General features: G+C 29.8%; 3 protein-coding genes and 1 pseudogene across 4 annotated transcripts; 2 read left to right on the top strand and 2 right to left on the bottom strand.

Annotated features, from left to right (window-relative positions):
* The first annotated feature begins 6,630 nt into the window (after positions 1-6,630).
* On the top strand, positions 6,631-8,175 carry LOC114181471 (ethylene-responsive transcription factor TINY pseudogene; annotated as a pseudogene).
* Positions 8,176-31,908: 23,733 nt separating this feature from the next.
* LOC114180407 (Gls protein (DUF810)) lies at positions 31,909-36,840 on the top strand. The gene is made up of 5 exons (XM_028066726.2): positions 31,909-32,482; positions 33,312-34,181; positions 34,266-34,721; positions 35,184-35,373; positions 35,468-36,840. The coding sequence occupies exons 1-5, from the start codon at positions 32,069-32,071 to the stop codon at positions 36,385-36,387; spliced, it is 2,850 nt and encodes a 949-aa protein (XP_027922527.2). The 5' UTR covers positions 31,909-32,068; the 3' UTR covers positions 36,388-36,840.
* Positions 36,841-37,296: 456 nt separating this feature from the next.
* Positions 37,297-46,233, bottom strand: STT3A (staurosporin and temperature sensitive 3-like A). Of its 2 annotated transcripts, none has more exons than XM_028068995.2 (23): positions 45,981-46,233; positions 45,209-45,271; positions 44,961-45,016; positions 44,770-44,841; positions 44,515-44,620; positions 44,384-44,434; positions 43,970-44,065; positions 43,689-43,748; positions 43,490-43,603; positions 42,911-42,997; positions 42,003-42,106; positions 41,817-41,912; positions 41,490-41,610; positions 41,320-41,400; positions 41,107-41,238; positions 40,770-40,997; positions 39,977-40,120; positions 39,156-39,342; positions 38,987-39,084; positions 38,772-38,851; positions 38,598-38,685; positions 37,626-37,715; positions 37,297-37,522 (listed from the first exon to the last, which is right to left on the bottom strand). In XM_028068995.2, exons 1-23 carry the CDS (start codon positions 46,098-46,100, stop codon positions 37,466-37,468), a joined length of 2,331 nt encoding a protein of 776 aa, XP_027924796.1. In that variant the 5' UTR covers positions 46,101-46,233; the 3' UTR covers positions 37,297-37,465. The 2 variants fall into 2 exon arrangements, with proteins under 2 accessions (XP_027924796.1, XP_027924797.1); XM_028068996.2 differs by having other exon boundaries at positions 41,113-41,238.
* A 2,955-nt stretch (positions 46,234-49,188) lies between these two features.
* LOC114181567 (lachrymatory-factor synthase-like) lies at positions 49,189-50,108 on the bottom strand. Its single transcript, XM_028068051.2, has one exon. It carries the CDS (start codon positions 50,033-50,035, stop codon positions 49,514-49,516), a length of 522 nt encoding a protein of 173 aa, XP_027923852.2. The 5' UTR covers positions 50,036-50,108; the 3' UTR covers positions 49,189-49,513.
* Between the last annotated feature and the right edge of the window lie 2,388 nt (positions 50,109-52,496).

Genomic DNA, 52,496 nt, shown 5'->3' with positions numbered 1-52,496 from the left:
TGAATGTAATGTAAGACTTCTAAACATTACTATTAACAAACACGCACATAACTAAATGGATGATTGATATTGTTTTAATGTTTTAAGAATTGATTGTTTAATAAAAGAGGGCATTAATTTGAGTGAAGAAAATTTCTTTTTGTGTAAAAGTTTGAAAGAAGATGTAGAAGAAATGGCATGACTATTAGTAGCATGTGGTTGTAGTAAGGGGAAGCCTTGTTGAGAGTGGCAGTGATGGAGTTGCATGTGAATGGCAATGGCATCTATCAAAAAAAAAAATTAAGAGGAAAATGAAAGCCAATAACCAAATGGCTCCACTCATTTATGAGATTAAATTTTTGGGTCCTTCTTAGTACATTACCTTTCTCTTTCTCCCATTGCATCCTCAACTCAGTTTCAAACCACTAATCATTTTCACAATCCATATCTCAATCAACAAAAAAAAAATCTTCTATTTTACTACTTTTATTGTGGTAAAACAATTTTATTGTAACTTCTTTATTTATATGATTGAAAAAAATATCACATAATCTTGTAAGATTTTGTATGTGTCAGATATATTAAGAGATGTGAAACAACTGGTCCTTACATTGGATTAACTGGTTAAAGGATTATCAAGATATTTTTAATCATTTAAAATTATACTTGATCAAATATTTAAAAATATATATGTTCTTAAAAAAAGCTTGAAATAATTAATTATATTCTAATATAGTTTATTATACAATAAGTATGTGAAAACTAGGTTTGTGCAGATTAATCGATTAAATGGGTATCTTTAAAAACCATTTTTGAATAAAGATAATTGATTATTTTTATTACAATCTATGATTTCATAACCATATTTAAAAAAGTACTAATTTCAGCTTCATAATTTACTCATCATAAAACAAATTTTCTACTCAAAATCATTATAGAGGAATCCAACTTTTACAATTTTATACTACTATGTGAAGAAACTTTACGAATGTTACGAGAACATAATAAACAAAGTGCATATGCCTTTTGGCTTTTAACTTTTTGTTTTGCAAACAAAAGTAACACTGTTTCAACCTTTTTTAATTTATTATTTGAATAATAATAACTTTTTTATCACATAAAAAAAGCTCTATTTAACTTAAAATTTCTTTTTTGTGCCTTTTTTCATCATTTTTAGTCGTCGAACTTTTCAAAGAAATATTCATCTAGTATTTAATAAATTTTGTTTATTGTGATGTAAAAGTAAAACAATCGTACTTATTTTATTAATATTAACAAATTATTATATTTTATATAGAGTTCTCAGGGAAGAAGATAAAAAAATAATAGAAGAAGTATTTCTGAGAATAATTAAAGAGTAGGACCACAGGAATTTATATGATACATACCATTAACCATAATTATGTTCGAAGAAATTAATAGGGATCATATATATCCTATCCGATTCCGCGGGTTTTAATCAATTGTTCATTTATTGAGAAACTTTCAAATAACACAAATGATTTCAGCAATAATATTTATCTATAACTTTCTTGTTATAAAATATGTTATCCTATAATTAGGGATGTTAACGAGTGGATAGAAACTTCATACTCATTCCGCTTTATAAATATTTGTCTCGTATCTGTATCTATATTTATGTGGATATCTGTTGTGCGGGTACCGACATATTTGTTTAATATTCACGGATATTTGTCAGTATTTATAAAAAAATAATTTAATATTTAACGACATATTTAACCATACATTTAAATAAAAATACAATGCATAACATTTATAAATTTTAAACAAAATGCAAATAACTCAATTAAACAGTGTTGAATAACAGTTTACAAATAAATGAAGATTTTTTGAAACTAATAGATAAAAAATAACACATTCAAAAATTAATGTGTTAATGTTTTAATCATGTTTTTTTTTATTTAATTTAAATTAAAGTATAACAGGTATAGATATCCACAGGTACATATACTATAATACCCATACCCGTCCTGTTATATGCAGGTATAAAAAGTATTCGTCCCGTTATTCACGGGTATTCGTTCATTTTCTATCTATTACATGTTTTATTTCCAGATATATGCGGGTACAATTTTTTTTAACATTCCTTAATATAATAGTATATGGAATATAAAATCTATTTATAGTTAAATTTTTTATAGATAAAATAATTGAGTATCATATTTAAAATCAATTACTTTTAAACTATTTTTTACTTCCTTACATAATCAAACAGAAAATATTTATTTATTTTTTTAAAACCGATAAAGCATATCATTATTCCAAATATTTTAAATTTATAATTTAGGTAAATTTTTTCGAAATGTCTCAAAAGGGAAAACGAAATATATTGCTTCATAAACTAAAACTAACTATTAAATAATTCAATATAAAGGAATTTCTACAATTATAGTTTTGCATAAATTAATCTCCACTTACAAAATACTTACGTGTCAATAAATCTATCTAAATTTGTAACGCTTCAATTAGAAAATGACAATAAGATATAAATAACAAAACTTTTTTTTTTAACAGTCACTCACTTAATTATTGATTGAAATTTTTAAAAGTACACCTGTAAAACCAAATTATTTAAGAAAGCTCACTCACTCATAAATCTCAATGAAACTGAACTAATAATAAAATATATATATTAAAATAATATGTTAGAAAAAATATATTGTAATAAGAGCATGCATTAATAGGTTTTCAACTACAAAAGTACTGCAGTAGATATTCCATTGTCAAGGCTTACTCCATTACAGACCCATTAAATTTGGAAACATATATAAACTTCCAATAATATACAATGCAATAATAAGGTTAGGTATATATATATATATATCCATAATATATTTCTTATGAAACAAAGATAACATTGTTATTATTCTTGCAAAAGTTCAAATTTCATAAAGTTTTGGATATGAAAAAAAAAAATTAGAAAGCCACAAAGTAAAGCAACAATCATATTTAGGCAAACCAATTAAATTGTGTTTATTTTGCTATGTCCACCAAGTAAAAATATAATTGAAAGAGAGTATACAATAGTTCACAATTCAAGTAATATCACCAAATTAAATCAATATATTAGAAAGTCAAGTTAGAAATCACGATCCAAGAATTACAAAATGTGATAAATGCATTGATATAAAACTAATCTAAATTATTACCACTTGACCTTAATTAAATTATTACAAGAAATGATATAATGAAAAATAATACTATGTGAGATAGAAAAGAAGGATATGCCCAATATCTTCAAATTTAAAAAATGTAATATTTGATGATAAATTAGACTTTAGATTACAGGTCGAATCCATCAATTCACTTCAATCACTTTTATATTATATTATTTTAAAAATACATATATACAATAATATTATATTTATAAATTAAATTTAAATTATTAATTATAATAAAATAATTTAACTTGTAAAAATAATAATTATTTTAATTTATTTAGTTAAAAATATTAATTAATTAATTAAAAAATTACATATACAGATTTTAAAAATACAAAATAAAAAAAAAGTTAAATATGTTAAGAATCCAAGTGTGAGTCTAAGTCCCACATTGACCAGAATTGAGAAAGTAGAGCACCATATAAGGATCAAGGCCCATAAATTCATTGCCTTAAGGTTTTGGGTTGAGAGTGGTGTCAATGTCTTATGTGGTTGGGCTCAGATCTCATTGGTGTTGTTCTCCCCAATGAAACCCCTTCTGTAAAACCTGACAAATTGATGGGCTGAATTAGTCCGAATTATAACCAACTCCTAATAAATTTGTTTAAACTTTCAATTATTTTATTTTCTATTTTATATCCCAAACTTTTAAATGGAAATCAGTAGATTTTATAGATTTAATTTTCTGAATGCAGTGTGCATGATTTTATCATACTAGCCTTTAGTTGAAAGAAACCTTATATCTTTAAAACATCAGTGAATTCGTATTATATAATTTTATTTTATAAGTAAAGGTTAGTCGTTAATTTTGTTAGTATTAGGAGTTAAATTTACAACTTCTCATTTACTCTTTTTCAAATTATTCAAACCAACCTTATATATTTTAAATATGTTAGTAGAATGAGTTAAGTTCACAACCTTTTTTATTCTTCCTTTAGACTTTTACCATTAAGTTAACTTATATAGCTTCCAATATGTAACTTTATTGTCCATGATCAATTTGGTTTAAGTCTTATCTTGGTAAAAGTTGAGTTTATAAACGATTTGTAAATCACATCATTTATAAATATAAGAGCACTCTCATAGTTAAGAAACAAAACTATATTAAGAAAAAATAGTCATAAGGATGTCAAAGCGAGTCTGGTTTAACGGGTTGGTCCGTCCACCAACCTAACTTAAAAAGGGAGACAATGATTCTCTTGATTTTGTCTTGATTTTCATGATTTTGTTTTGTAGTTTCTTAATCTTGTCTTAATTTGATTTGTGATTATGTTAATTGTTTTGAGTTGTACAAATATTCAGATTTTGGTTTCATTATTATTTTTTTTTTTGGATTTTTAGAGTTTTTTAACCTAATTATTTCCTACTCAAATATGAGTTTTTAGGATTATCTGCAAAATTGACATATTTGTTCCCTAACTTGCTCAATTACATTACGAGTTTGATTTTTTAACTTATTTTTATTGTAAAGTTCAATTTGACCCTTTTTTTAGACTATTAACAAATCAGAATATGTTAAAATAAGGGGTTTTATTACCCTTTAATTAGTACCTTAGATAGTAATTAACTTTGAATCAAAAGAATTCACTTATTCTTCTATTTAACCATGTCGGATGACCATAAAATATTATGTTTTGATAGCACTCGTTACACCTTAAAATGCAATTGGTCCAAATAATATTCACTTGCTTGCAATACAAATATATATATATATATATATATATATATATATATATATATATATATATATATATATATATATATATATATATATATGTGTGTGTGTGTGTGTGTACCTAAATTAGTACACGTCTCTTTTTCTCTGAAATAATCTCTTCTTGAGGAGACTTCTAGTTTACTCATTTCTTTTAAAATAATGATATATAATACATGTCCTCTTTCCTCACCAATTATATTATTATATTGGATTTTGGCTAATATAAAATTAAATTGAGGTACGACTATTATTGCTGGGTCCATATATATATATATATATATATATATATATATATATATATATATATATATATATATAAAAGTATAAATATCTACTGTCAGTTTTATTATAAAAACTAAATAATCTGAGTATTTAGAAATCAAATTTGCTATTGATTATACATGTAAAATTCTAATTTTGAAAGGTGGATTTTGTCAAATGTTTCTTTTGGAAAAGGTAAGCTTGTAGTAAAATAAATTATACAAATAAGTTAATTATAAAATTTAACATGATCTATCAATAAGATATAAACAATTTCTTTATATCTAAGCATATTTATAAAATAAAACTACATTTAATAGATAAAAGCATATTTTCATACACATAATCACACTTTCGGCTTAATTACCTTCAAGTTCCCGTATTTAATTAACTTCTGTTAAATTGGAATCACTTCAAAACAAGAAGTAAAATTAGTAAAATTTTGTAAATATTTTGACAAGTTTCAACTTCTAATAATAAGCGAGTTGAAAAAAGTCTAAGCGATGATGTTTTAATAATATTTATTCTTTACTTATGCAAAAACAAGACTGAAAGCTGATATGATTATATATGCAAATTCATCTTAATACTAAATTTTAAATAAAAAAAGTATTTTTTTTAATTAAAATAAAGTCAAAGTAAAATCAATACTCACAAATTTAGGTTTATTTTTTGTCTATGCAAAATATGGTACAAGAGAATAATAAGTGACTTTAAAATGTAAACATTGCCCCTGTTTTTTGTTCCCTTTATAAGACCCCTATGATACATGAACAAAAGAGGAATACAGAGAGTAAATTTAAACTCCAAAAATTTACTTTCATAGTATGAAGCTTGTTCCTCTTCTTCTTATCAGTTCTATCTCTGCAACTGCAACAACATGAACCCTAACCAGAAAAACACTCCATAACAGTTCCTTATAGCTCTTAAAATCTCTCCCCACCCCACCCTTTTGGTACATAGCTTCAATATATAGTAATGTCACCGACATAGTTTACGATATATTATTCAAATAACATAACATAATCTTAACTAATTAATTCTACTACCACAACACTAACAATGGGAAGTGTTTTCTTTTCTTCTTTTCCGTGAGAGGGGACAAAAAAGGTGGCTACATAGGATCGTCTTCGCGTATAATAATAATAACAATGTGTGTAATGTGTCGAAAGAAGTATAGAAGCCATGAAGGGTAAATTAGTGATGTTTTTCACGGTGTTTTGCTGGTGTAGTAGAAAGCTTAGAGAATGGGACAATAACAGTATCCCTATGCCACAAAAGGGTGATAGGTGAAAAGGGAAAACCAAAAACAAAACAACATAACTCGTAACAAATATTTAAGATTAAATTTAGTTTCAGTGATTTTTACTGTTTGGTTCTCCCAAGATACAGACAAGAGAAGAAGAGTGTAAGAGTTATAGATATATAAATATTAGGCGATGGCATGGCATGCCATGAAAACTGTGGAGAAAGGAGTGCCAGGCTGTGAGTGAGGTATTGTTATTATTATTATTATTATTATTATTCATGAGGGTTGTGTTGTGTTGTGTTGTGACCTTCCTTCATCCTTCGGCACCTCCAAACAAATTAACTATAAAAATGTTAGAAGCAACCTTAGTTATGGAAGTAGCATGTTTATGTTGGCATAGATAACCTTGTTTGTTTGATGATGGGGTTTTGAAAGCAGAGCCATTCGTGTGGGTCTCTGAAGGGTCCTTGCTTACGTACATAACCCCCCACGTTTTCTTTTCTCTTCCCAATTAATTTTCCCTCTTCTTCTCTTTTCTCTCCCTCTACTAAAACCCCCTCTTTTCCCTCAAACTCTCTTCATCTCACTTTCCTTGTTACATTTTCTCACTCTTTCATCGCACACACTGTGTCACTGTCATAGGGACATTGTTACAAACATCAAACCAAGAACAGCAACAAAGAAAGTTCTATTCTTTTTAACATGGTCGACCCAGCACCCTCCTCGGAATCAGAGACAAGAAACGCCGTTGGTTCTGGTTCTGGTTCTGTTTCTTCGCCGTCATCGTCATTGTCCAGTTCCAAGAAACGAGGTAGAAGCAGCGACAACAATGGTAGTAGTAACGACGGCAAGCATTCGGTGTACAGAGGAGTCAGAATGCGGACGTGGGGGAAATGGGTGTCGGAAATCCGCGAGCCGCGGAAGAAGAACCGAATCTGGCTCGGCACCTTCGCCACCGCCGAGATGGCGGCGCGTGCGCACGACGTGGCGGCGCTCACCATAAAGGGCTCCTCGGCCATCCTTAACTTCCCCGAACTCGCCGCCTCCCTGCCGCGCCCCGCCTCCAACTCCCCCCGCGACGTGCAGGCCGCCGCCGCCAAGGCCGCCTCCATGGAGGCGCCTCCCCGGACCCCTCCCTCCCCGCCCGCAGCGCCGGAGGACGACCTCGGCGAGATTGTGGAGCTGCCGCCTCTGGGGTCCAGCTTCGACTCGCCCGACCCGAATACGGAGTTCGTGTTCCTCGACCCGGATGAAGGGTGGCCCTATCCTCACCCGTGGTGCCACGGCATTTATGACGGTGGGTACTTCATCGGTGACATGAACATGAACATGAACATGAACATGGTTTCAATGCAAGAGTCAGAAAGCATGGTTCTTTCCTTGTGGCCTTGAACTCAGGCAACAAACAAATTATTACACTAATGCTACCCATTGAAGTATGGTTTTTTTTTTCTTCATATTTTTGTGTGTGGTATTTAGTTCATCATCGTGTTTTTTTTTCTTAAAGTATCTGGTAAAAAAAAAAATTCGATTTTTCAGGCTCATGTATATGGAATAGAAAAATAATATCTATTGACCTGCCAAAATCGATACAATATATCGAGAAATTATACCATAATTCTCGATTAGGAACTTTAGGTTCAACAATTTTCATTATTTTTGTATTTATTTTCCTTTTATTTTCTTTTCCTGAATTGCATAGTACTTATTTATCATATGGGCCCTTCGGCAATTTTTTCCTTTCAAGGGTCATAATATATGAATATTTTTTTGTTTCTTGCTTGTAATTACTCTCTCTTCTTCTTCTTCCTCTTCTGGTTTGTTACGAGCTTCATACACAATACAATGGTGGTAGGTGATTGGTGTTCTGGTTTCATAATGATGACGATAATGACGATGGAAATGCAGCGAAAGATACGTGTAGAAAGTTGTTCTAAGCTTACATTATATAGTTCTGCTTTTAGAGGACAAGAATAAAGGTTAAAGGAAGATTCTTCATTGGATTTTTATTTCTATTTTTTATTTTATTTTTACAGCTCATTCTTCCTCTTTTCATTGTTTTTTTGGTTTCTCTGTTTTCAGAAAATGACCCTCTTGACGGTAACAAAATTACAAGTCTACATCGTATATGTATGATCGAATAAAACAACAACCATAATAATTATTAATGTACTACGTGCACCCTTCCTTTTTTTTATAATATTTTTCCAAACAGAATGAAGCTTCGAACACAAATTCAACTCATGGAGTCATGGTACATACAGCTAGCAATGAAGTGATGATGCTGTTCTACACACGCAACCTCAAACTTCATGTTTTTCATTTTCCTTATTGCAAATTCAAACTTTCTGCAAAAAGTAAAAAAAAAAAAAAAGTGAATTTTCCTATTTTTTTACTTGTTAAGAAAAAAAAGATAAATTTTTATTCCGTCCATGTTAGGATATTTTACATTATTTAATATGATGCGATGATTTGATTATTATAAATATTGATGGCAGGTAGCAGGAGTTTAATGAATATATACTTAATGGTATCACTATTTGACTAAAAGTATTATTGCATTATTATTATATGGAACTATTGGAACTAACGTATATTCCATTTTAATTGCGATTTTAGCCTTAATATACTGTGGTAGCTAGTTACTTCTAGATGCAATAATAATAATTTAAAGGCATGATACATGTGATTGATTTTTTGATGATATCATGTTATTGATTTTATATTTTGTGTCGTAAATAAAAGAAATGATGGAAGAAATCTAAAGAAATAAAAAAAGAAAGAAAAAAGTAAAAACAGTACTTTTTCCCCTTTTCTACATGATTTATATATGCACCTGACTTTAGTGGCGGTGTGGGGTTGTAATAGCTCTTTCTAGTGACAGTTTATTTTGATGGCATTGTTGTGACGCGTGTGGATGTATGTTTATGATGTCTACACTTTACAATATGGTCAAACACACACAAATTCAAGCTTGAATCATAAAGTAACACTGATAGCTGCAATCAAAAGTTGTAGTACATACACATAAATTTATATATATATATATATATATATATATATATATATATAATTAATCGGATGATACCCACTTTCGTTCAAATATGTCAGTTTGATATCTATTTTTAAAAATGTGTCAATTTAGTTTCAATTTTTGAAAAAAATATTTTAATCAGATATCTTTCGGACAAAAATTACTAAAACTGTTAACTTAATTTGTGACTTTTACCATTAAATTTTGATATAAATATCAATACTTAATTTTATAAGTCATTTTAAATATCAATACCGTTAACGGTGTTAATAATTTTTTGTTAAAAAGGAAACATCTTTTCAAAAGTTGACACTCAATTTTAACATCTTTTTAAAAGTAGATATCAAATTGACACATCTAAATAAAAGTGGGTACCATCCAACTAATTAAATATATATATATATATATATATATATATATAATATTATATCAGTGTGGTGGATCACCACATTTTATTTTATTTTCTTTCTTTTCCATGGTTGCATGTATGGTTCTCAATGAGCCAGAGTTGTGTCTGCTCTAATATTGTCAGTGTGACTGATGTTTCTTGTAAAATCATATAAATGAGAGAATAATTCTTTAACATCATATATTTTTCTATTATTGTTGGACTTTGTTAGAAGCTATATAAAGTTATATACATGAGTAAAATTTACTGAAGCTAAAGTGTGATTATTGCCTTTTTAATAAATTTTAATGGCTGTGGAAAGTATGAAATTACATGGTCACGTATTTAAATTATTATGAGAAAATTATTAAATAATTACCAAATTTAAAAATCAAAAATAATTAGTTATTAAGTATTTTAATATAAATTAAAAACTATTAATATTTAAAATCATCTTTATTATTAATAAAAAAATATAATAAACTTATTATAAATTAAAGTTTAAATTAATTTCTATTATTATATATCAAAGTTTTAACTACTAACTTTAAGTTATTTTCTATTTTTAGATTAGTGATCAATTTAAAAACAACAATAAATAAACTAAAATATTAATAACTAATATTAGAAATTAATTTAGATTCTAATTTATAAATCAATTATAATTTTTGTTAATAATAAAAATTCTTTTAAAATTTAATAATTTTTAATTTATAAAATGGTGTCAAACATAATTGATTTAAATTTTATTATTATTTATATTTTTAGTGAATAATTTATTTTACAAGAAAAAAAATTAAGTTCTATGTAAATTCACAATGATCACTATGATCATATCATTATCACAAGTAATCTTCGTGTTGAAAAATCTAGATTTAAAATGTCTCTGGTAATTTAAATAAGAACAGTTTTAGTAATTCATTCTCTTACATATTTTTTTCTTTTTTTTAATATTAAAACGTATAGAAAATATTATGAGTGAAATTCATGAACTAAATAAAAATATCATATACATATATATATATATATATATATATATATATATATATATATATAACAAATTTTACTTAATGGATAATGTGTTAAAGGACGTTATAGCATTTTGTTAAAAATTTCAACTAAAAAGGGATAAATTTATATAAATCACATCTTATAAATTGATTTTAGAATTTAATTAAATTCAAAATTTAGTTGTTAAAAAAAATATAAAAAATATTCTAAACCTATATGTTTGAGCTACGTATATTTCTTTACTTATAAGTCAATTCTATAATATTAAGTCTTAATATTTATTTATCAAAAAAAAAATATTATTAATTTTTTTATGATGATATTTTCTTCTTCCTTTTTACTATCAAATTAATTCTTTCTCTTCTCTTTCTATCCATTTTATGATCTCTGGTTGACACAGAAAAATTAGGTTTGGTTATATAAGGCATAATAAACATCATATATGAACATTGTATTGTAGTACACTTTGGGTTGTGAATTTAAATTTAGATAGTTATTGTCATCAGATATGAGTTTATGGTTAGGAATTATAAGTATCCCAACCTAAATCACAGAAGCCACTGCACAAGTACATTTGATTCGAAAAAAATAAATATAAATCATAAGTTTTCAACAAGAAAAAAATAATAATTAAAAAAAAAAAAACATGTAACCTTAGACAACCCAAACTAATATACAAGAATCTCTTCCTTGTTTTCTCCAACCTAACGTGTGAAGAGAGGCATTCCCTTAATTTATGCAAATTTGCTTATTGCTGAAAATGCTGTGTTCACACCACTCACTTTATTAGGGAAAGTTAGCCTCTAAAAAATATTTAGGTTAGACTATATAACATGTGTCCACGCTATTTTTTATTGGAAATAGTCTAAGTATCAGTCAAAAGTCCTACATTGAATAAAATAGACAGAGTTAAACACTATATAAGAATAAAGGTTCACAACATCATTGTCTTAAAGTTTTGGAATAAAAGTAGTATCAAATGTTTTATATGTATAAGACTAATATCATATAATCGTATAAAACTATAATCTCTCGACACATGTAAATGGGGTCATAAATGTATTCATGAAACTGTAATTTTTTTTTTCATGAGTATTCCCAGATGTTCAAATAAACAATTTTTCTTGCTTTGAATTATGAAAAGAAAATAAAATCTATTTCCAGTACATGCAGTTGGTGGCAAAAAAGTAAAATAGTATTTGTGACTTCTTCTGGTAAGATTTTGGTCGATTTTCATCTACGATTTACTACAATAAATAGAAACGCAATTTATGATGTGGTGGTCTACTGCTAGAATCTTTGTGCTCATGAATATGTGAATACAGTAAGTTTTGGTAACCCTGAAAATTTAAAACTATACTATGAACTGATCAAAAGCATTTAGCTTTACAGAGGCACATTTATTGTACACTCTTCATGAAAAAAAAGAAAAAAAAGGAGAGGAGGAATAATTATGGTAAATATATACATCTCAAATATGAGATTAGATAATAAAGAATGATTTGATTACATTTTGATAACATGTGATACGATAAATCCAACAAACATTAAAAAAATTTTCAATAACGGGTGATACAATAGATCGAATAAACAACAAATCTCTATAAATTTTTTAGCACACATGATTAAACATGGCTTCCTAAAGTGAATTAAAACACCTTTTGTTGATGCTGCTCTTACCTCTAACACGGCATTATTGGAAGAAAAGGAAGGGTAGGTGCACTCAATTACAAATAGTGACTTTTGCTTCAATAATTGAGAAGTAGCCTTGCACCATTTCTTACACCTGTTTCAACATTGCAAGATTGTTTTCCCCACCATCCAAGGAACTCATTTCAAAAATGGTGTATATGTTCATGACCCCATCAAATAGCTGTAAGATATCAACAAAAAAGGACCCATTCTTTTGCTTACCACCCTTGCCTTCTTGATAGTACCAAAAAACTTTAATTTTTTTTCTCTTCCGAATATTGTACTCTTTAAAATTGTACTCGTCATAATTTTTGTTTTTTAAAGTGTTTCGAACGATGAAAGAAGAAAAAGACATTTAAATCATTTTAGACCTCAACTTCTAAACGATGTGAGACTATTAAATTAATCCGCGACACTTTTCTTATCTCAAGTCTACGTTAATTAACCTAATTAACTACACCATGATTGATTTCAATTAAACTAATACTTAATTAACCACCTATCGTAGCATTAATTAGTATAGTACGTAAAAAGCTTCTGGGTGGTGGTGGTGGATATTCTTTTCGTGACTATTTTATTATTTTTTTCGTGCCTTTTTTATGGTATCTAAGAATAATTAATCATCCAATCAATTCTTGCATTATGGAACTTTGTTTTACGGGTCATTCATGTGCATATATATTTTATTTTTAAAGTGCTGTGGGAAATTCTTGTTGCACTACAAAGAGCAATATTGTTGATGCATTTTGACCTAATTAGGTTTATAAAAGCACATATTTTTATCGAGATGATGCTGTTCCTTTTCGTTTCACACGTGCTCTTTTATCCAAAAGTTGACTCTAATTAACGAAGGAATTAAAACTAAGTCATTTCTCTAAACAAAACATTTCAAAATTAATTGTTCCGATTCCGACTCAAGTTCGTTCGACAATCATGTTAGAAATAATCATCGTGTTTCTGATGTATTGTCCGTTTTGAAACATTTAAACTCCGTCACAATTTTATCCTTAAAAAACATTTCAGAACGATAGAATGATATAAAAATATTTGAACTTCGTTTAATCTCCACTTCTAAACAATATAAAACTTATTTGATGCACATGTTCTCTTATTTCACATTTAACCTATTTTAGTCATCAACCAAAAGATAAATAAATACCGTCTTATCATTTGATAAGATGTGAAAGGGTATCACTAGTTTTCTATATACCTTTATCAGATTCTTTCTTTTTCATTGTTGTTGCTTCAAGTTTGTTTTTTTCTGATGACGTGATTAATACACTGAAATTCTCTAATCTTTGCTTAAGACAAAAATAGAAACTATAACATCAAAATCTAACACACTATACCTAGCTAGTGAAAGCGCAATTAATAACTCACCTAATCATTGTTTAGCATAAATTAAATTCTAAAGCATGTGCTGATTTAGATTTGAGACCAATGTTTAATTTGTTTTCGAAGGAAAAGACTATGAAAAATAATGTGGATTCCATGGTCACATGCTTCTGCATATCGTTGCAAGTGCTTCATACGACCAAGTCAAAGGTTTGCTTCAATTACCAACAAAACAACCATAAATCATAATTAGATGCATCAGAGAAAAACAGTGCCTGAAAGTATCAGTAACATATATATATAATACTTGGCATTGCTAATTCTTAACTAAAAGGTGGCTGAAAAATCGTATCTCTGCATAAAATCTGATGAAAGAGTTTGACTCAAAACCCTAATGAAAAAAAAAAACCCTTTTATCACTGGCTAATTTTTTATGCTTACGGTATTTGACTTTAATTATAATAATTAAGCATCAATCTTTATAAATGCCTTAACCTAATTAAGTACTAAGCCCCAGCAGTGGCAATAAAGTGTAACAAACACAATAGGACACAAAAGTCTGATATTTTAATGAGATACTATTTTATTTTGAACTACAACATGACAGTTGTCTAACGATAACCATAAAATATATAAAATATTGCTATTGCTATGTTAAAACTTTTATAATATATAAAAATCAGAAAATATTATTATGTAAAATTTTATAACATATAAACTCTTATATGTTGTTTGATTGTAAGTTTAAACGTGCTCGAAAACAAGAATTTAACTCAAATTTTATAATACTCTCTATTATAAGAATATAAAAAAAATAAAAAAAGTCAAATACAGATTTAAAATATGTTATATAATCACTGTTATTCACACGAATATTTATCTAAGTGATATAAAAATATATTATTTTTGTCAACATAACCAACATCTATTTAACATATGTTGAAAGTTTTACATCGATTAGAGATAAGATAATTTCATAATATATAAATAAAATGCAAATCTCAATTTATAACCTAGTTTCTTGTAAACTGGATTTGTAAGGTCGAATTAAACTTAAACTTTTTTTTCTTTTAATATGATATATGAGTTAAAAGGAGAATTTTCATAAAAATTGGTGTAATACTTCACTTTCCATATTAGTTAAAAGTATAACTAACCTTAATAATGGCATTGTAGTTATATGTATCAAATACAATGAATTTTAAGCATGTATTTTAGCTACAATTTCAATGAATCCATTATTAGAAGTTTGTCACACTCACACACACACACCATTACCAATCATTAGACATTCTCAAGTTTCAACCAAATAAAATTTATAGCCCTGGGTTTAACAATGTGAAACAATTACATTGCTCTAGAAATAAATGGAAAATTATGATGAATAATAATAATAATAGATGTGAGAGTGTGAGTCCCTAAAAGTGGTTGAGATGATTTGATGGCAATGGGATGGGAGACCCTAGATACATCTCTCTCTAAAATTTTTGTCTCTTAAGAAGGGTATGCTATCTTATTCCCATAGGACAACCCTTGTACCCCAACGGACGAATCCGATTTGGGACCTCATATCACAATAGGACAATGAGACAACAGTGATATGTGATAACTCTAGATTTCGTTGGAAATTTCCATTGTTTTTCAGTGTCAGATATGATCATTATTGTATGAATCTACAGATTCTCATGTGGCCTCATTTCCACTTTACAATAACATTTTCAATCAAAACAACATCAAAATAATGTTCCACTAACATATATTTGTCGTAATATCAATAACTGTACCAAATTATACAATTAATAATGGGGTTAAATATGTTTTTGTCTTTCGATTTTCAATTCATTGAAATTAGTCCTTTTCTGAAACTTTGACCCAATTTAGTCCGTCAATTTCAAAATTGCGTGGATTTAGTCATTTTAACCAAATTTGTTATATTTATTTGATGTTTCAAATGCGTTTCATAATAGTTTCTTAGCTAATATTGAAGAAAGAATATGTCAAATGGTGTAAATATTTCAAATGCTATCATGAAATGCGTTTAAAACGTTAAATAAACTTAACAAAATTTGTTTGAAAGGAATAAATTCATGCAGTTATGAAATTGAGAGACTAAATTTGGCCAAAGTTTCGAGGAGGGACGAATTCCAATTTTCGCTGAAAGTTGAGGGAACAAAAACATATTTAACCCATTAATTATTTCACTATGATAGTTTCACATCATTTAAAAGTCGAAGTCAAACACAATTTAAATATTTTTTTCTTCTTCTATCTTTCAAGATATCTTTTAAAATTATAAAACAATCACGAAGCTCCATGTTCCAAAACAAATAATATTTTAAAAATATAATAATTGATCCTAACAATGCTACCGGACTTGTGTTTGAAACATTTGTGTTTAAAACATTGACAATAATTATTCCTAATAATACCATCATACAGACTTAAATCTAGTCGAAACAATAATAAATCGAATAACTCACATTTGCTTATAATGAAATGAAGCCATATATATATATATATATATATATATATATATATATATATATATATGTATGTATATAAATTTCTGCAGCAGCTGACACCTGGGAACTTGATTTGTTTGAAAAATAAATGGGACATTGTATTAGTTGAAATTAATTAATGGGTAATCACAAAAATGGAAGTATAAAATTAATGCAAGAGTATTGAAAGTTCCTAGTTCCCCAACGGCATTCTTAAATTTTTCAGCTGCTTCTTTTGCTTCAAAAGCAGTAATATTAACAGGAAAAAAAGTCCCTGTTCTGTTCTTGTGTGTTTGAATGTGGTCCAAAAAATTTATATATAGTTTCCACCTCTTCAAATGGGGCACATTCAAAGCCCTTGTCTCATGCACTACCAACATAACTAGTCAATTCAATGGATTTTTAACAATAATTTCAGAACAAAAAATAATGTACTATATCCAAATGTCACAGGTGTAATTGGTATGGAATAATTTTATTCCTACCCTCTATTCCAAGGGTTAAAAAAAAATGATCCTATGAGCTATGTGGTTGCATGAAAATATATATCATAATTGCAATTGGTAAGAGTTAGTGTAATTATTGCAGAATGAGGTTGGTTGAGTGTGGGAGATATTTTCTGTATTTTGCTTGCACTTTCTATTGTTGCTAAATGGTATAAAATTAGAGGGTTTTCTACAAATAAGGGAAGTTGGGCACTGTGAAGGCAATTATTTGAGATATATAATGGAAGGGTAATTAATGAATGGGGTGCCTTTCATACAGGAAGTTGTTGGGTACTAATCAGATGGGGACACATAAAACCATTGTCTTCTGTAATGTGCCCACACACTTCATCTATTCAATTTTTTATGTTTTTTTCTTTTTTTCAACACTTCACTTCCTAGATTCCACCCTAATACTTGTTAATATTCCATTTTTATTATCACCCACATTTATAAAATTAATATTTAATAAAAGACTATTGTATCCAAATTCACTTAATAAGTTTTGAAAATTTAATTCAATCTTACAAAACTAAATTATATAAGACCCTAATACTTGTTAATTCACTCATATATCTTTAGTCGATATGAGATCTCCAATACATCTTATGTCGAATTATTTAAACCTTAAAGTATGAGATTAGATATTTGTGAGTGATCTTATATAGCATATAAAATAACAACAAACTCCATTACGACCTATTCTAACCTCACAAAACCGGCTTGTAAGGTGAAGATTTTGGATGGAACAGAATGTCCAAAAAATCTCTTGTGAGTAATGTGATTGTAAGGTGAGGATTGCGGGTGGAACAGAATGTATAACAAATCTCGCTAGGATAGATTTTTTTTTTTAAAATAATGACTCTGATACCATGTTAGAAATGGACTTTAAACCTAACTCAATCCCACAAGATGAGCTTGTAAGGTGAGGATTACACCCACTTATATATTGTAAATTGACTTTATTTCTAGGCGGTGTAAGATTTCCAACACTAATAACATTAAAAAATATATTTTAAATTTAATTTAATTCTACAGAATCGATTTGTACAGTTAATAAATTTCACATGTTAATACAAATACCAATACAACACATCATAATGCAAGTAGTGCTATTTTTTTTGTTTAAGAATGAGAGGTGACATAATCTAAAACTAACACATAATTAGATGTTATTAATGAGAGGTAAATCCAGGTTAGCGAACACTGCTATATAAAGGAATCAATAGCTAAAGGAGAACAACAATAACGATTATTGTTTGCAACCTTCAATAAAATGAACAGTGAACACTGTTTTAAGAAGAGAACAAACTCAGGTATACTAATAACAATTATGAATTTTTGTTTTCTTTCAGTCATGTTATATTTTGAAACACAATATATAAGATTGTGTTCAGGAGAGAAAAATATTTTAATGAATATATTTTGTTAATTATCTTTCTCTTTTTTTCTTTTTTTTTTTCTTCTTCCTGTTTAAAAGACGACAACAGTGATTGTGTTGGAATATGATTGTATTTTGTCTGAAAGTGTTTGCAATGGAGAAAGGGCAATGGTGGTTTGATAAAGCATGAAATCCTTGTCACTGTGTGCTGGGTCTGGTTACAGGGATAAAGCATAAAATCTGTGTGATTGAAAATGACCAAACAATTGCATTTCTATTGCCATATTTTTTAAATATTAATTCTTCTTGGTGGAACACATTCTTTAATTAATATTAAATGTTTAGTTAAAATGAATTCAATGAATATTTTAATTATATTCAATCGTGTAAATTTAATCTTGTTCAAAAAAATTAATTCTACATTAAATATAAAGGGAAATAAATGAAAAGAAAAAAAATCGTGGATTTAATTCCTCTTACTAATAATTTAGAGAAATAAAATTTATGAAGTCTAGAAGAGAGGGCAAGAGAGTTTGCATCGAGAGTTTCATTCTCCCGCTAATAAAATCTAACCCTAATAACTGATAAAAAAACATATTATTACATTTTTAATATTGAGGTCCTTATTTGTTTTATATTAAATTAAACATATTATTATATTTTTATATTGATATAAAGTGCAATTTCATAAATGAAGTCTTCTTCAAACGAAAATGAAATCCAAGATTTACATTAGGAAATAATTATCCTATATACTTTCAAATTATAATGTTATAAAAATTAATAACAAATATTTACTTCATAATTTTTTTTTTTACTTTTTTAACTTCCATATAAATTGTAATAATAATTTTACTATTTTAATAATTATTATAATATTTAATTTTGCAATTCAAGTTTTTATCATTATAAAAAGAAGTAGACACCCAATTGCATAGGCTTATGTGTGTTTCGAGTAACTTTTATAATATTTCTAATATGTATTTGTCAAAAGTGGTGCCTGATTTTTATACAATTTTCTAAAAAATTACTAACTTACTATACATTACAACTTTGTCATTCGACAACAACATAATAAATCTATTTTTCACCTTGCTGTGCAAAACCTATTTATTTCAAATTTAGAGAAAAATATGTAGTGCCTCAAACTTTATATATTTCACATATAGATATTTTAAATTTTAACTTTATTTTAATTGATTTTAAAATTTTATCTCATTTGGAAATTAGATAAGCATATGAACTTTAGTTTTGTTAGAGTTGATTGTTAAGCTTTGCTATTTATTGTATTATCAAGTTAACCTAAAATTATTTATTTAAAATATTAATCATTTATTAATATGTTGTTTGTTATAATTATTATTTGTATATTAAAATATAATAAAAATAGGAATTTGGAAGAAAAAAAACACAATATAAAAGTATTTATTTGATACTTTCAATTTTCAATTTCATTATATTTTTATGTTTGAAAAAGGTAAATAATAAAGACAAAACTACTAAATGAGTAAGGTGATTGAGATTTTCATTTTACACTTAATTTAACACTAAATTTGATATGAATCATTAATAAACATGTAAATTTGAAGAATTAGTTGAGATTAAGGTGTCTATTTGTAAAAATTGTAAATTTTAAAAATTAACATTTTTCTATGAGTTCTCTCTCCTCTTAGCTATTACACTCTACATCTTGCTATTTTTTTTTATCTTACCACTGTCTTTTTGTTTATATATATATATATATATATATATATATATATATATATATATATATATATATATATTCTCTTTTTTTTGTTTTCTATACATGATATTCTCTATATTGTTAATGTTGATATTTCATTAAGTTTTACTTTTCATCTAAAGTCAATATTATCAAATCAAACTAAAAGATAGAGAGATAACATATATAACTCTTTATTTAAGAATGTAGTAATTTAAATATCACCGTTTAATTATAATCTAGTTGATCTTATCCTATTATCCTATAATGAGAAAATTGATACGTTAACCCACAGCAAATTATACATGATTCCTCGCATTAACATGTGTAGAAGTATAAAAATAAAAAGTCGTAGTAGATTTGATTGGAATGGATGACCAAAATTATTTATTTGTATTTGTTTTAATTATATTTTTCGTCCTAAAATAATGTCATTGTGATTTTGATCTATCAAATCACTTTTAACTGAAAAATAATATTAATTTCTAGATTTCTAAATACTAACAAAAAAAAATTGGTTAAATTTGTTTTTGATCCCTCAAGTTTCAGTGAATTTGTCAATTTTTGAAACTTTATACCAATTTAGTCATTCATCTTTAAAAATGCATGGATTTAGTTTTTCTTACAAAATTTTGTTAAGTTTATTTGACATTTTAAACGCATTTTATGATAATATTTGAGTTAACATTGAAGTGAAAATGTATCAAACAGAGTAAACAATTCAAATACTATCATGAAATGCGCTTTAAACGTCAGATAAAGTTAACCAATATTTAATTAAAAGGATTAAATTCACATATTTTTAAAGATGAAAGACTAAGTTAGTCAAAAGTGAATTTATTGATGGATATATTTGTCGATAAACTTGAATACATTTACTATTATAATCTACCAATAACTTGAAATTATTAACATATTTTTATTCTTCATTAAATTTTCGGGGATAAATAATATATTTTTAGTAGTGGTAATGTTTAAGCTGTGACCAATTACATGGTGTTATTGAGTGGGATTAAAAGAAGTGGACCCATTTTCTTTTATTGTTACTTTGCTGAAGAAAACATGGAGGAGCAACATATTGCTGCCAAATTTCTTTTATCCCTTATGTCAAACCATTTCAGTGCTGGCTAGGTTATAGAGTTGAAAAGAAAGTCAACGCAAATCCTTCTAATGCTTAATGCAACACACAAACCATGTTCTTGTTCTTGTTATTCTTCTCAAAAAACACTTTAACAAGTAGAATTCATAATTACCTCTATCTTACTGCGACACTTATGATTACAACGTGGTAGATATTTGACATATTTCCCACGAAAAAACAAGAAATAGTGGTTTTTTTTTTTTCTCATGGATTACAACAAAGCATTATGATATCATTGCATTATGGATTTTGTTTTCGCCATAGATAGTTACATTAGATGTTGTATATATAGTGTTTTGTCCTTTCTCAAATGGGCCAATGAGTAAAGTGGATCTTACTTACTCAGTTCTTCTGCTTTGATAAGATTTAAAGTGAAAGAAGCCTAGAAGGGTTTGGTTTTATTATTTTTACTTTTCTTAAATTTGTGTAAATTCATTATATTTTTATTTTTTTTATCTTTTTGTTTCATATTGTTGTATCAAAAGTTTCACATATATAAAAAATAAGAACAATTTATAGTCTATGAGCGAGTAAATATTTCAGTTTACGAGTGAGTTTTATAGAATTAAATTAAATTTAAAGTTTATTATTTACTAATATTGTATAAAAGTTATTGATTAGAGAGTTTATCCTAATAAGTTTATTATTTGTTAGATTTATTGTTTCATTTATTATTCAGACCATTATTTATTGTCTTGACATAAAGGAGTATGTTAAAAGTCTTATATCAACTAAAAATAATGTCAATTTATATTAATTATATAAATGGATGGAAACATTATCTTATAATATTTTTGTTAAAACAGTCTTAAAATTCTTTTTTAATACATCACAAACTTTGATTAATATCGTTTGATATATGCATATACGTGATTTTTCAGATTTTTGAACTTAATATATTAATCTTAATGGAGCTAATAATTTTACATGAAACACATATACATTGATTCCAGATTTTTTACTGAAATTTTTTGTGTTGTACTTTCTGAACATTAAAAATATATTACTGGTATTTTAAAAATTCTTTTAATATATTTTAAAATTTTAAAATCAATAACCATAATACAACACCATAATATTATTATGACCCAAAAAAAATCCAAATTCATATATATCATCGACGCTCATCAGATACACAAAAAAAGTGGTAAAAAAACAAAAAAAAAAATAAAAAATTTCTCTTTCTTTTTGGCGGGAAGAATGGCAAATTTGTGAAGCAAGCAATAGAATAACATGAGCGACACCACTTTTTTCTTTGACAAAACCACCTTAAAACTCGTTACTCCTTAAATCATCATCATTATAATTGTCTAACCTATTTGAAAACAAAAGAAAAAGAAAATAGAATAACGTAAAATTAAAGGTACACACGTGACACGCATGTGCATGCAATGCAAAATATGAGAGAGGAACATTGGGTTTTTAACCTCACAAGAGAAAGGGCCACGCCGTCGCCGATGGAACCGTCTACGTTTATATTTATGTGTTATTCTTAATATAAATATATAATTTCATTTTAAGTTTAATTATGGTGAATGTGTAGGTTTCTGTGTTACTGTCAAAATAAATATTAAATAAATAATAAAATAAAATAAAAAAGGGGGTGTGAGGTGAATAGTGATAATGAGAGGCTACGGTGAGAAAGATTTTTGAGAATGGTGAGTGTGACCAATCAACAGTGACTGTCGGCATTGTAAGCGTCACAGCACATGCAATGTCACTCTCAATGGCTTATTAGGTCGCGTAATAACTCACCACTTTTATATGAACCAAATGATACTAAAACTTTTCAAAATATTAATTAAGCTATTATAGGTATATGATAAATCATAAAATCACTACAATTTTTTTGTTATTTTTCAATTAAAAATAGTTTGCCGACGTAACATAAATATTGTAATGAATTCATATTTTACAAGACTGAACAAACATTTTTAAGATTAATATGTTAAAATAAATTAAGTCGGTCCAAAAGTTATATATATTCACATTTAGAAGTTTTCTTAAAGTAATAAATAATCAATTTATTTTCTGCTAGTCTTCAAGAAGTAGACACCTATTATGTACTTCACGCACTCTTAAAATGTGACTTACAGAAAGAAAAATATGTGCTTTTGGATTTTTTTTCGAAAACATTTATATAATATATTATTCGTATAAATATTATAAGATGTTCTTATGATTGAATGTATTATATATATATATATATATATATATATATATATATATATATATATATATATATATATATATATATGTGTGTGTGTGTTATAGAATTTCTGTAATGATAATTCTCAAGATTATCTGTCATGAAAGATAAAATAAAAAGAATATTTTACAATATATGTATAGATTTTAAAATATTCTTTAATATAATTATAATTAATTATGTAAAGAATAGTTTTTCCTATGCAAGGGCAAGTTAAAACTAGTTGGATAAAATTTTGTAAGGAAACTTGAAAATATTAATTTGATAACATATATTACCCAAAATCAAATAGAGCAACCAAATTTTAATGTATATGTAATAATTTTGTAAAATGTATGTAAGTGTAATAAAATAATGTGATCGGAAAACTACTTCTAAAAAATGTCTTCAAATAAGATATTTCAGAAAAGTTAGTACATGTATAATCGCCAAAAGTTAAAAAATATTTCAGAAAAAAAAAACTTTGAGTTCTTAATTTTATGAGTTTGTTTAATTTAATATTTGAATTTGTAAATATTAAAAAACACAGTGCGGATTTTCTGAAACCAGAAATTAAATTGATGAAGGTTATATAAACTGAGACTAAAATGAAAATTTAGTCCTGACCAGTTCAAATGAAATCCTTTAATTTTTTTTCTCACACTGTTTACCAATGAAGACTAAATTTATAATAAGCTACACGCTGACATTAAAATTAGGTGCCAATTTGTTAAAATAAAATATTAATTAAAATAATATTAGTTGCATTAATTTTAATTTTACCTTTATAATTATGCATGTTAAAAAAATAATTAGAATATAATCATCTTTTCATATCAAATCATCTTGTTAGAGACTATCACGTAAAGTGTTTATAGATACATTTGAGTCTTCGACACCTCTTTTGTTTTCTTATATTCCTGCCATGGATGCTACGGATCTTTTTTTTTTTTTTTATATATTCAAGTTGTCATTGACTATGTTGTAAAAGAAAATGTATGCTTTCACTTTTATTGTGTCAAAAATGAATTTTAAATATACTTTTAACTCGATTTAAAATTTCAATAAAAAAAACTTATATGGTATTATTGGTATACTCAACACCTTTTTGGATAATTTTATTCTTGTCATACATGATTATTATTGTAAATTAATCATTTTCTTTTTTTTTTATCCTAAATAGATGTTTTTCTTATTATTTGGTTCTTTTATTATAATTTTGATCTAACAAAAGATATAACACTTTTGAGTGTATAGGAACATTTTTTTAACGGTATATAACCTTGGTTTATTTATGATCAATCCTCTCTCTTTTTTTGTGGACATAGGGTTCAATTCTTAGGTTTTTTAAGGTAGCAAAATACGACTTTTATTGAAGCACATAGAAGATGTAAAATGATTGGAAGAATGAAGAATGGAAAAAGATAGTGAGTGATAAAGTGGGGTAGCGTATTATAGGCTTAATCATATTGTTGAAGGAATAGAAAAGTCCAAATAGCACAACCCAGAAAATAATTGCATGAATCAGAACAAAAGTGCAAGAACGGCAAATTAGACCAAATCCATCTTCCAAAGATTAATGTGCAACGACAAAAAATGGTGGAAAGTGGGTGGTGCCACCCAAATCAACCATATCATTTTCTAAACCCCAAAAACAATCCAAGATAACAAATTCATCACATTGTGCAATTCTCTTACAGATAGTGAAATTAAAATAGAGATAAACATGTTTATAGTTTTTAAGTATTTTCTAAACTTCAACACCGAATTGAATTTTTAACTTTTTCTGACTTCGATGCATTTTGATCTTTAAATCTTAAAATAAAACTGATATAATCTTTCTAATCCACTCATGTTTATTTTTTTTAAGTGTTAGATGTCGTTTTAAGTTTACATTCGTCAAACTATTAAACTATTGTTGTAGGTGACATCAATTATCTCGTGTTAGAGGTCAAGTGGGTTGGGTCACAATCAAATCGTGTCACTTGGGTTGTTACGCTCTTAAGTAAAGAATTATGTCCTAATTAATGACTATAACTTTTGACATAGTGGTAAGTGTTCGATTCTAACAATTTGTATCACAGTCAATGTCACAAGTTTAATTCCTAGTAAAAGATTCCTAATAAAACAATTTTTTAGGAAAAGATTGTTGCACGTGATATCAATTGTCCCGTACTAGAAGTCAAGTGAGTCAGATTACAATTACTATAATTTTTGGACTTTTAACCTAGTGTTAAACGTGACATAATAATAAATATGTTCGAACTTGTAAATAAATGTACATAAGTTTAATGTTCGACACTTTAAATATTCAATTTTAAAATTTACAGACAAAATTATACTAAACGAATTCTAATTTCAAAGACAAAAAATACATGTCATTTCACCGACTACAAATCCAAATATCTTATCGAATAACGAGAGCAAATTACGGCTTAAAATGCTAAGTTTTTGGGTCTCTGGTTATCATTCTTTCTTTTCTTTCTGAATTGTCCTGAGGAATTTTAGATTGCTTCATGTGTATTTATCCTCTTGGATCTTGATTTTCCTTTTTGTTATCTGGGTTGTGGGAACTTTAATGTTACGTCTTGTTGTGTGGCTCTATTATTTTGATGTTCTTGACCAAGGTCGTAGTCACAGTGTAAAGTTTTTCCAATTTGAGAATGACAATGATGGCAAAAAACCACTTTCAAAACAATTTCAATCACATCAACCACTCACTTTATTAGTGGTCTTTCTCTTCCTTCTCCAAGTACCACAACATCATTAACCATCAATATGGCTATTATGCACACCAACTGTTTGCGAAAACCTTCCTATCACTTTCTTCACTTCTTTCTTTTTTCACATCAATATTGAGTAGTAAAAAAGTTGCCCTATATTATATTACTTCATAGAGCCAAACCTATCTATCCCACAACACCATATAGACCAAGATCACATCCAAGGTTTGTACCTTTTAAAATAAATAGGAAATAAGGACGACTCATATATATAATATCACCAAAAATGAAAAAAAAAAAAAAAAAAACAGTAGCGTGGAGGTTAATGACAAAGTATAATAATTGATGCTTAAAAATGGGTCTTTATTTCTCGTCATATATATATATAAACATTGAAATTAATAACATGTCTTTACAATATCAATGAATTACTTACTCTTTTTTTTTACTCTTTTTTTAGACATGTTAATATTTGAATTTTAATTTTAATTCAATTTCATAAAATCGAAAAGGTTTGTGTCTATTATAAATTGATTTTATTATTAGTAAATACTAAACTTCTGACACATTTTTTTAAAATATATATATTATATATGAAATTAAATATTTACGAGTGATTCAATAACACAAATTCAAATCATAGTTATGATAGTACGTTAAAAAGTAGATTTTAAACTTAACATTTTTATAAAATTAATTTATAAGATTAAGTTTGGAATAATTTATATACGAGTAATACGATATTTTAAATACATTACTTATAAACCATAAACCAGTTATTTAGGATAAAACATGACGATTAATTCATTTTCTTTGAAGAAGGTCGCATAAATTGAAATTAGGTGGATTATAATACAAATCTTTTTTTTTTTTAATTTCATGTTATGTACTATGAATATATAAATTTTTATGTTACTCAAATTATAGAATTCATATATAATTTATTATAACAAAACATAAGAAAAAGGGGAAAAATAAAAACATGAAACCAAACCAAAACAAATCTATAACATTGATAAAATAAACATTGTTGGATTTTAGAAATTTAAAATATTAACAAAAAATAGTTAAACATTTAATCAAATGATTGTACTTTTTACTTTTTTTTATCTGCTTGGTTCCAGTGAGGATCCAACCTGGAGGTAAGTATCATGATGATGTGTCATTAAAAAACAATCTAATAAGCAAATTACTTTTATGCTGTTAAATAATTATAATTATTTTCAATTTGAATTTTAAAACATCTATTATAATATATATATATATATATATATATATATATATATATATATATATATATATATATATATATATTATGGACAATTTATAGCCAGATGATATAACATGTGTAATTTATTCAAAGTAATTTAAGGGAGAGAGAAAAATGAGATAATGAAGAAGTGTTTTCTTTTTTGTTCTCCATGCATTATCATTTATCTCGCCCTATTCAATGAGAAAGTTATTTATATAAATAATTGTCTTCAATATGAAAACAACCTTTTTTTTTCAATTTTAAACAATTAATATATGTGAAACCTATATTAAGATAATAAAGAAATTATATAATAATTTTTAATTGAAAATACTCTCATTAATACTGAAAACTTTGTTAAATTGAAGAAAAAAAGATGGTTTAAGAATTAGGGTTAGAATACAAATAATTGAGGCCGACAAAAGAGCAAAACGTACAGAAACTGGTGGCCTCTCAGTGTCAACTTTGTTGTGTTCACAATATATACTACTTTTCTACAGTCTCAAACAATTTTTTTTTTTTAAAAAATCAACTTAACCAAATAATTTAATTTCAACTAAATTAATTAATAAAACAAACTACTAAAAAAATTTATATTTTCTATCAATTTTGTTTTGAATTTCTTTTCGTAAAAATACTTATAAATTTTGTTGTAAAGAAAATTTGCAAAAAATTGCTCTTACAAAATATTTTGTATAAAATATTTTTTGTAATAAATTTTGTAAAAAATACTTACAAATTTTATAATTTTATAAAAAATGATTACTTAAGAATATCTGTCAATTAAAATTCTTAAAAAAATTGTAGAAAACAGACTTTTGTTGCAAACTTTTTTCATAAATTTATAAGAAAAATTCTATGTAATATGAAAATTTATAATAGTGATAATTTTAATTGAAGTGGGATTATCTTTATAAAGTGATTTGATTTTTTTTTTTCAGTTTGGTTCAATATTCTATTCTACATTCACATATAGTTTTTACATATATTTCAATAAGTTTCTTAGTAATATTTTTCGAGAAAATAATACAAAAAACTTATTAATATAAATTGAAATTAACCTGCGTATAAAAGAACTATATTCTTTTTTATTGAACGTGCTTCAATTGGGCTGAAGAATTATAATATGGTTCAATTTTTTTTCCGTATCTATATCTGCAACACAGATATAAAACAAAAAATCAGTATCTTGGTATTGTTACAAGAGTTGTCACTGTTGAAATATTCAACTAAAATCAAGATTTGTTGGTTGACATATTTGAATATTAGCTTAAAATTTTTTTGAAATTTTATTTTAATATATATATATATATATATATAAAGTGAAAATGTGATCTTATAAGTTGATCTTATGAGATTAATTTAAACTTAAACTTCATTTTTAATATATATATATATATATATATATATATATATATATAATATTAATGTTATAATTATTTGTATTGTGCATGTTGATAGAGTGATTAGGACTTATATGAAAAAAAAAGAAAAGATTTGGAACAGGTGGCACCAAATAATGGGTTGGTGTCGGTGGAAGAAGTAAAGTCTCAATTTTTTTTCATTTATTCTCAAACTTTATTATCTATCCACGTGCCCAAATTCATCTTATCGTTCTTTTTTTCTTTGTTTCTTAATTGAACTAGTTACTTTTGTCATCGTCATTCTCTCATGTTTATTTATTTATGAAATATAACTATTTATACATAGTTTCGCATGTATTCCATGACATTATAGAAAAAAAAATTCCTAAAAAAAATTAAATTTATTTTGGTTCGTATGTTTTTTTTTGTCAACTCATCTTTGATTTATAAAATAAAGTTATGGGATTGAACACTTTTGGTTTCTACTGTTTGATTCATCACTTATATGTTATACAATTATTATTAAGAAAAATATTGATATATTTATCGAGATAATTTTGATAACGCTTATTACTAAAAAATATTGTTAATATGTTACATAAATAAATAATTGATACTAATATTATGAAAAATAAACAGCTCCCAAAACAATTCAATTGTGTTTTAGATAATAGGTTGAACATGTGTCTGAAGGCACATCCATGACAGAAAAAATACACAAGAGTTGTAACAAATTAACCTTTTTAAATGAAAAATATTTTTTAACAATTAAATTTTAACACTCTCTTCTTACAACTTAAGATGGTATCTTTCCAAAAACTTAATTTATTTTTTTATTTTTCAAAATAATTAAAAAATATCACTTCAAATTATAAGGAAAAAATTGTTGTCTTATTTTTGGCCCGTTAACTTCTTATTGGTACAATACGGAAAGAGTAACGCTTTTTCTTCCTCCACCTCCCATTTTACTAACAGAACCTCTGTAAGAATAGAAAAAGACTAGAATACCTTCTTGATTGCACTACGTTACTATCACCATTTTTACGGTCATTGTCGACATAGTGGTCATTGCAAAGGAAGAAGAAGAAAGAGAAAGTTTATTCTAAAAAGTTTTGAAAATGGTCATTTTGAAAATTTTGGAGTGCCGTTAGAAATTAAGGGAGTGCAGGAAGTATAATCTGATGAGCGAAAAGCCAGAACTGAAACAGAACAACCTAAGATATTGACCCAATTAACGTGGAAAATGCTTAACTAAAAGAGAATAAATTGGACATTTAATGGGCTTTAACTTACTGCCCACTACAAATGAATTGGACATTTAATGGAATAAATTATGCTTTTGGTTTAGTAAATTATGGGAGTGCAGGAAGCAATAGCATGGTGCAAGTCTTTTAAATTTTTGCTCCGGAATATTTCACCGATCTAATTAACTCCAGAAAACAAAATTAATATTTTTTATAAAATTATGTGTTCCTTGGAATTTTACTTTTTAATTAAACTATATTTGCTTGACATTCTTTGAATTATCCTTTGAAGGCATTTTAGTTTTATGGATGTGTAAAGAGAGTAATATTTTCACAGCGTTAATAAGTAAAAAAGATTTCTTTTAATAAAAAAATGTTAATTTTTAAAAAGTAGATAAAAACATTAAAAAAAGTAAATATATGCCTAACTTTATTAAAAAAAAAACACCTAAGAAAGCGGCTCAATTAAAATGTTTCAGTATCAAGTACATATAAAATTCATATTGTTGTAATGGATTATAATTAGAATCATTTTTTGTTTAAATAAGTTAATGAAAAATAATTTTAAGACATTTATTTTTGTTTGAGTCTAACAAAAAGAATAATTTTTTACAATTATAAAACGTATGAGTTGAAAAGGAATACAATTGTTAAAAGGAATCTACAAATTTCTTTATTCATAAAATTAGTTTATTTTTCCAGAAAAAAAAATATTTTTACAATTTTCAACTACTATATTTAATGTACGTAGTAATTACTCTGTGTATAAATATTTGTTTTGATATCCAATTTTAAACTTTGAGTAATTAAATACTTACGCTCGCATTTATTACTTAAATTTTAAACCTTAGATACAGTTCTGTTTAAGTTATAAGTATTTCTCTAATGCAATGAAGTTTGTTAGCTCTGTAAAAAAAATAGTAAAGATAGTTTATTGCAGTGAGTGAGTTTTTTTTCTCTATAGATAAAATTAAATAAAAACCACTTAGCTCATTTGAATTTTTAATATTCTTAAGGCTTAAATATTTTTTTGTCCTCATTTTCGTAGTATTTGTTGCGAATGGTCCTCATTTTAATATAATGTTTAAAATGGTTCTTATTTCTAAACCGTGTCACCTGTATAATGCTCCGTTAATGATTTAAACCGCGTCACAGCAAATGACCAAATAAAACACGAATTGCGAAAATGAGAATCAATTTAAACATTATGTAAAAATAAGGATCATCTTAAATATTTTGTCAAAATGAGGACCATATGCAACAAATACTACAAAAATAAGGACCAAAAAGTATTTAAACCTTTTCTTAAATAAAAAGCACTTTTGTTTGACAAAATAAATCAGAAAAAAAAGTAAGATTAGGTTATTTATTTATAGAAAATAACATTACATTAAATTGACGTCTTCACACAGACGACAAACATAACTAAATTAAAAGATAATCGAATAAGATAAAAAAGAATCCAAACTAGTGTCAGAAATATAGTATACAAGATCCACCCTTAACAGTACCATACATCATTATTAGAATACAACAAAAGAATTGGTATATAACACTTGCTTAAAAAAATTTAATAATTCTTTTTAAAATTTATATTAATAAACAACATTAATAACTAGCAACCTAATTTTGTTTATACTTATTCAGCCAAAACATGACCATTCTTTTACTAAAAAACATTTACCTTTCTAAAATAAATGAATTACGTATTAAAATATCACAATTAGTGCAAGAAAAAGTTTTTCATATCCAGCAAATAAATGATTAAGAAAAAAAAATTATGTGTAACACGTTGATCTTATCATATCCAGCAAGCAAAGCATTAAAAAAATGGTTTAACAAAATGTGTCTCAATCCAAAAGATGCAATTTTGTTTTCCTCTTTATTCCTTCATCTTCTTTTGTGTGTCCCCACACTGCACTCTGCAACCACCGTTCTTCAATTTCAAAGTTCAAACTATGATCTCACTCACTCACACCCATTTTTCACAAAATTTTTCTCTCTTTCTTTAATTCTCCGACTGGCCCACGCACCTATCGTCAAAGTCAAGCAAGAATAACAAACACAAAGGGCCAAAAGAACCAAACTTCCCCACAAAACACTTTCTCTGACACCCAAGCAGAGAAGCCACGGCCCCACTTCACGCGCCTCAAAAAGTTTCAAACTTGCGCCACCACATATCAAGATCCTTTCAATTTCTTATCTGGGTCACCGGCAAATGTCCGGAAAGAGACACAGCCAGAGCGCCATGCCGGTGCACCCAATTCAGGAACTTCCCGGAGCTCCGTTTGGCGACCCGGAAACGTATTTCTCAGAATCGGAGCTCCGGGAGACGGCGTACGAGATCCTAGTCGCGGCGTGCCGGAGTTCGGGGCCGAAGCCGCTGACGTTCATTTCGCAGTCGGAGAGGGGGGATCGCGATAGGGCGGCGCCGGCGCCGTCGTTGCACCGGTCGCTGACTTCGACGGCAGCGAGCAAGGTGAAGAAGGCTCTGGGGCTCAAAACGTCGTCGTCGTCGAAGGGGAGCAAGCGCGCTCAGACGACGGGTGAGTTGGTCAGAGTGCAGATGAAGATTTCTGAGCAGAGTGATACCAGAATTAGAAGAGCACTTCTCAGAATTGCTGCAGGCCAGGTTTTGATTTTAGTTTTGAGTTTAATTTTGCATCTGAATTCATGTTTGAAATGAGTTTTAAGGTGGTTTTTGTTATCGAATTAGTTGTAATTGAATGACAATCTAAAATTTAAGAAGCTATTAAGAGTCATGGAATTTTTGTTTTATTATGAGGGAGAAGTGGGTGGAGTGTGTGATTTCAAATTTTAAGGTTTGATTAAAGGGTTTAATTTGGACTTATGAATTGATTTTTGCTTAAGTAGGGCTTTCCTTGCAGTGGAAGTTTTGTTCTTCTTTACCTTGTTCAGGTTTTCATAATGAGTGAATGACACTTACTTTGACTTGATTTGACTACTGGAGTGTGTTGAGATTACATGAAATGTTATACTTAGGTTTTAAGCAATTAGTGTTTGCTTTTCACAGTTTTGTAACCTGTGCTATACCTGATGACAAAGATGCAGAATTCATCATTTGTCGTTGCCTATAATGCACAAATAAGATCCGACAATTTGATTATTCTAAAAGTACATGTGATGTGTACGTGTAAGACACCGTATCTGATACAATTGTCCTAAAAATATATACGATGCCATGTGTCTACTTTACTTATCTGAATGAGTATAAAAGTTCATAAAACATAATAAATATGAAATTTCAAATTTGTAGTCTAAATTAAGAACATACTTATTGAACATTACTGAAACCAGAGAAATTATAAATCATTGTCATCATAAATACAGTCTGCAGATATGAATCATTGTCATCATAAAGAGTTTTCATTGGTTCATTAAAAACAGTTCTTCTATGTTCTGTACTAAGAAGTTTTATTGAGTGTTTGTTCATGAAATAGCTTGGAAGACGCATGGAGACAGTTGTTCTTCCTCTAGAGTTAATCCAGCTGTTCAGAAGTTCTGATTTTCCCAGTCAACAAGAGTACGATATTTGGCTGAGGAGAAATTTGAAGGTTCTTGAAGTGGGGCTTCTCTTGCATCCTTGTCTTCCCTTAGAAAAATCAGACCCTTCTGCACAGAGCCTCCGGCGCATAATCCACGGAGCGCTTGAGAAATCCATGGATATCGGAAAGAACGGTGAATCAATACAAACATTTCGGACCGCTGTATTGTCTCTTGCTTGCAGATCAATTAGCGGTTCTATTTCTGAGACATGCCACTGGGCTGATGGTTTTCCACTGAACCTTTGGATCTACCAAACTCTTTTGGAAGCATGTTTTGATTTTCATGCAGAATCTTCTGTGATAGAAGAGGTTGATGAGGTGTTAGAACTCATTAAGAAGACCTGGGTTATGCTTGGAATCAATGAAACGCTGCATAATATCTGTTTCTCATGGGTCTTGTTTCATAGATATGTTGTCACTGGCCAAGTGGAGAATGATCTTCTGCTTGCATCTAGTAATTTATTGGCAGAAGTTGGGAAAGATAGTGGGTGTTCAAAAGATCCTCTTTGTTCAAAAATTTTGAGGAACACGTTGAGTTTGATATTAAGTTGGGCAGAGAAAAGGCTCCTTGCATACCATGATACTTTCGATGATGGTAATATTGAATCAATGGAAAGTGTAGTTTCCCTTGCAGTATTATCAGCGAAGATATTAGAAGATTTCTCTCATGACTACAATCGGAAGAAGAAGAAGAAAGAAGATGATGTAGAATACACTAGAGTTGATAATTATATTAGATCATCTTTGCATGCTGTTTTCATTCAGGCAAGTTCTATCATTCATTAAATATGAGTACTTTCTTGACGTATGAAAAATTATGACATTATTTGTATGTATGGTTTAAGGCAGAAATTGGAGAAACTGGAACCTAACAAGCATCCATCAAGAAAACAGAACAAAGCATTCCCCATTCTTTCTATCCTTGCTCGAGATATTACTGAACTGGCTTATAATGAGAAAGCAATATTTAGTCCCAAACTGAAGAGATGGCATCCTTATGCGGCTGGTGTTGCCATTGCCACCCTTCATGTGTGTTATGGAAATGAGTTGAAGAAATATGTTAAGGGTATTAATGAGTTGACACCTGATGCAATAGAAGTGCTGATGGCTGCAGACAAATTGGAGAAAGATCTGGTGCAGATAGCAGTGGCCGATTCTGTTGAGAGTGAAGATGGTGGAAAATCCATTATAAGGGAGATGCAACCTTATGAAGCTGAAGCTGTAATTGCTACTCTGGTTAAGTCATGGATAAAGATAAGAGTAGATAGATTGGGGGAATGGGTTGACAGAAATCTCCGACAAGAGGTTGTTGCTCTTAATCTTTGTTCTTTCTTGGGTTAAATATGTTTTTAGTCTGACTTTTTACACAAAATTGAAATTTGTCGTGTCCAAAACTTCAACACATTTTGTTCCCTAAACTTCAAAAATGAATCGATATATTCCATTTAACCGAAGTACATTAATTTTTTCTTTTACATGTCAAACGCGTTTCCTAGTAGACACTGAAGTGGGAATGTGTCAAACGGCGTAAACAACTCAAATGCTAGCATGAAACGTGTTTAACTCGTCATAAAAATTTAATGTAATTGGGTTTTGAACATAGACGAATTCTAATTTCGCTTCAAAGTTCAAGGACTAAAAACATATTTAACCCTTCTTTGTTTTATCAAACAAAGTGTTTCTCCTTCCATTTAAGTTTTTAGAGGTTATTTTGAAGATGTTGTTGGCAAGTAATATAACTTTTAACTTCACCTTTGCTTCTCATAGGTGTGGAATCCACAAGCAAATAAAGAGGGCTTTGCACCTTCTGCAGTTGAAGTTCTGCGAATAATAGACGATACTCTGGAGGCTTTCTTTCTGTTGCCTATACCCATGCATGCTGAGTTGCTTCCTGATTTGATGTCTGGTCTTGACAAGTGCCTCCAACAGTATATTTTGGAAGCCAAATCTGGCTGCGGTATATAAATATATGTATTGCATAGCATTTATTTTGCCGAGGGAAATTATTGAATCACTGTTTGACCAGGATTTCCCTTCTCTATGATCTGCAGGGAGCCCTAGTAGCTTCATCCCAACATTGCCAGAACTGACTAGGTGTTCGACAAAATCAAAATTCAATGGTGTATTCCGGAAGAAAGAAAGGTCACAAGTGGCTCAGAGGAGAAAAGCCCATGTTGGAACCACTAACGGAAACAGCTCCATTGATATAGCCCAGATGTCTGTTCGCATCAATACCATGCAGCGCATTCGAATGGAGTTAGGGGTTCTGGAGAAGAGGATAGTCGCCAATCTCAGCAGTTCTAACGATATAGCAAATGGGGTGAGCTTGAAGTTCAAGCTTTCTTCCTCCGCTGCTGTGGAAGGCATTCATCAACTCTGCGAATGTATAGCATACAAGATCGTTTTCCATGATCTGAGTCATGTTCTCTGGGATGGGCTATATGTTGGACAAGTTGTTTCTGCTAGGATTGAGTTTTTTCTTCAGGAGCTTGAGCAATACCTGGAGATCATATCATCTACAGTGCATGATAAAGTTAGAACACGTGTAATTGTTGAAGTAATGCGAGCTTCTTTTGATGGGTTCTTGTTGGTTTTGTTGGGTGGAGGTCCATCGCGCGCATTCTCTCTGCAAGATTCTGTGATTATAGAGGAAGATTTCAAGTTTCTCAGTGGCTTGTTCTGGTCTAATGGAGACGGATTGCCGACGGAATTGATAGAAAAACATTCTGCCACTGTGAGAGGTGTTCTTCCCTTGTTTTCTGCGGATACTGAGCACATAATTCAGCAATTCACTCAGCTTACGATGGAAATGTATGGTTCTACGGCCAAGTCCAGGCTTCCATTGCCTCCAACGGCTGAACAATGGAGCCCCACAGAACCAAACACTCTTTTGCGAGTACTGTGTAACAGGAATGATGAAGCAGCTGCTAAGTTCCTCAAGAAGAATTACAACTTGCCTACGAAGGTTTGAGTCTAACAATTGACAAGTAACTACTCTGATATGCCACGCCTTCTTCCACCCATTATAGATTTTTAGTTCCTTTTTTGTGTTGGAAACGCTGTTTGGTTTTTGAGGATACGATTGAAGTAAAGGTGGGTGCAACTGTGCGTTATACTCTTACTGATCAAACTCTAGGAAATTGTGGTACCGTATCAGGAATAATGCTCAGCAGTATACGTTGTACAGGTGTGATTCTTGGCTTTGCTAATTTGTTGGCTTATTTTCAGTTCTTGTCGAAACGCAATTACTGACGACACTGTAATACAGAGAAGTATTTATAGTTACTTACAGTTTGTTTTATTATTTTGTTGAATTGAATGTTCCATTTATCTGTGCAACACTGTAATCTCCTCCCCTTGGCCCCTCCCAACAAACTATTTGAGCTTGTTCTTGTAAATGAAACAAATTATTTATTTGTGTGAATTTATTAATCTTCGAGTCATTCATTGAATAAATTACTTATTTGAAGACTATACAATTATGCTATTAATGTGAAAAATCCGATTCCGTACTCTGGATTGATGACAAAAAACACAATTATGGTATTTTTCAAATACCTAAAATGTCTGCTCTAAATTACCATCAGTACTTTTGTTGCAAGTCCCCAACACGAAAAGTAAGAAACTTTTTGAAACAAGAGAAGCAGTATTTGACGTTAACAAACTATTTTAAACGGAAAAACGCTTATCTTTTTTAAACTTTGTATAGGGCAGTAGCAATTAAGTGTCTTGAAAATCTTCAGAACTTATTTTTAATTTAGCAAAAAGTTGTCCTTTTTTTTATTTTAAACAGATTTAAATAAATACCAAAGGCCGGAAAATTAACATGAAATGATTTTGCTGATAGGCATTTCAATCCTAAAAATGAGATCTTACAAAATTGGGTCAAAATATGGAGTTCCAAAATTTTCATTTGATCATTCGATACTCGAGAGTAACTAACCATGCCGGCAAAATCTCTTTCATGGCAATTGCATTAGTTGTATACATGTATACATTAAACGCACACTAATAAGCTTACCCCTACCCCAGGAAATGAAAAAACTAAACTAGAAGGGATTCCTCTTCAGTCCTTTTCTTTTCGAGGCAGTTTTTGAGCTTGTTTTCTGCAAAACATGGAAACCAGAGACCAGTCATGATTAGGTTAAAGTGATCTCCAACTACAAATACTAAGGAATTAAGGCACATAGAAAACAATCATATACTCACCGATTTCGACTTTTTAGTCTTTCCTCTTATCCTGTTCTTTGGTGGTTTCAACTTGTATATCCGAACCATCCAATGGTGAGTTGTGAAGACCTGAATCATTAAAAGCCATGGATCAGTAAAACTAAGACAATAGAAGGTACTGAAATTATTAATTCTCATCAGAATAACTGGAAGAAAAATGTTAACAAAGGAATTTTTAGAGTACTAGTTAAGGAATCAAAAGTAGAAATTTTACAGCCCCCACTACAACCCCATTTACCTCTTCCTTCAACATTCTTTCATATTATTAAATGCATTTACTGATTCAACCAATTCTTCAGAGGATTCAAAGGATATTATAGAAGAATACAATACTACTTCTATTAACAATATCCAAAAAATTTTACAAAAAAACCCAAATATATGACTTTTAAGTTTTACTAGTCCAATAAATGCCAACTAAGTAAACCGGCAAAAAAATATAGAATGGCTAATACTTCAAAGAACTCTATATTCCAAACCTAAAAATTTGAGTATTTTATTCTTTTCAACTAGAACTTGAGAGAGACCAAATCATCAGTTGGAGTTATGGGGTACTAAAGAGGGTGCAAAAAGTATAGATTGTAAAAAAAACAATATAGCGCGAGATAATAGAATCATATAAAAATGACAACTACAGGTAAAATAAAATATACTATCCAAAATTTCAAACGGTAAAGTTTATTACCACTATAGTAGACTATCGAGGAACGATGCAAGATAACTATCCAAACACAAACAGAGACACTGTAACAACTAACAAATGTGGAACATTATAAATAAATTATTGAAGACATTGCACCACACAGGTTCTCCATATATTATAGAACAAATTCCATGTATGTAATTCGTCATGAATTCACTGAAATAATTTGAGGATCATAATAGATGAAGCACACAACAACACAAAGTTCCAAATATAATATGTTAACACATCGATAAAAACAATCTGACCTCCTCAAAATGCGTAAGTTTGAAATGTTTCTTTCCAATTTCTGTCCGCCTCACTCTGTCGAAAGCTTTACCATCTGTCTCCACAAACCTAGAGAAAAAGCAGAGCAAGGGGAGTAAGACAGCATACTAGCTGAAAAAGTTAAATTTGAAAACCTATTTTAGATAAAAGCTTACCTGTAATATGAAAGTTTATACATGAGGCAGTTTAGCATTGTTGGTGTGGCCATGGAATCAATCCGATATTGACCATCCCTCTTGAAATTTGAAAAAAAGAAGTGTTAACACTCCTCAAAAGTTATATCACAAGTGAAGCTAGAGTGTCATCTATTCTAGGAAACAAAATATCAAGGCCAGGATAAAACATTGAACCCAGGAATCGTTTAACTTACTAAATAATCTGGTTCCTTTATGTGAGGGAATACACCCCCTCCAATACGAACCATCCACAGGAATTTATTGATATCATCACTAGGATAGCCGACTAGTCCTGTTAATAATTATAGCATCTAATCAGAACAAGGTGACTTAGGATAACCCAATAAAGAGAAAGAAGCTGACCTCCGAAGACAACAAGGACATATTTGACATCCAGTGAATGGAAAATTTCCCAAGCTGCCTTCTCTGGAGAAGACATGGCAGTTCCAACAGTAGCAATATGTGTGTTATTCCAGGTGTTATTGTCAACAATGACTGTTCGGTTAGCCATCGCAGTTGTTTGGTACCCATAGTCCCACCAAGATGCCACCTACAACAATTTTTATGAACGTCAATATTTCAACATTTTTTAGTGTTTTAATCGGCATTTTTTTTCTCCATTTGGAGTAAGAATAATCTTAGGGCGCAAACAGTTTAGGAACTTCAGCCACAAAATTTGTAATTTAGAAGCACTACCCAATTACTTATATAAAACAATATTTGCTTAAAGCTTTAACCAAAATTCGAATCATTAACTAATTTTCAAATAATCCCTTTTGAAAATATGAAGCATGTTAATAAAGAATAAGTAACTTCTCAGCAAATTTCCACTGGTCACAAGTGGAAAAGGTACCAACAGTTCGTACAAGGAATGGAGCATGCCCCAAGTTAATATATAGCATTAGTTAAATCACCTCAGTCTCAATTAACTTTTACCTTTTACATGATATCAAACTACTGAATGGCCAATTTAGTTCACCTACGGAAAGATCATCCGTCAAATTCTGTTCGTTTAAATTTAAGTAGCATAAGATTCTTTAATTTCAAAACATAACTGATTACCCTACATTCTGAACTTGTAAGAGAAAAAAATTAAGGACATAAGTTAAGCAACATGGGTAAAAAAATTGCACACATGACACATGTATTTCAGCCGAAAAATAACAAAATCCCATAGAACTTACTTTATCATCTACTTCTGTATTATGACTCAGCCAAGCATATGCCTCTCTAAAATCATCAAAAACATGAAGCCCATCGTGTGAATGTGATGTTAAAACAATAGAAGGGGCTGAATAAGCTTCTGCTGCCGCCCATACACTGTGAACCTACATTTGAGATCAATATAGAGAGGAACTTTTTTATAACATATAGATTGTTTCAGAAAGAAATTAAAAAAATCAACACAAGATATTATACTTCTAGTTGAGTATTAACTAGCAGAATCCACACTTTTTAACGTGGCGTTTGTTTCAAGGCATCATAAAGGATTCCTAGGAAAGTAAGCTTCAGAATGTCACATATTAACATTTGGGTCACTTTTTGGAATAACATTCTCAATTCCCATCGGAATGGAAGTTACTATTTATAGTAACTACCTCTCACCCACTTCATTATTTCATCACATTTATTTTTCCACTTTTAATCTTTTTTTAATTTTTGATTAAAAATATTCTTTTCCATAATTGCTAAATGTCAATAAAACATGTCCAAGGGAAATAATTTTCTTGACATAATACTTTTGGGAATGTAATATGATACCATGAATCAAGGGGTTCATTTAATAAGGAAAGTAAATTGTAAAACAATGCTAATAAAATATATCAATTAAATAAATAAAAAATCTCTATCAAATAAATAATCCACATAATTGGACTTCATACTCCTAGTGGAGAAAAAGCAAAAAAAGAAAATATCAAATAAATAATCCACCTTAGAAACTTCAACTGAACAAAATCATCATGATTAGGAAATTACCACATAGAAGGCACCTAGCAACACAAGCAAGATAATAGCAACGACGGATGTTTCCAGAGGTAAAACGGAAAGCCTTTTCTTAATTTGTGACTTGCTAAGAGGCTTTTCCACAGGTTCCTTTTCCTTCTTCTTGCTTTTCTTAGAGGTCCGTTCCTTTGATGTGTCCTCAGTTTTATCTGCCTTAACCGAATCATTTGGCACAACATTTTCAGAACTGCCTTCCCCTGCCTTGATAGTCGAAAACACAATTTGAACAAAGCAAACTAATAATAAAACGAGCAGAAGAACATATGAAGTAAAGTCAAAACTGGTGACCATTAAAAAAAATAAAGCTTACATCAACCTGAGAATGATCTGATAAGTGGGGCAACTGAAACTTGATAGATCTTGTGAAAACATCAAAAGCCTGAGAAAGAGCAATCCCAGACAATATACATGCTGCTGGAGCAAGTACAAGCATCAAGCGAACCTGATATTCATCAAGATTATGTCTTCAATAAAATAATAAAAAGGCAATTGAATGAGAAAACACCTCCACTATTATGCTTACCATAACTCCGGAAAAGTATACTGATGTAACAATATAAAGTACCACAAAGGAGCTTGCATCAGATAGAGGAGAGAAACATGCCTATAATAAGTAAGCACCATCACGATTTAGTTTATATTGAGTATGGAAAACAAAAACATAAAACAATTTTTTTATAAAAAATAACTTACAATAATTCCAGCTGGAACAAGGAATGCCAAGACATTGATGTCCATGAAGTATGAAGGCCAAGTAGGTGGCTGATGCTCACTAACACTAGCAATGATTGGAATATACTTGCTTGCATAAGTACTGCCACACAACAAATACATTAAGTATTATAGCCAAATCATAGAAAGGAAATATTTTGCAGAATGACATAAAAAGAAAGGTGATATTCAAAAGTCTCTTCTTTGGGCTATAGTACTATATAAGGTAAATTCCATGGCTATTATGAAATTGATTAACCAACAATCACTTAATCATGGAATATTAGTTTAGGTGAAAACAGCTCTTACGGATCTAGCAGACTTAAACTTCTTCCACTCCATCCTTTTGTTGGGCTTGAAGCTACCAATGCTATAAGTACTGCCACCATCGCAAAGCATACAGCCCTGCAAAATAAACAAGAATTGCAGGTACTAGTTTAATATCTTCCAGCAATGTTTTGAATAGTCAAATAAACCAACAGAAGGGGCACCTACAGGCCAACAGAAACAACTAGCGCCACGGCTACTTTGAACATTTTTGGGGAAAGAATTCCTTTAATATAGTACACAAGAGCCACTACATGGATGATAATGAAAACCTGCCCAAGAAAAAATAGGTAGGTAAAAATACGGCTAATAAGGTGTATATAAAGAGACCGAAAGAGGAAAAATACTATAAAAAATTTATTGGATATGATAAAAAATAAAACGTATGTATATATAATCATTGCGAAATAATGATTAAGTCATTACACTTGCAAACTAAATTGCATTTATTTCATATTTAGATAAGAAGATTAAATTTAGAAGCCAGCATGAGATTTGCAGAAATTGGGTACTATATTAAATAATGATTAAGTTAAATTAAAAACTAAAATAACAAGGCTAACCAGACAGAGCAGTAGTACCAATTGGTGACAAGATGACCGTTTAGTCACCCACGAAGTTGGTCATATGGCCTTTCTGAACTTTTAGTTAACAGAGCATTGTAACATTGTTTGATCCATACAGGTAGGATTTAATTAACAAAGTGTTTTACAATGCACATTGTATCTTTCATAACAATATCTGTATTTCTGAGTTATCTCAACTAAGTTATCAACTTCCAAGTTCATAAGCCTGTTTATAAGAATACTGACACTGACTAACTACAGGGTTATTTAAACTCTTTCGTTGATATATTAGCACATAGTTTTTCCTTCCACATAAACAAAAGGAAAAAATACAATATTCAGTTAACTATTTTATTATTACCACTATTATTTTGTGACAACAATCCCACTGAAAACAAAGCACTCACAAGAAAATGTATGCAATAATAGTGTTAGGCTCAAACATGTTCTTGGTGACATATCTTTATTGTAAGTTCGACATAATCCAAAGACGGGTGGAACTGAACTCACCAGAAATGATGCAAAATGCTCTGATGTCATTACAGCATTAAACCCAACCACTGGCACCAAAGAAGCCAACAGTGTCCCCAATACAACCTGCATTAAGAAAAATGTAATGTGAATCGGGAGCAAGATAGACTGATTGAGATAGGTTCAAAATATACAAACCAGATTCAGAACAGAAATACCTCTGGCTTGTAATTGTAAACAAAACACAGTAAATTCACAAAAATATAGTAAATATGTGACTAAAGGATCTACAAATGCTCATATAGAAAAATGAAGATTTTATGTATAATTAAATTCTTCATCCATGTATTGGAAAAAAGCAAGTTGAACCTCATTGTCGAACATTTTATCAATCTGTTAAACCTTGACAAAAAGCCGAATCAACTTTCGCCATGAGGCTTTTTTTGTTGTTTATTGTTGTTAAACCTAGACAAAACTCTCACATAATATTATCCAAATTACAGCTTACCACATTAAGCACAAGTAATATACAATGTACATTCCAACTACCCAATTGTAAAGGGCCAATGCATTTATTTAAACTCTAAAAATAACTGTACGACTGAAAGAGCTACTTACAAGAGGTGCATATGCAATGTAGAGTCGAGAAGAATAGCGACCAGTTACAATGCACAAGAGTGCATGCATTGGAATAAGATTAATGATAAAAGTGTACCCTCCCCACGAGCAAACCTGAAAGATAAGAAATGAATTTAACATGAACAAGAGGGGTCAGGGGCAAAGACAACCAAGATAAATAGTACTGTAAAAAGCTTACCATGTAAAAGTATGCTATGGAATTCAGTGTGGCATAAAAGAGGGATCCTGTGTTGAGCGTCTGCATGATGTGAAATCAAGTCAGAAACTTAAATAGAAAACAACACAGCTTAGTGATTTCTAACTGCAGATGCCACCGAACTGACTGTTCATCAGAATATTCAAATTACACATTATTGGACAATGATAATAGAGCATTGTAATAATCTGGTGGAAATTTTAGAAACAAAAGTCATTATACAAATCAATGCAAGAAAAAAGTTCCTTGCTTTGGCAGATCACCTTAATATAGAGATAGAAAGTGAAGATCAAAGCAAATATAGCAACAGCTTCATTGTCATAGCTGCCAGCCACTGATCGAGATATATAGGATGGGACCTGCATTCACGAGATAAATCAAGTTTAACTACATGTAAGAGGGACGTCAGAGCCCAGTAAACAAAAAGACCCAGACATATTAGAATATAGCAACTGTTACTAACAGGCATCATTAATTTACAATACACATCAACACACGTGGTTACTAACCAGCATCCAACAATTTTTTACTAAACATTGATCGGCTAATCATTCAAAAAGAACGTTCAATGATTGAGCCAATAATTATGATCATAACAATCATAACTAAAATTTTAATAATTATGTGGAAAATTGAAGACAATCTCGTCAAGTCACAAAGCTTATTGAGAAATTCACCATAGCCAGAAGAATTGCTGCTGTCAAGCCAGCCCCCGTACCCTTAACCTCCTGCAAAACGAAGCAGCTCAAATTAGAAAGCACACAAACAACAGAAAAAATATCAATGTGAAATTTCGGCATCAACAAACCTTTGTCAGAAGATAAGTTGCCCATGAAGCAAAGGCTGAGAATATAGGTGCAGTAAACACACAGACGGTTTCAACTGAGAGAGGTATGTTCAGGGAATTCAGTATCCTGAAACCAGATAGGAATGTTAAAATTGTACCAACCAGCTTAGATACGCTTCAAAACCACTGCTTGAATGGATGTTTCATATTATTATATAACAAATAGAATAATCACAGCATACGACAACAAACATTTACAGTGTTTGAGATGCCTACCACCATAAGGTGCCGGCTGTCAAAGTCAACCCAGGATAAACAGTCCCACCAATTACACGACCAAGGGGATACCTTGAAAGTGACAGGAAACAGAGACATTATATTATATCCAGAAAGATTTAACAATAAGCTGTTTAAACTGTGCAAGTATAGAGGAAAAATGGCTTCGAAACTAAAAACCATCCGCTTACCAAGTTCGGTCATCAAACCAATTCCAGAAATCATATATCCCATTCTTTGTCAAAAACTGAAACCAACAAATACATCTCATCTTCTCTGAAATTTTATTGCATTGAGATTAACAAAGTAAAATTGAACAAACGTTATGGCCATGAAGAAATTCCAATTTCCATTATATGTTACCAAAGATTCCTTAGTCATCCCACTAGAATATTGTAATATGAGCAAAATAGTTCCATTCCAAACAGTTCTTGCTCACCTGAGTGACTCTATAGTTGAAATAAGGATCAAACTCGTGGATAACACTCTCATACTTAATAACCTGTACACAATGCATAAAAAGGTGAGGGAGTACAAGAAAAACTCTGCCAAACTAACGGAAATAAGATAACCTACTCCGATGCCGCAGAAAACAGAAGAAGGCTAATACAAATAGAAATTTGAGTAAGCATTTAGTATTCAGTTCATAAAAATGGCCACACCATATCACCACTTCCGTACAATTATTTCAACAAAACATGACAGCACCAGGGATTCGTGCTTTTGGAACCATAACCAAAGAAAAAGAAACTACCGAAATACAGATACACTGACTAAAATTTCAACCAAAGGGAAATGCTTCAATTTAGAATCTAATCTAATATTTCAAATACTATAATCCGAAATTCGCTTCAAATGCACGTACATTTGAAATCGCAAAACATCTTCTCACACATTTTAGTCTAAGCATTACTCTTACACCACTAGCGCAAGCGTTTTTTTAATCGTTGACTTATGTCGCGAATGAAGGAACACAGCTCGGTCAATTCGCAAAATACAAAATCTAAACACTAAACCGTCACGGCTAAGTCACTAAGATATGCTCGATGATTGTTACAGACACGAAGAAAAACACGAAAGTTAAATATAGCTGTAATCCTGGCTACTGAATTTAGAAGCAGACAATGACGTTGAAAAAGGAAAACGCGGAATCGAAACGTGTTTCAGGTAATCAGATCTGCGGAAGAAGGATGAACGAGGAAAATGCTTACCGAGAATAGACGGATCGAGAAGGCCAGAACGCCGATCAGGAGAAGGATAAAGAACGCGAGAACGTTGCCGAAGGCGTGCCTCACAGAGGACACGCCGTTCTGAGCATCGGAGGCCGCCATTGACGGCCAAATTGAGCTCTGAAGAGAGAGAATGTAAGCGAAGACGAAGAAAGAGAGACAGAGAGAGTTTCAGTGTGACTCACTGGGGTTTATATCTGTAGAAGTCTTTGCGGAGCCGATGGGGAAGACTAAGCTACGTTGGCTTGCAGAGAATCAAAAGACCATATTGGGTCTGGTTTATTGAAAATGACTGAAATGTCCTTTAGGTTCTGACGTGGCGAAGTTTTGTTGGGCTTGTTACAAATTTTTGCCACTCTGGGTCATGTGATTGGACGAAGACTCTCTCGTCTTGGGTCTTCGCTTCAGACATGGCTGATTTTTCATTCTTCCTCCATTGTTTTCTGCCATCCCATAATTTCTTGGTGTATTTTTTACTAATTTTTAAAATTATTATTTTACATGGTTTTTAAAGTGATTCTCTCAAAAATATGTGTTTTAAAAAAATTATAAAAGTTTTCTGAAATTTTTGGACCGTGATTTTTAAAATAAGATTTTTATAATAATATTTATATAATTGGAATAGGATTTTAGAAACATATAATATGCATTATAGAACAATTTTTTTGAAATAAAATTTTCAAAAAAAAATTTCACAGCACATATAATATATTCTAGAATAACTTTTTTTTTTCAATCTTCTGTATGATTTTTCTTCTCTTCTAGTTTCATTGTAACGGTGACGGTAGATCGATAACTGGCATTAATGACAATAGTAATAGTGTGGTGCAGTTAGCATAGTAGTCTATTTCTACGAATACATGGGTGCAGTTAGTAATGATAAGATGCAGGAAGAAAAATCTATTATTGCTTTAATTGGAATTTGGGAAGCAAGGTTCATGATTTCCGAAATGAGATTTTTGGAACTAAGAATTTTATAATAAGATATATAAAAAAAATTAAAACAAAAAATTCAAAAACATGAAATACATTTTGAAACAAGTTTTTTGGAATAAAATTTCCAAAATATATATAATACCTTTCTATATAAGTATTTTTTTCATAACACATTTCTTTTCTTTTTCTTTATCTGTAGGATTTTCTCTCTTCTTCTTCATCTGTGGCAATAATGATATCACTGTTAGACGATAACAATAGATAGCAATGATGTGGTGCAACAAAAAAGACATTTTAATCTTTTTTTTCTATTAATATGGCAGTACAGTTGATAACAAGGAGGGTACAGGAAGCAAAACCCATTAGTATTACTGAAATTACAATGTTAATTGGAATTTGTGAAGCAAGGCCCATGGATCAAAGACACGCTAGCCCAATGCAAAGACCGAGTTTTTATTAGGTACTATTATGTGACCTTGTTTCATAAAAGTTCAAAAAGTGTAAAATAATTAATATTAATAAATAAATAATTATTACTAATAAGTAAAATAATTGTTTACTTATTTGTTTTATTTAAATATATATAAATTTCTCCTTTAATGTACATATATAAATTCATTTATTTATTTATAGGTTAAATATGTTTTTTGTCTTCTCTCTTAGTAAAAATTGAAATTAGTCACTTTTAAAAATTTTGAACTAATTTAGTTCTTTAATTTTATAAATATGTAAATTTTATTAAGTTTATTTGATGTTTCAAACACGTTTCTTAACTAATATCGGAATAAATATATGTCAAATGGTATAAATAAACTAAAACACTATCAAAATACGTGTTCGAAACGTCAAATAAATTTAATAAAATTTGATTAAAAAAAAGTAAATTTACACATTTACATAATTAAAGAATTAAATTATTTAATATTTCTAAGAAAACTAATTTCAAATTTCACTATTATAAAATATATTTATCCTTTTATCTATTTATCATCGGCACAATAAGAGTAGTTACATGTGTGTGTCAGTGACTCACATGAGCGTCTGGTAAAAAATTAAAAACAAAACACAAGTTGGTAATTCAAAATTGTCATGGCATGGGATCAGGTAAGGACTCGTTTTCATGAGTTGGTGCTGTTAAACATAGCCACCCAAACAAACTCGTTTTCATTTTTTTTTTTTCTTTTAATTAAGAGTCACGTGCTCTTTAGAAAATTACAGATTTACAAATACAAATAGTATGCTGACCACACGTTACAAAATTTGGCAGGTGTCGGTAAAGCAGTTTTTATGAGCGCCCCTTTATAATTGGTCTTTTTTGTCGTTTTTTATTCAAACATATACCTTAAAAAAACTTTATTTGAATAACTACATAAAAAAAGTGTTCTAAAAATTACTTTTAATATTAATTTCCCATGTAAGATAAATCCAGTTATAGAAGTTACTATAACGATATAATAATCAATACAGGTTGCATTTTTTTCTCAAAATTCTACCTAATCTATTGGTTCCTCACTTTTAATAAATCCTCATTCCCCATAATTTTTATTTTTTCACAGAAGTTAAATTCAAAACTTCAGTAATAAGTCATCGAGAGACCAAAACCAATTTACAATACAAACCTAATTAATTAGAAATAGTTGTGACGCGGGATAACAAATATAAAAATAATGATGAGATATTCGAAGTTAATAAATGTCATTTTCGATCTTAAAGAAATTTAAAAAATGTGAAATTCAAACTTAATTTCTGCAATACAACACATAATTTCTCTACATTATTTCTGCAATATAAAATTATTTTTACTTCTATACCTGTATACTATAAATTAATATTATGTCTATCTCTAAATTATAAATCAATCATTATGCTAAGAAACAATGATAAATTTTCATCATATAAAAAACTCATGGGCCACACATATTGATAAATAACAATAATATGTCAATCAATTCCTTTGTAAACATCCACTTGTCTAAATTAATACACTTTTTATAATAACAAAAGTTTATTAAAATTCATAAACCCGATCAATACTTATCACAACACTCCTTTAACCATCTAAAGAGAAAACTAAAATACAGATGCATACAAATTTTGAATCACAGTAAGTTATATGACATGCATGCATAATAAAACCTATCATTAAAACAAGTCGTAAAAGATAACGTGGGTTCTGTTAGGTTTACAGAGAAGTTTTATTAGAGAGATACAACACTAATGAGACATGAGTCTAACTATATAAGATATTGACATGTTTCTCAACTCAAAACATTAAGACAATGAATTTATTTGTCTTTATTCTTATATAATGCTCTACTTTTTCATTTATAGTAAATGTGAAACTTAGACTCATACTTGGATTTCAAACAGGATCGACTTCTTCTACAAATTTGTAAGAAAAGAATGAAAGAAAAGTTATGAGTCGAAGTTTTTCACCGACAAAATACTAACAACTAACATTTGTGGACAAAAAAAGAAACGAAACATGTAAATAAACAATAAATTCATTGTCCGCTGCGCCTCTGCGTCCGTGTCCGCTTGAGGAGCGGGAAGCGGCGTCCAACCACCGTGTCGGAGCATCACAGCTTGTGGGACTCGAGAGCTTCTTCCATGGTCTTCAAACCCTGTTCCATGTTCTTAGCCATGGCATGCAAGCCTTTGTCTACGAAGGAATCAAGATATTCAAGTTTCCACCCTTCGACCGGTTCAACTTCATAGCGCCACTCAACCTCACACCCTTCAGCGGTTGGCCTCACCGTCCAAGTTGCAAAGTAGGAGTTAAACCCAACGTTTGAATCCACAATACAATAGGTGAAGGTCCATTGAGAAGGGTCGATGGATAACAGTTTCTGCTTGGTCCAGTTCAAAGCTTTTTTGTCATCACCATCCACTGGTGTCTTGAAACCACCGCAGAAACGCACGCACCCTGGTTTCCCAGAGAGGCCTTCAACGGGAATGCACAGAGGAGTGGGATACCACTTGCTGAGGCCAAAGAAATCCTCCAACAGAGGCCAAACTTTTTCTGCTTGCACTCCTTTTACTTCTGCTATGGCCTTCCCCTTCCACTTTTCTTCGCTTCCTTGTTCAATGGACTCCGCCATGTTTAGTATCGACAAAGGAAGCAGTAGCTATGTCACACACAACAAGAAAGAGTTAGAAACAATGAAGTGCATATCATTATGAAGGTGTAGCCCTATATATATACAAGAGAAACCGGTCCTACATAATGCGAAGTTTTACCTTTATAAAAACTTTGTATTTGTTATAAAATAAAGGTAATAAGAGAGACAAAGGAGAGGAAGAATAGAGAATGAGAGAGTAGGGAGCAACTTCTGTTTGTATGTGTGTCTTATTACTGATAGGACGAGTCCTATTTATAGGTACAATATGGTAACCCAGAAAGGATATAAAATCAAATAGTAAATACAAAATATTACATCATAAAGAGTAATGAATAATATGATTATCAATCATATGAGTAATTGTATAAATCAATGGACGACCATTAATTCATAACACTCCCCCTTGGGTGTCCATTGATAAAAGAATGTGCCTCGTTAAAACCTTAATAGGAAAAACCCTTTGGGATAAAAACCTAGTGAAGGAAAAAGAGTACATCATTCTATATAATATTGTTCTTTGCATCTTCTATTTCTCCCCCTCATGTAAACTTACATCATTAAGATGGCGGAGTCCAATCCTATGAACCAATTGCTCAAAAGTTCTCCTTGGTAAAGATTTTGTAAATAAATCTGCTAGATTTTCACATGAGCGAATCTTTTGGATCTCTACATCACCATTTCTTTGAAGATCATGAGTGAAAAAGAATTTTGGAAGAATATGTTTTGTTCTGTCTCCTTTAATATATCCTTCTTTCAATTGAGCAATGCATGCACTATTGTCTTCATATATCGTTGTTGGTTTCATTTTTCCCAAGGATAAACCACAAGTTTGTCGCACATGTTGAATTATAGACCTTAACCAAACGCATTCACGACTTGCCTCATGTAATGCTAAAATTTCTGCATGATTTGACGATGTTGCTGTTATTGTTTGTTTCACAGATCGCCATGAAATCGCTGTGCCACCACATGTGAACAAATATCCTGTTTGTGATCGACCATTATGAGGATCTGATAAATAACCTGCATCTGCATAACCCATTAGATCTAATTTTGAATCATTTGGGTAAAACAAGCCCATATTCATAGTGCCTTTAAGGTAACGGAGTATTTGTTTTACTCCATTCCAATGTCTTCTTGTAGGTGAAGAACTATATCTTGCTAACAAATTTACAGCAAATGCTATATCGGGTCGAGTATAATTAGCAAGATACATTAGTGCTCCTATAGCACTAAGATATGGTACTTCAGGACCAAGTAGTTCTTCATCTTTTTCTTGAGGTCTAAAAGGGTCTTTATCAACATCTAATGACCTCACCACCATTGGAGTGCATAGTGAATGTGATTTGTCCATATAGAACTTTTTAAGCACTTTCGTTATATAAGCTTCTTGATGTACAAGAACACCTTTGTTTAAATACTCAATTTGTAATCCCAAACAAAACTTTGTCCTTCCAAGATCCTTCATCTCAAATTCTTTCTTTAAACAATCAATTGCCTTTGTGAGCTCATTAGGAGTTCCAACTATGTTTATGTCATCTACATAAACAGCAATTATGGCAAATTCATTCTCGGATCTTTTCATATAAATACAAGGACAAATAGGGTCATTTTTATACCCTTCCTTTAATAAGTACTCACTTAGACGGTTATACCACATACGTCCTGATTGTTTCAATCCATAAAGGGACTTATTCAATTTTATTGAATAATCCTTTTTAGAATTTGCTTTGTTGGGCACATTAAATCCTTCAGGGAGTTTCATATAAATATCATTTTCCAAAGAGCCATACAAATAGGCTGTAACAACATCCATGAGGTGCAAATTCAAACCTTCTTGTGCAACAAGGCTAATTAAATATCTAAATGTTGTTGCATCCAATACTGGAGAATATGTCTCCTCAAAATCAATACCAGGTCTTTGTGAAAAACCTTGAGCAACTAACCGTGCTTTGTATCTAACAATTTCACCATTCTCATTTCGTTTTTGTACAAAAACCCATCTGTACCCAATAGGTTTTACACCCTCAGGTGTGCGAACTACAGGTCCAAAAACCTTTCGTTTAGCAAGCGAATCTAATTCTGCTTGGATTGCATCTTTCCATTTTGGCCAATCATTTCTTTGCCGACAATCTTCAATTGTCATTGCTTCTTGATCATCATTGTCACTTATGACATCCTTTGCTACATTATATGCAAAAACCTCGTCAATATTGACTTTATTTCGATTCCATATTTTATGATTCATGACATAATTTATTGAGATCTCATCATTTTCAACAATTTCAGGTACCTGAGGTTCTTCTGGAACCGAATCATTGATTATGTCAAAAGAATCTTTTGGGACTTTTACCCCCTCGATTAGGCCATCTTGCCTTTTTTCCCTTTTTCTCACACGAGGATTTTTATCTTTGGAACCCAAAGGCCTACCACGCTTTAG

Source organism: Vigna unguiculata, chromosome 4 (genome assembly GCF_037176805.1).
Source record: "Vigna unguiculata cultivar grain cowpea cultivar isolate G323 ecotype 2 chromosome 4, ASM3717680v1, whole genome shotgun sequence".
Taxonomy (NCBI): Eukaryota; Viridiplantae; Streptophyta; class Magnoliopsida; order Fabales; family Fabaceae; genus Vigna; species Vigna unguiculata.
This window is presented reverse-complemented; position numbering and strand designations above follow the sequence as displayed.

Bases quoted from the DNA above. Each gene is read 5' to 3' on its own strand.
- LOC114181567 (XM_028068051.2), bottom strand. From the start codon at position 50,035: ATGGCGGAGTCCATTGAACAAGGAAGCGAAGAAAAGTGGAAGGGGAAG.
- STT3A (XM_028068995.2), bottom strand. From the start codon at position 46,100: ATGGCGGCCTCCGATGCTCAGAACGGCGTGTCCTCTGTGAGGCACGCC. The intron at 41,913-42,002 runs GTAGGTGCCCCT...TTTATTTTGCAG, and splicing joins CTAGTTGTTTCTGTTGGCCT to GGCTGTATGCTTTGCGATGG. The intron at 37,716-38,597 runs GTCAGATTGTTT...TTAATGATTCAG, and splicing joins AACTTACGCATTTTGAGGAG to GTCTTCACAACTCACCATTG.
- LOC114180407 (XM_028066726.2), top strand. From the start codon at position 32,069: ATGTCCGGAAAGAGACACAGCCAGAGCGCCATGCCGGTGCACCCAATT. The intron at 34,722-35,183 runs GTTGTTGCTCTT...TGCTTCTCATAG, and splicing joins ACAGAAATCTCCGACAAGAG to GTGTGGAATCCACAAGCAAA. The intron at 35,374-35,467 runs GTATATAAATAT...TATGATCTGCAG, and splicing joins GGAAGCCAAATCTGGCTGCG to GGAGCCCTAGTAGCTTCATC.